A 72,089-nucleotide genomic window follows, 5' to 3' on the forward strand; every position below is an offset into this window, starting at 1 on the left:
ACCAGAGTTAAAGAGGGCTATGTCATAAGGATGAAACATTAATACATGAGACTATATAAGAAATATGAATGTATAAAACCTAACAAAAAAGTCCTCAAATACATAGAGGAAAAACTTACAGAATTCCAAGTAGAAATAGACAATTATTAATAACAGTTGAAAATGTCAATGCTTTATTCCCAAAGAGTAAAAGAAAAACTAGAAAAAAAATCAACAGGGACACAGCAAATTTAAATAACTCTGTCAAACCACCTGTTCTAATCAATATTAATCAAACACATCAACCAAAATCTGCAGAATAAACTTTTTCTTCAAACACATATAGAACATTATAATTAAAACAATTCTCATTAAGTTGACAATAAAATTATATAAAGTACGTTCTCTGACTGCTCAAGATTAAATTGGAAATTCACCTCTTTCATAGAATCAAATATGAAAGAACCATAACATAACATTTTGCCCTTAAATAATATACTTTGCATAATCCATGAGTCAGGGTAATTGAAATTATGAAAACACACACAACATATCAAAATTTATGAAGCCAGTTAAGACAGTAGAGGGAAATCTGTAGCTTTAAATGCCCATTTTAGAAAAGAAAAAAATAAAGGATCGCAAATCAAATGACCTGTTTCCACCTTAACAAATTATAAAAAGAGGAGCAAACTACATATAAAGGAAGAAAAACTAAAGAAATAATAAAGATTAGAGTAAAAATGTAACTGAAAACAGAAATACAATGATAAAATCAAACCAAATGTTTATTCTTTTAAAACATCAACAAAATTTACAAATTCTCAGTAAGAATGACTAACAAAATAAAATAAGTAATAAATTATCAAAATCACTAACAAAAAAAAAAGGATATTATTACCTTCTCCACAAAAACTAAAAGACTTATAAGGAAATATTAGCTTAACTGTATTCCAACAAATTAGACAAGTTAGAGTATATGGACAAATTCCTAGAAAGACACACATTACTAGAATTCACCCATAAGAAAAAATAATAATCTGAATAGACACGACAAGTAAGGAAGTTGACTTATCAATTAAAAATATTGTCTCAGAGAAAAGTTTATACCCAAGGGGCCTCACTAGTGAATTATACCCAAACATTTAAAGAACATCATTCTTTCATGGTCCTCCCAGAAAATGTAACAGAAATAAGCACTTCACTGGTCATGGTATGGGAGCAGTATTATCTTGACATCAAAACCTTACAAAAGCCTTATCAGGAAGAGAATACTTCCAACTAAGTAGTCATCACATAGATTCAAAAATATTTTTTTTAAAACTTAGCAAAAGATTTTTTTAAACAAAATTTATTTGTTTATAAAAACATATAATTTGTATGTTTTTGAAACATATAAACATTATTTATATGTTTCTGAAACATAAAAATTATTTGCCATGACCAAGTGGAGTTTATATGATAAATATAAGGTTTATTAAACATTTGAAATCGCTTACAATAGACCATTCATATTAATAAAATAAAGGGAAAAATGTACCTGACTATCCCCTGATGTAGCATAAGCTTATGAAAAAATGTAACATCCTTTCATAATAAAATCTTGCAAGCTGGGTACAGCAGCTCATGCCAGTACTCTCAGTACTTTGGGAGTCTAAGGCAGGGGGATCACCTGAGACCAGGAGTTTGAGGCTACAGTGAGCCATGATCATGCCACTGCACTCCAGCCTGGGTGACAGAATGAGATCCCAACCCCCGCACCACCACCAAAAGTCTCACTACAGACAAGAAGAAAGTTGAAATTTTCCTTAACCTAACAACAACAACAACAAACCCTTCCTCTAACATCATACTTAATGGTGAAAAACTGAATCCTTTCTCCTAGAGGTTAGGAACAAGGCAAGGATGTTCTGGTATGCTCTCTCCACTTCTAGTCAACATTATATTGACAATTCTAACCAGTACGTGAAGGCAAGGAAAAAAAAGAAGCTTGTAAATACCAAGAAGGATGTACATATGACTTCACCAAAGAAGTTACAAATGGATAATAGGGACATGTAAAGCTGCTATACATTATAAATCGTTAAAGAGAAGAAAGAAGATCAAAAAGCAAGAAAAGAAAAAGAGGATTTATACTACCAGGAAGAGAGGAGATGGAAGAGAGAGAGAGAAGGAGGAAGAGGAGAAAATATAAAGAAGCAGAGGAAGAGTTGGAGAAGGAAAAGAAAAGAGAAGGAGAAGAAGAAGGGGAGGGATACAGAGCTTAATTAAAGGGATTCAGATCTAAAAAAATAAAATTATCTTTATTTACAAGTAACATAATTTTACCTGTAGAGAGTCTTGCAGAACACACACACACACACACACACACACACACACACACAATCTACAGAATAAGCAAATAAATGTAGCAGATACAAGATCAATATCCACAAATTCTATGTACATGCCACACAGTAGCAATGAGCAATCAGGAAATAAAAAAATAAAATTCTACTCAGAATATCACAAAAATAATCATATGCCCAGGAAAAAATTAACATAAGATGTATATGATTTCTACACTAAATACCATATGTTACTTCCAAAATCAATTTAAATAAATAAGGAGACATTCCATGTTCATGGATTAGAAGTCTCAATAGTATTAAGATGCAGTTTTCCCCAAAGTGATGTCTAGATTAAATGTAATCCTTGTCAAAAATCCCAGCAGAATTTTTTTAGAAAATAGCAATGTTATATGAATGTGCAAAGACCTCAGATAGTCTAAATAATTTTTCAAAAAAGAACGAATTGGGAGGACTTATACTACCAGATTTCAAAACTTACTATAAAATGTCGGTGTACAATATAAGTGTGGTATTGGCATAAGAATAAGCATGTAGTTCAATGAAACTAAATTAAGAGTCCAGAAACAAAGCATTATATGTGTGAGTGAGTGTTTTTGACAAAGGTAATTTAACTGTCTTCCCAATGAATACTGCGTATATAATTAGATATCCATAGCAAAAGTTGAATTCAGATGATTACTTAACATTGCGTACAAAAATTAACTCAAAATCAATCATCAACCTAAATGTAAAAGCCAAAACTGTAAAACTCTTCAAAGAAAATACAAGAACAATGTTTCAAGACTTCGAGTTAGGCAAAGACACAATACCAAAGCTTAAGGCATACAAGAAAACATGATAAATTGGATTTGAATAAAATGAAAAACATTTGGACTTCAAAATATATCATCAAGAAAATGAAAAGACAAAGCATAGCCTGAGAGAAAATATTGGGAAAACATATATCTACGAAAGGACTTTCCTCTATAATACATATTATAAAGCACAGTACGTGATATATAATTTAATAACATCATATAATACCATGAAATAGTATGATATGATACATACAATCATTCAAAATTAAAAGACAAATGACCAATTTTCTTTAAATTGGCAAAGCTTGTGTATGCCAAGAATGATCACATGACTTTACCAAAGAAGGCACAAATGAATACCACGCATATGAAGAGCTGCTGCACATAATGTCATTAAGAAAATGGCATTAAATACATGAGAAATAATAAAAACCCACTAGAATGACTACAATCCAAAAGTCTGACCACACTTAATTTTGGCAGCATTGTGGAGAAAACAGAAGCATCATACATCGCTGGTAGAAACGTAAAGTGGTGTAGCCACTTTGGAAAACAGGTTGACAGTTTCTTAAAAAGTAAACTGTAAACTTACCATACGACCCGGCAATTTCACTCTCAGTAATCTGCCCAAGAGAAATAAAAATGTGTCCACACAACCATTTTAACACAAATGCTCGTAAAGCACTTTTATTAATATAATAGCCAAAAACTAAACAATCCAAATATCTGTTAGATAGTAAATGGATAATATGACAAAATGTGAGCTATATTCATACAATGAACTATTCAGCATTATAAAGGAATGAAACATTGATACAAACTACAATATATATGAGCCCCAAAAACAATACACTAAGTGAAAGAAGGCAGACACAGAAGACTACATACTGTATGATTCTATTTCTATAAAATATCCAGAAAAAGAAAAACAGAGACAGAAAATAGACCAGAACATGTCTCTGGCAGGGGAGGTGTGTAAAGTTACAGTGGAGGCGACTACAAAGGAGTTCAAGAGAAGTTTCTGAGACTGATAAAAATTCTAGAACTGGATTATAGTAACAGTTGCACAATTCTATAAATTCAATAAACATCAGTGATTTGCATCCATACAAAACGTAAGTAAGACACAGTTTCTTCCTCAAAGGCCACCACAGCCCATTTCGGTGGATTCAGACCGAGGTACCCAGCTATGATCTTACACTAGCTATGAAGCAGACTTTTACAAAAATTTGGACATGTGAACACCGCATGTTCTCACTCATAAGTGGGAGTTGAACATGGACACAGGGAGGGGAAATCACATACCGGGGCATGTCAGTGGGTGGCGGGCTAGGGAAGGGATAGCATTAGGAGAAATACATAATATAGAAGACGGGTTGATGGGTGCAGCAAACCACCATACCACGTGTTTACCTATGTTAACAAACCTGCACATTCTGCACATGTATCCCAGAACTTGAAGTATAATATTTTTTAAAAAGACACATTATATGAGCTTTTGGTTAATAAAATATTTATTGAGACTATGTAAAAAAAACTGGACAATACTGGAACTTAAGTCCAATATTAAAGAACAACAAATTAGCATGTGCAAATCCAATCAACATGATTGGAAAGCACACAAATAAGAGTTTTGTAGATGTCTCAAAGTACCTAAATGACATTCTGTTTCTTCCTAAAAGAGTATTGAGTAACAGATGACAGTTAGGTTTTGGAGCCAGGTTAGCTCAGTTGGTCATCATTCACTGAGACCCTAATGGATGATGAGGACTGTGGGCATGCCGAGGATTCCAACGTAACGAAGTCCAGCCTTTTAACATGTCCTGCTCTGCTAAGTACTGTACAGATCTTGTGCAAAACGCTTCACCTCTCTGAGTGCCAGTTCTCGTATCTGTACTATATGGACCTTGGGTGAAATGCTTGATCTCTCTGAGTGCCAGTTCTCCTATCTGTAAAAGAGGCATTAAATGAAAAAAACACACATGAACGCTAGAGTAGGCACTTAAGAAATGTTTCCTCCCACTGAGTGTGGTGGCTCATGCCTGTGATCCTAGCACTTTGGGAGGCCAAGGCAGGTGGATCACCCGAGGTTGGGAGTTCCAGACCAGCCTGACCAACATGGAGAAACCCCATCTCTACTAAAAATACAAAATTAGCCAGGTGTGGGGGGGTTATACCTGTAATTCCAGCTCCCAGGTTGGGAGGCTGAGACAGGAGAATCTCTTGAACCCAGAGCAGAAGTTGCAGTGAGCCAAGATGATGCCATTGTACTCCAGCCTGGGCAACAAGAGCAAAACTCCATCTCAAAAAAAAAAAGTTTCCTCTCACCTACATTTCTAAAATAAATGGAAAGTTGAAGAAATACAGGTTTGTGGTTAAAATAATTGTGCCTTTTTCCAGAGCGGTGAAACTAAATGCTGGCTTCATTATAGGGATTTGGAAAATGTAACAGATGTTTTCTAAAGAGAAACCTGCTGAGATAAACCATCCAAGTGTCCAACCAGGTAAATGGAAAGGGCCATGATTGACATTATTTCTTACCTGTGGAGTTTGACCGCTGCTTCCAAATTTGGAGCTCTGTTTCTGAAAAGAGACAACAGAATATCAAAGAGCTGATGCTCCCAAAGCCACAAAGCTGTCTGGGGTTCCCGGAATTCTCTGAGATACAGAGTTCCCAGGATGGGAAACAGAACACTAGGAAGGAACTGCAGTGGGCACAGGAGTAGTGAAAGACCCTAGGAAGAGGCAAGGGAGAAATGCCCGGAACTTGAGTCAGGACAGTGCAAAATCCTGAGGAGAGACAAAATCCTTCATCGGGAGGCAACCTGAGGTGCACAATTAAACCCAAATGAACAAATACTTTTTGGAAGCTGAATTTTGCCTAAAACGGTTCCAGGATGTGAAGATGTAGAGTCAAAAATAAGACCTGCCTTTAAGAAGCTGGTGGATGTTTAGGGGCTATGGATGTTAACAAATAATTATATACATGAGAAATGCGGTAACGGGAAAATGTATCAGGAAGCCATAATCACTTCTGCTTCTGCCATCCAATTTTTATAAATGCCAGCAATCAACAAGGATTCTTTTGCATCAAGAAAAATTATCCAAACTTTAGAATATGGGAAATCCTTAGAGCTGATTTAACAGTGCATTTTTCAGAGGAAATTATTTTGTGCTAATAATCAGAACTTTTTGGCTGGTAGTATTAGAAATACAAATCAAATTAGTTTTGACAAAATAGACAAGATTCTAGTAAGATGAGGAGGCCACTGAGCCTCAGAGATGACCAGATGTTTGCATGGTCTCAAATACCACCCAGGCTTTATCTCCACCGCCCCGATTTCTTTCTTCCATATGGGCTTCCCTTATACAACTGAAACCAGGAATGCTGGTAGCTTCAAGGTTTACATGTTTCAGCTTCTCCACCTGATATCTGCACCCTCTAAACCAATAAGAAAATAACTGAAACATGCACTCTCTAAACTTCATTCAAAATCAAGAGAAGCATGATCACAATGTGAGTAGGTCACCATCCCTGAACCAATCAATTGTGACCAACAGTGTGAGGTCCTCAAAACATCAAGTCCCACACCAGCATTGGATGGTTGGTCTGGGAGAAGAAAACTTCATAGAAGTAAGAGGGTACATTTCCCAGAAGAGGAACCACCTCTGCACAAGTAGAAAAGGTAACACTTTTCCCCTACACTGTTTTTACTTTAATTTCTGGCCTTTTTTCATACTTATTGAATCCCGCCCTGACCCCATCTCTATTCGACCCTACTGCAAGTCTCCTCTAACACTTCACACACACACTACATGAAGCTGTTCTGAAAACTCAGGTTGTGGAAGCAGATGGCAACATGCCTTCTAGAATTTTGTGCACCTTTGGGAGTGTTTGTTAAGACAGAGCTCACAAGGGACTGAAGTGTCCATGAAGTGGGAGGCCAAGGAGGCAATTCCAGAGCAGCAAATCAACCATGAGAGAAACGGAGTACAATGACACATTTTGTCATTAGAGGGGCACTTTAAGCGATCTAAAGAACACAACAAAATTCCGGGCAGATATTTGAATAATCAACTTTCTTTATCAAGTATAGACTCTCAGTGCTTCTGCTAATACATTACATTTAATCATTTTCCCTTTACACATGATGACACATTAACCACAAATAAGGAAGAGTAGTGATTATCTTTCCAATGAAATATGGAGTAAAACCATTTCTGCAATCCCAGTGCCTTGTTTATCTATAATAAGAGGAGCTCATGTGGATGCATGTGTAGAGGAGGGGCCATAGGCAATGTCAATCAATTGTATTCATAAACACAGCTTAGAGGCAGACCCTGCATAATTCAAACTCCCCCTGGCTTGCTGCTGCCGCAAGCAGGCATGCTTCATGTTGCATTACCATTTTGATTGAACAAACAGGGTCAATAATGGCACTTTTTCTCATCCAAGGAAAGAAAATTATTCTGAATCCAATCATCAATCAATGCATGTAATCAGCCTGTTTAAAATAGCTTGAGCTCTCACATAACTGGTTTTTCCTAGGAATACAGTTGAAAAAGCTATGGTTTGGGCTGACTTGTTAATCCTAGTACATCCTCACTAAAGTGTTAAAAGGCCAACAAAGTTTCAACATGTGCTCCACTATTAACAAGATTATGGCAAGGGAATCATTTGAGAAGTTAGAGAGTCTACCCTCTGAGACCTCTAGTAGCTGCATTCATTTGCATATAATTGTTTATCCATTACTTTGCCATACCATACAGCTACACCATTTTTCCATAATTTCTAGAGGTTAATGGCTTTTTTTCCCCTCTAAATTCAAAGTCAATACAACTGACACTAAAGTCAAGAAAATGTTCTTTTCAGAGTGCTGTAACAACAGTTGGCAGTCTGTACATTGTGAAAAATGTATTTGATCAAGGAACTTTTGCTAGCAGCATGCCAATGGAACCACACTGATTTACTTGAGAAATAAAGGAATTAATCCTCATCTTCCATTTATGGGTAGAAAGCCGTCAGAGACATCCTGCACCACACAAATCTCCGACTTAGCCTTCATACAGCCTTTTGTGAAAGCAAATATAATTACAGAGCAAAAGAGAGGAACAAAAGAGCAGATTTTGAATCTCCCCCTGAATGGCCAGAAAAATGAGCAGGCAGCTGGAGATGAGTGAGTTTCAATTGTAGCCATCACATTCTGAATCCTCTGACTTGGCACAAGTGTTGGGGTCATCTGGACTGTGGGGCAGGATTGAATGATGTGGCGGGGCAAACCCACCCATCACTACTGGAATGGGTGCTCCTGGTGCAAACAATAGATACCTTTTATCCTTGCTCTCAACCATCATATGTACGATTTCTGATTCACAAATTTCTCCAGGGGAAAACTGTTTCTAAAAATATTTCAACTGAGTATCTCGAGGCTGAATAAGATAGATATATTTTATCATATTTTAAAAACATGGTTGAGGCAGCAGTAGACAAAGGGCAAAAGTCAGAAACCATGGATGCTGAGAGCCGTGGCTGAGCGAACACTAGAGCCAGAGAATTCTCTGAGGGCATTGGGCTAATATGTGGGGGATGAGATTTGGCTTTATTTGAAATTTCTTTAAGTGTAATTAAAATAAATATAACATCAAAAATATAATTTTAAGTGTACAATTCAGTGCTATTAATTGCATTCACACTGTTGTCCAACTATCACTTCTATCTACTTCTATCACTTTTCCATCACCCCAAATAGAAACTTCTAATCCATATTTCTCTTCCTTGGCCCCTGACAACATCTAATCTACTTTCTGTCTTTAGGGATGTGCTTATTTTGAATATTTCATATACATGAAACAATAATACTTGTCCTTTTGTGGCTAGTTTATTTTACTTAACATGTTGTAGCATGTATCAGAATCTCATTCTTTTCTAAGCCTTAATAGTATTCCATTGTATGCATGTACCATATTTTGTTTATCCATCCATCCATCAATGGATGCTCACATTGTTTCCACCTGCTGACTACTATGAATAATGCTCCCATGACCACTGATGTACAAATATCTATTCAAATACCTGTTTTCCATTATTAGACAGATAGATAAACAAATAGATTCAGCATTTTAATCGATCATATTAAGTCAAAAGAAAGCAGAACAGGCCTAGAGTGGCAATGTTAGGGAGACCCTAACACACCTGAGACCACCAAAGGATAACACTCTCAGTGAGTGAAATATGAACATAAGAACTTCTCCCTACAGAAGGTTTGCTACATAGATCTTGGTTCTGAATGTGTGAAACAGACAGACAAACAAAAAGCAATTCAGAGAATTCATAATCTAGAACTCTAAACCAAATGGGTTTGTGGCTACTATGCACACCATTTAAGTGGCCTTAAAACTTTAGCCACATGTTCTTGGGTTGATTGGGCCTTCAAGTAACTAGCAAAAACAAACACAGACATCCTTTATCAAACATCAATTTTCAAGAAACATGAACTAACAATAAGAAACCATTAAACAAATATAGAAACAATTCATAAACAAATAAAGTCAGCATTAAAATATATAAACAAACTACAAAATCAGTCCCAAAGGCTGAAGTTATCAAATCATCAGGTATTTTGCAGGTCACCTGAAAAATAGAATTGAAGTATTTATCCAAAAATCAGCAGGAGATCAGTAAGAAAACAATAGTATAAAGTTGAGGTAAAGATACAGAAGATACAGAATAACCAAATCCAATATATCTAGTTAGAGAACTAAGAGCGAATCTGCCCCCTCAACACACAAACACAGCAAAAAAAACAAGTAGACAATAGTGAGAGATACGATGGCAAAGAATTTTCTGAGTAGATGAAAGGTAACAATTCTTAAATTCTAGAAAATAAATTCAAAACAGAATAAAGAAGCAGAAATCAATATCAAATCAAATTAGGACATTGCTTAATGAAGCTGTAGAACTATAAAGAAACAAAGCATGCAAACAAAAACACATACATAGTTTACTTTTGGGAAAAGGACAATTTGACTAGCATTCAGCTTCTCAACAGCGAAACTATGAAAGGCGGCAGTGTTGTGAGAACCTAACTTTCAATCTAGACGTATATGCTGATCAATATTATTTTTTACATTAAAGAGGAATAAAAATGTTTACATACAAATAAAAGTTTAGAGAGGTCACTAACAAGAGAGTCTCAGTAATGGGATATATCAAGAAAAATAGGAGAAACAATATGATCCTAGAAGAAAGATGCAAGAAGAAATTGTGTACAATAACTACTACATGCTATAGGTATATCTAAATTATTATTTTCTCTAGAAAATAATACCAATAATCTCTATTTTGGATTGGAAAAAAATCAAGATAGAACTACAATCTTGAATAGCATATAAAAAGAGTATGGGCAAAAATTACAAGTTTTAAGTATCTTCTCTTGTTTGGGAGAAAAATAAAGATTAGCATTACATTTGTTAAGTCAAATATACATGCTAAAATTTCTAGAGTGATTGTGGTAGGCAGAGTAAGGGCCTTCCAATGATGTCCATATCCTAATATATGTTACATTACATGGCAAAAAGAAATTGAGATAGCAAATGAATTTAAGATTGCCAGTCTGCTAACCTTAATGTAAGTGGATTATCCTGGATTATATCGGTGAGCATAAAGTAATCACTATCATCCTTAACTGTAGAAGAGCTAGACAGAAGAGCTGGTGTCGGCATGACGGGAAAGATCTACTGACCACCGCTGTCCTGAAAGACAGAAGTGGAACATGAGTCGGAATGCCAGCTGCCTTCAGAAGCCAGACAAGGCCAGAAAACAGGTTCTCTCCCAGAGCCTCCCAAACGGAACACAGCCCTGCTGACACTTTGATTTTAGCCCAGTGAGATTTCTTTCAGACTTCAAACCTCCAAAACCATGAAACAAAACATTTCTGTTTTTTAAGTCACTAAAACTTGGTTATAGCAAAAATAGGAAACTAATGCAGCGACCACTTAAAAAACATATAAAGAGATTATCGATCCCAAATTACTGAAGAAAAAGTAATTTAATCTGAAAAAAAATCTAAAATATTACAGAGAGATAGAGAACCAAAACTGAACAAACAGAGACACCAAAATAATATGCTGGAAATCAATTTACATATATGAAATCTACACTCACTGTTTATGTAAGAGGTTAGTCTCATCAAACAAGATGTTGAATTATTTATTTGTTCATTTGTTGTTTAGAGACAGGGTCTCTTTCTGTCACACAGCCTGGAATGCAGTGGAACGATTACATCTCACTGCAACCTTGACCTCCTGGGCTCAAGTGATCCTCCTGCATCAGGCTCCCAAGTAGCAAGGACTACAAGAGTGCGCCACCACACCCAGCTAATTTTTTAAGTACTTTGTAGAAACAGAGTCTCACTATGTTGCTCAGACTGGTCTCAAGCTCCTGGGTTCAAGTGATCCTCCTGCCTCAGGCTCCCAACATGCTGTGATTATAGGCGTGAGCCACTGTGGCCAGTCCAAACTGGATTTTTTAAAAGTCCAATTATATTTTGGTTTCAAGAGACATATTAGAAACTTAAAGTTCTCTGGAAAGACAAAATAGATAAACTTCTGGGAAAAATGATCATGAAATAAAAGTAAAGACACACAAATGATCAGTATTAAAATTCAAATTACAAATATGAAAGATTTTTAATAGGTCATAATCTATTAGAAATCTGCGTGTGAAAAGAGTTGAAAATTTAGGAAATGAAGGCATTCTAAGAAAAATAAACAGATTACAAATGTTATCTAGTAAGAAATTTAAAATCTGAATTGCTTCTTAAACATGAACCAAATTCAATCAAGTAAATAGAATACTTTTCGACAAATAAAGCCATCAGACATCCATGGGTTAGTGACAAGTTCTAGTAAAAATTCCAAGGACCGATAAGAATAAGGAATATCATTTTGTATCTTTACACATTTTTAAGGAACACAAAAAGATTACTCTCCAGCTCTGTTTATGAGGGTAGTAGAATCTTGTTAACAAAACTAGACAAAGGAAAAAATGAGAAAGAATTAACTGCAAATTCCTAAAAATAAAATATACATATGCACATTAAATTCAGCAATATTATGATCAACGTCAGATCATCTCTGAATATACTTTTGAGAAATTATTAATGCAATTACCATATAACCACATTAACAAAGTAAATCCATATATGATTATCTCAATAGTTGCAGAAAATACATGCACAATCATTTAACACTCAGTCTTCATAAAAATAAAATCCTTAGCAAACCATTTATAGAAGAAAATGTCCATATCCTGCTTTTAAAATATTTGCATAAAATGTTACATCGATATATTCTTAGTGAAACACTGATGCCTTCTCTTTAACCTGCAAGAAAAAGACAAAGACACTGACTCCTGCCTTTTCTTTTCAATAGAGCACTGACAGATGTAGTAAGAAAAAGAGAAACCAAAAATATGAAGACTGGAGAAGAGAAAAAGAAGTATATCATTATTGGCAATCATAAGGCTACTACATAGAAAATTCCAAATAATCTATAGATAAATATATTAATATTGAGAAGACATTAACTATGTTCCTGGACACAATAAAAAAATGCATTTTTATATTCTAGCAAGAAACATAAATACAAATTTTTAAAACCTGCATTTAAAATAGAAACAAAAATATAAGATACTTAGGAATAAATGCAATGAAAGATATGTTGATCCTTTATGTAGAAAATCATAAACTTTTGTTTAAAAACTTATAAAAGACTTACATAAAGATACATAACGTATTCATGCATAAGAAGACTGAACAGTGCAACAATTCTGTCCAAATTGGTTAAGAACTTTATTGCGATTCTAATCAAATTCTCAACAGACACCCCAGAACCAGAATACACATGCATGTGAAAAGAGGGTATGTTAAAAACTGGCATTGCCATTCCATTGGGATAAGATGGATTTGTCAATTAATTTTGTTGGGAAAATTCTATATCCATGAAGAAAGAAAAAGAATGACTTTGAATCCCTATCTTTTGTTCAGACACAAAAAACAATACCATATAGATTAAAAACTGAAATGTAAATACATTTTAAAATATTTATAAAAATAATCATTGAAAATATCATTATGATTTCAAGGTGGCGAGCCTATCACAAACAAAAGGCAGAAAGTATTATCCTGAATGCAAAAGACAAATTATTTTGTCTACATTAATTTTTTTAATAGTTTTTGTTATCAGACATCCATGCATGAGAAAGTAATAGGTGAATGGGAATTAAATCCACACAAGATGTCATTTTAAGTCTTCCTCAGCACCTTCAACTACAGCCCATCCACTTGTGCTTTCTCATCGCTTCTTGCCACATAAGAAGAGTCCCTGGGTTGTGGACATGCACACACAAGTGCCTTCTTCCTATGTCTGGGGGGTTCAGCAAGGGAGGAGTTATTCAATGTTACCAAAAAATGACAGACCATTTTCTAAAGGAGTTTACCAGTTACTGAAACATCAGCTTGCAGACATAAACATTTGCACTGATCTTGTCAACCTAAATAACAGACAGAGAGAGACTCTCTTAAAAAATATATTTATTTGGGACTGGGCATTGCAATGGGAATATATATGCCACAGTAAACTATGTACTGTTTAGAAGGTAAAGAAAGACAAACCTTTTCAGAAAGAAAAATGAGGAGGATTATATAATTGTTTTGAGATAATTAACTTTGACTACAGGAATCAATAACAAGAGTATTGTAAGTCCGAGGTTCCACAGAGAGTGGCTAGGTGGATGTTTTCACAAAAGTATTTCTTATGTCAGCTTGTGATGGCCGTTGTACAAGGCTGTGGTTTTTGAAGAGTCTTTTGTAATTCTTTCTATCAAGCATCCATGCATGGGCTCCCTTCATGGGCTTCATGTCTCTATTTTTCAGGTTTGTGGTTTTTTTAATAACACAAGTGACTCCGTTTTGATTTCGACAACTTTCACATATTTCCCCTTTGATCAAGATATTTCTCTGAAAGCATCACTGATCATTCACCCTGTAGTTAGGCTGTGATGGTGCCTCTCTCAGTAATAAGATATAACTGTCCCAGGTTGTTGGTCTGGTCTCCTGTCAGAGGAAGTGATTGGCAAGTAGGAGTCAGTGTCAAAACCCTTTTAGCCACATTTTGGCAACAAGGTGATGTGAAGGGAGTCGCTCTCAGGTTAAGCCTTCCTGGTGTCAGTTATTAAGTTCAATTTTTTCTGTTCTGCAGTCTCTTTTTTTTTTTTTTTGAGATGGAATCTTGCTCTCTCTCTAGGAGGGAGTACAGTGGCGTGATCTCAGCCCACTGCAACCTCTGCCTCCCATAGCTAGGATGATTACCCTGCCTCATCCTCCCCGCGCTAGGACTGCAAGGCAAGTGCCATCACGCCTGGCTAATGTTTTATTTTTAGTAGAGACAGGGTTTCACCATGTTGGCTAGGATGGTCTTGATCTCCTGATCTTGTGATCTGCCCACCTTGGCCTCCTAAAGTGCTTCGATTACCGGCATGAGCCACTGCACCAGCCTCTGCAGTCTTTTACTAACATCTCAATGTGCTGGGCCAGTATCATTCTGTTAGAAGTTGTACTTCTGCAGAAATTTAACAAGTATCAGATACAAAGTTTCAAAACGAAAATCAAAGTAAAATGATAATCTCCATTTGCATAATAATTTTGAGCCATGAATTTAGGCTTAAAGGCAAGCAACTGAACAAATTTAAAAAACTATATTCTGTGGCCTGCTTTCTTATTTTATCTATGTTGGTCTCAGCGTTCCCAGAGGAATTTATCTAGGTACAGCATATAACATTAGCAACAGCACAGACATTTCCTAATTTAACCAATAGATATAGGATCTCTTGGGTTGGGTTATGTCAAGTTAGCAGCAGGAACTACTGATTATAAAATTTCCATTACATCATTATCCTTTCAGGTAAGAAAGGTAAGTATTAGGAGGGGTAACAGTCTCATTATGATATGGAGTTTGATTTTGACATCTTAGAAAAAGCTGTCTACAGCATGAAGGCATCTCAACCTTCTTGTCCTGGTTTGCAATTTTAATGTCTCTGGTTATAGCATTTAGTGGTTTTGTGAACTTTTTGCATGTCCCATACACCGGGCACAAGACTTGTCAGTTAAAATTCATATACTTTCAGCTTACAGAGGTTCAGGAACAGAGCAGTTCCCATTTTTATCAATTTAGTGGAAGAAAGTTGATGAAGAACTCAAGATCTAGTCTATAGGTAGAAAATAAAAATGTAAAAAATATGTACAGGGCTGTCATATAATAACAGGTATATTCAAGTTTTTTTTATAAACAGTTTTTTTCTTTGTACATTAATCACATAGGAATGTCTGATTTTTAAATATTTTAAGGCTGGAAAGCCAAACCAAGTCTGACTTTAGATTATACCTGCATTCTTAAATGTTACTGGGTATGCCAAGAAGTGACAAGTTTTACAGTCTCACTGTAAGGCTGGAAATTCTCAAAGCTCCTCATTTTACACACATTCTCAAGTATGATATTTCAATTAAAGCCTTGGCAATATAACCAATGTATCTAAATGTATACTGTTATAAAGAGAGCAGAGTCTTATGGGACTTATGCAAATATCCAATTTTTTTTTGTCATAAAAATAAGAATACTCATGGATAGTTTGTGAATTGTAGAATGATCAAGAGGGAGAATAAACAAATGCTTCTTTGCAAAAGTATACTTTGCCAATTTTTTTTTTGAGATGGAGTTTCACTCTTGTTACCCAGGCTGGAGTGCAATGGCACAATCTCGGTTCACCTCAACCTCCGCCTCCTGGCTTAGGCAATTCTCCTGCCTCAGCCTCCTGAGTAGCTGGGATTATAGGCATGCACCACCATGCCCAGCTAATTTTTTTGTGTTTTTAGTAGAGACAGGGTTTTACCATGTTGACCAGGATGGTCTCAATCTCTTGACCTCATGATCCACCCGCCTCGGCCTCCCAAAGTGCTGGGATTACAGGCGTGAGCCACCGCGCCTGGCCTACTTTGCCAAATTTTTGTAACCTAGAGAAAGCTTAAGAGAAATAAAAATTCTTAAATCTAGAAAACAAAACCTTTAAAGGTATTTTAAATAAACATTCTAAAAGATATTTTAAGTAAAAGTTGTAAAACATTATCAGTTTATTTAAAAGATATTTTAAATAAAAGTTATAAAACATTATCAGTTTCTTAATCTCATATAATTAGTTTTTGTTTTACTTGATTTTGATAAGAAATTTCATTAGTCCACTAGTTTCTTCATCAGAGCTTTGGAAATTTTTTTAGTCTACTGATCTTAAAGTTATTAGAATCCTGTGTTTAAGGATTCTAAGATCTGCTAGTCTTTTCCATTGATCTGATTGCAAAATGTCTTTAGAGCAGAATTCAAAACAGTAACTGTAGCTGACAAAATCTTAGAACAACCATGATGAAAATTTGAAGAAAGTTCACTGTAACCAGAAATTGAGAGGGAAATATGGATATTTTATAGCACATAAAAATAAGCAGAATTATGACTGATAATGTACTAGATTTCTAAAAGTTTTATGCAATTTTGAAACATTTCTATCAAAAGCATACTCAAATATAATGGAAAGATCTACCATCCCTTTGCATTTGACCATGCTTTCTATAGAATTTACCAAATAGGCCTAATCATTTAATATCTCTAATAGATGAAAGATATGTCCTTTGAGGCTCTCTAGGGGTCTGATTGGAAAATTCAAAACTAATTCTAGGTCAAAAAGACTTAATTTAGAATTTTTATACTGGGGAAGCCCATTAAAAATACCAATAGATTTAACATTTAATCAAAGCAGGATCATAGATCACTATGAATTAGTAGTTATTCATGTAACCAGATGGATAATCAAATACTTCAAAAGCAATGCAGAAAAATTACATGGATACTTTAAAAAAAGATTTTCAAAGCTCATTTTCCTAAGGAATAAAAATCTAATAAAGATTACACAGATAATTATTTTAATGAAACGTAAAACTGTGTTTTCTTTGGCCAGTTACAAAAAAAAAAAAAAAAAAAGATAAAGCAGTATAATTGCTTCTCCTTATGGAAAAACCATTTAGATAACCCAGAAGTTGAATCTGATGAAAAAGGTACTTGAATTTAATCAGACACAGAAAAAGTGTATGCCCAACATTATACATTTACACTGCAGAATGTAAATAAGAAAACTAGTACCTCGAGCAGTTCAATATGTGGCTTTGAATAAAAGCGTGGGAAATGTCTTATTTATGTGAAACAATTCAGGCACATAAAGAAAAGTCAAGATTACAGAATCAAGTTATTCTACAGGAAAATAATGCTATTCTATGCCTTGAAAATAAGCATTTTAGCATCTGGCCATAATGGCAGAGTTAAAACTAGAGAAAAAAAATTACAGAAGATGATTTTTAAAAAGTCAAAGGAAAGAGTTATCACCCAACCAAGCAAAAAGATGTACCTCCTCAAAGGGAGAAAGAGTGGAAGGCAGTGATGTATGACTTAAAACAATGTGCAGTGAGATACAGAAAATGATGAACGTTTGAGATATAAATCTGAGAAGCTTTCAGAGGCAATCTCTACCTAAATAAATAAAATTATCATTCTAAATGAAGAAGACAACATTTCCAACCGAAATGAGGGAAATTACATCGACCACAGAAATAAATGTGACAGAAGTAAAAACTGCAAAACAAAAAGAATGTGCAAATTATGAAGAATCTGGAAGTAATGAAATGCTGATCATTTCATTACTTTTACAAAGTATAGATCAATACTTCAAGAAAATGTTGTTGTTTAATATAGGGTACTAAATTTTTAATTGTCAGTCTATATTTTACATCCAAGATTAATGCTTAGAAATAATTTCTAAATTACCTCGGTCTTTATAAATAATTATTCTTCCAATTATAGCCACGTTGATCACACGCAAAGTTTCTTTCATAAATTCACCCCTCACAGGCCTTTCACAGGTTGCACACACCTTCCATGAGATGCTGGGACTTCCTGCTTTGTCCTACACATCCTCTTAAACAGGCAGGCATTTTACTCAACAAAAATTTACACACAACGTTACTCTCTCCTTTTTACCTTCCACACCAAAAATACATCTTCATACCTGTAACCTTTTTTACACCATTCTCTACTATGTATTGGTTCCTATCTCGTTTCTATTTTTACCCTAAATTCACATTTTGAAACAGCCTTTAAATAACCTCCAGAAAAAACGAAGTTACTACTTTTTTCTCATAAATAATACATTTTTACAAATTTCTTAGGATTTTCTTTATCAAAAGCACACCTTTTGTTGGATACACTTTGCATGTAGAATTAACTATATAACAATTAGAATTTGTAGGCTGGATGTGGTGGCTCATACCTGTCATCCCGGCACAATACATAACATGTAAACACACATATGCAAATACACTAGTGAAAATCTTATAGCTTTCATTTGAGAATCTCGGTCATGAGACAGTAAAATATAATAATATGAACTCACCAGTCTATAAAAGCAAGTTGGATCCAAATTATATTTCTTACTAAAGTATTGTTCACATTACTAATAAATGTGAACTAATATTGTGAATATTGCTAAGAAATGTGAAAGCCAGTTTGATATTTAAAAATTTTTTTAATCCTCCTTTTCTCTCTTTTTTAGTTTCAAATGAGTTTAGGGTTAATATTCAAATTCTTGTGTTTTAGCTAGGACTAAATGAATTGTATAAGAAAAACAACATTTTTCCAAGTAGCCTTGAATGCATAACAAATCTCTTGGTCTGGTTTGCTTGATATGTCAGTGCAGGTGGGAAAGCATTTTAGAAAAAAAAAATATTTTCAAGGATTTTTTTGACTCCTGTGTGGCAGCCAAAACATTTTTATGTAAGATAGAGGTAATTTACATTATTGCTCTTAGCTCAGTATTTTGATCTATTTGATCTGAGATCCTAGCCTTCATAAACATTATCTATTTTTTTCTCCTAGAATAAAATTCCATCAATTAACTGTTTCATTACCCTAAGCAGTTGTTAACCAAACAAACCTAAATTTGTATTAAAAGGGAACATTCTTAGGAGCTTCTCATTGAGATTTGTCTTCTGGCAGAGATGGGGAAATTTGAGAGAAAGATTGCATGGACCGTTTTTTCATTTGTAGAGTTCCTTTTTCAGTGATCTGTGTGTTTACAGTAGTGGCAGACACCAAAAGGTCTCTGCTTAGTCTACAAGTTTTCATCTTTGGTAAATGAAGTTTAAAATGTTTAGTGTTTTTGTTTTATTAGTGTCCTCAAGGGTGTGAGCTAGTTGATTTACTAAATTAATTAGATCAGAAGTAGGCATAGTTTTCCATTCCATGTGAGCTCTTTTAACAAGCTGAGAAAGTTCTTGAGAGACGCCATTGACAAAAATGGAATTAAAAGCCACTCAAGTAGAATCAAGAGAATTATCTGAGATAGTTCTACCAAAAAACCTAAGTTTGGAGAAGTTGAATGATACCTTCCGTGATTATAAATCATCTTTTCTGTAATTTGTCCATCAGTTAAAATGTGCAGGAGAATTGACCATAATTTTGAATGTTTAGCTGGCTGTAGTTCCAGAAAGCTTGGCATGTCATAATATTTAAGAACCTATTTCATTTCTTATTAATCTCTTGAGAGCATTAAAAAATCCTATACATTCTTTTTTTAGCAATACCTCTGTTCCTAGGCCAAGAGTGAGTTTGTATTTATAGCATTAAAAATATCCTATAAATTCTGTACCCAAATTTCAGAAGTTTGGACTAGTGTTTTAGATGGTGGTGACTGCTCTAGTGGCTTTTAATTGGCCATGTCTTTCCTGCCATTTAGAATGCTTATTTTTGCTCTTGGAAAACGTTCAGAAACAAGCAAGAGGAAACAGAGCCAAATCATTTACCTACGTGCATAATCATATGAAAATGAAACCCAAATCAGAGTGCTCACAAAAATGTTAACCCGGCCAGCTGATAAAACAAAACAGTAAACTAGATGCATGGAAAGAAATAAAAGTGAATTCAACAGACAAGCCTCAAAGACAAATACAAATTTCATAGAAACCAGAGTATTCTCCAAAAGACCACTTCAGAAAAGGCTTGCCATGAGAGACTTTCATAGGCCCAAGAGGGATGCAGGGTCCTCATTTAAGATATCCTTATAACCAAATGAGCTAGCCAATAAAGTCAAAAAGAACTCACCGAAGGGAAGAAGTCAGACAATCTGAGAAGACATTTACCAAGGCAGAAAAGGCAGTTTACAGAAATGGAGAGCACAACGGGCTTAGTCAGTACCACACTCAATTCTAGGGGCCACCATTTTACCTGAGGTTAGCTCATTTCAGTTCTGCGTCAGACACCATTTTGTCAAGCTCAGTAAAAAACACGGAGAGGCTGTCTGAAAGAAAACATTTATTCAGGAATGAGTGCTGCAATAGGAATACATAGGCCATGGTAATCTATGTGAGTATTCAGAAATGTAAAGGAAGACAAAGGTTTTTAAAGAACGAAATGAGATAGGGCATATAATTGTTGTGAGATAATTATTCTTGGGTACGTTGGTCAGTAATAAGGGTGGTGCTGGTCTGAGTTTGGACAGGCAGTGGCTGGGCAAATACCCTTGGAGAAGTATTTTTGTGTCTATAAGGTTGTGATGACTTTTACGCAAAGTTGTGGTTTTTGAAAAGGTTTTTTGTGACAGTTTTTGTGATCAGGCATTTATGCATGGGAACCCACCATTCATGCCCTTTGGTGACTCCAATATTCAGGGTTTTTAATTTTTTTTTTTAATGCCAGTGATTCTGTTTTGATTCTGACAGCATTCAGTCTGATTCTCACAAATTCTGACTGTATTCTGACTATATAAAACACATTGGAGGTGAGTGTCTTAATCCATTTTGCATTGCTATAAAGGAATATCTGAGGTTGGGTAATTTTTTTAAATAAAAATGCCTCCTGGATTCAGAATGGTAATGAAGATTGAACACCAGGTGCAGATGCTCAATTGTGAACTTTTCAACTCATAATTCCGATGGCTGAAAAGTTAAGATTGGGGGTCTGAGTCTGATGAGGGCCTCAGGTTACTTCCACTTACGGTGGAAAGCAAAAAGGAGCCCATGTGTGTGCAGGAAGTCACATCGTGAGAGAGGATGTGCGTGAGAGAGAGGAGGTGCCAGGCTCTTTTTAACAACCAGCTCCTGTGGGAAATAAGAGAGTGAGAACTCACCCTGGAAGGAGCGTATTAATCTATTCATGAGGGATCTGCTCCCATCACCCAAATACCTCCCATTCGTTCCCACCTTCAACATTGGGAATAAAATTCCAACATGAAGTTTCAAAGGGACAAACATCCAAATCAGAGCAGTGAGTCACCACCAGTATCAGCTCTTAGGAAAAATATGAAAGAAGTCAAATTTGTCTTTATTTCCATTTTCTCTTCAGTGTTGGCCTCACATACTTCTCTACCTCATTCCATGTCTTTTAGGTAATCAGTGCATGTGTATCCTCTTCTCTTGTGACTTGAAACACTTTTTAGCAGGAATGAGCATGTATTAAGGGTCATCGTAAGCCAGAATGCTGTATTCTCTGCTCAGACGCAAAACAAGAGGCAGTAAGTGAGCTCTCAGACCTGCTGTTAAAAGCAACTCCCACATAGCAGAGAAGGGACACAATTCTTTGCTTGGGGCACAACTTACCATTCTGAATCCAGGAACCAAGAGTGGAAAAGATAAGAGGTTTTTGTTTTTATTCTTCCTAGTTTAAGCAACCATACTGAGGTAAATCAGGGTTTCCATTTACACCACCGAGTGTAGAGATGAGTATCCTAGATTCAATCAGTAAGTCAACTGTCAGTACTAGTTCTTGGTCTTTTTACGATTTTTCTGTTTTTGGTGTCTTCCTAGGTATTTTAGTGCAAAATCAGGAGAGTCTGCATCAGAGGGTACAGCCATACTATGCATGCATACTCACTGGTGAAAGTGAATGGTCCTGGCCGGGCGCGGTGGCTCACACCTGTAATCCTAGCACTTTGGGAGGCCGAGGCGGGTGGATCACGAGGTCAAGAGATTGAGACCATTCTGGCAAACATGGTGAAACCCTGTCTCTACTAAATACAAAAATAAATTAGCCAGACATGGTGGCACATTCCTGTAATCCCAGCTGCTTGGGAGGCTGAGACAGGAGAATCGTTTGAACCCAGGAGGCAGAGGTTCCAGTGAGCCGAGAATGTGCCATTGCACTACAGCCTGGGCAACAAGAGTGAAACTCCATCTCAAAAAAAAAAAAAAAGAAAGAAAGTGAATGGTCCTTTTGGAGACTCCTGGGCCATACGTATTAATCCTATTTCTAAAACCAGTCTTGAGGAGGAGCACAACCTCGGGGCCACTGACAACACCTCCTCTCTCATTGCTCTTGGTAACCATATGACGTTATTTACTTGGCCTTTTCAGGAGGGCACAGATGCCACTGATAGCAGCCTTCACACTCTAAAGAACTTTAAATGTTTGACAGACATTGATAAACAGAGCGCCCTGCTCTGTTTTCCTCATCAGATGAATACCAAAACCCTTGTCAAGGTGACAGAGTCATTAAGTGTCTATTCACATGGCAATCAGAAATTTGAGCATCAATCAGTAATCATAAAGTCAGGGGCCTTTTCTCACAAAGTCAGGAATTCAGAGGGCTTTCATGAGCTAATCAGCAGGCATCAAATAGACAATCTATCTAATTAGCTGCTCACATTCAGATGGCAATCAAAGCAACACAGTAAGCTTCATTAGTAATGATATTGAAAAATGTGATCTATGCAGTATTCAGCTAGAAAATGAATATCCATTTTCATAAATAGGTAAGGAGGATGTGGCTGTACTGTGTATACCATATGGCAGTTCAAAGATGCAGTCACCAGAATCCCAACTGGTGACTATTTTTGCTTTTCCCTTGGCCTAAAAGTAAGGGAGAGAAGGTGGAGTCACTTATTATAAAGCTGACAATAGCATCGCAGTAAACTTTGGGTGACATGACCCACCTTAGAGGAAAAACGAGGTGAAGGGAGGTGAAGGAGAAGTCAATAATTCTGGAACTTTACTGTTCTTTATGAAAATTCCATTTCTAGCTCTCACTTCAACACCTCTTCACTCCCAAAATCCACTTTTCTACTATGAATCCTTTCCTTGGAAAAATGGGTGCCAAAGCGCTCCATAGTAGATCTGGAGATGTCATCTTTCTTCCAGGTAAGAACACTCTTCTGACACCAAAGCAACCACCCACCTGAAAGCAGCTGGCTAAATTAGTGGTAAAGGCCTTCTCCAGCAGAGACTAAAGTCCTTTTTCATAACCCTTAAAGGCAACAATGTATCGCACATTTTGCCACACATTTTGAAATTAATTTAGGAAACAGACATGTTCACTGTTTTCCAAGAACTTATCTTTGAGTAACATTAATGAAAAAAATTACAAATATTAATTTTTAAAAGCATGTAATTAGAAGCTAGTTGCTGTGTTCCAAATCTGCATATTTTAGATTTGAGAATTGAATAGAGGGAAGATCACTGGTATATGGAATGTCAGAAGCATTTGGAAAAAGCTAGAGGCCAGGAGCTGATGGCTTTCAAACTGTTACATGTCTTAACTGCTGGTGTTTCAAGAAAATTGATATTCATTTCTAGTGAAAGGTAGAATATACTTCAGAAAAGCAGTACAAAATTGTCAGATAACTTAAAAGAAAAAATGTACAAATAAACTCTCACATATTTTGCCCAGCTTAGCACACTTTTAAGGGTCATGTTTCTCTATCAAATCTTCGTAGGTCAATACATATTTATAAGTGAAAAATATTCAAAAACGTTTAGAGATATCACAAGGTGTGCCCAGTGGAACCATAAGTTCCTTAAAGGGAAGGTCTCTTACCCCACATACCTTGGGGTATCCACAGCAGAGCTGGACAGATTATATGTCTGGGTTACAAAATACTGTGTTGAGGCTAGAAGAGGGCTTCTGTTCTGAAACAATGCTGAGGTTTAAGCCTCTATTTCAGGGCCATCTCTTCTGAAAAGCCTTCCTAATCCCTACATCATCTCTCCTGGTATTCTGTCTACTGGTAACTCCACTCACTGTTACAAAACTTTCTTACACGTATGTATTTACATTTTTGAATCCCTCTATTAAGTTAAAGCCTCTTTGCAGCAAGCAACGCTTCTGATCCAACTTTGTAACCCCATCAACGATGTGTGTCCAATGAATAAAAAGACTGAATGACTATTTTTCAATTAGTTTGAGTTATATGAAAACTTGTTGAGTTCTTTGAAAGGAAAATGCTTTAGACACTGAGGAAGCCATTACAGGGATTTATTAAGAACACTTAGTGCCCAGAAGGCTATGCGTAAGATATAAAACCACGGCTCTGTCTCCAAGGAGTTTCTGTGCTTATGTATGACAGATCACTCAGAGATTCACTCTGCAGGAAGTTTAATATGAGGGTTGGAGAGAACAAGCATTCAAAGAATGAAAAATCTAGTTTCTGATCAAAAAAAAAAATCCTAAGAGGTGTTCAAGGAGCTTGTTATATAGAAAGAAAAGTTTAAAGGCACAGAAATAAATGAGGACATGGTATCTTAAGGGAGAGAGCAAAAGCAGGCCTTACTTTAAACAAAGAAGAATACCAGAGTCTTAGAAAATGTGTAATAATTCCATTGAAGATATTTAAACTTCTACGTTTCAAGATAAAATTTTCAGATGAAAAGTACCATAAATGAACTAGGAAATAAAATCCCCACGAGTGAAGTAAGCTGAGAGTTTCATGTGTCCCTCCTTTTTGATGTGTCACTGCACAGAGGACTCGACTATTTAAAGCCAGGGTTTGGCTGCACCTGACAATGGCACTAAGCGGTAGAAGCTTAGAGCCTGAAGCCCACAGGCACAGCAGCTGCGAGGCACAGCGGGTACCTCCACCGCAGCAGGCACTGAAGAAGGTGCAGCAGGGTCTGTGCCTGTCTTGGTTTAGATGTTGAGAGGCTTGTCATTACATTCTACCATGGAGTAGTGACAGCCGACTGATGCTCTGTGCAGAAAGCCTAGGTGCTCTGCAGACAGGCATGCTAAGGACCCCTTGCTTTGGTAGAGAGGGCAGTGCCATGCAAGAGACCTTCTGTTTCTGGGTGTGAATCAGTGTGTTCAGATGAGCTGCCATAACAAAGTACCACTAACAGAGGCGGCTTCAACAGCAGAGGTTTCTTTTCTTTTCTTTTTTTTTTTTTTGAGACGGAGTTTCGCTCTTGTTACACAGGTTGGAGTGCAATGGCGTGATCTCGGCTCACCGCAACTCCTGCCTCCTGGGTTCAGTCCATTCTCCTGCACCACCATGCCCAGGTAATTTTTTGTATTTTTAGTAGAGACGGGGTTTCACCCAGGATGGTGTCGATCTCTTCACCTCGTGATCCACCCGCCTCGGCCTCCCTAAGTGCTGGGATTGCAGGCGTGAGCCACCAGGACCGGCCGATTTTCTCACTGTTCTGAGGGCTGGAAGTCCAAGATCAAGGTTTTGGCAAAGTGTTTCTTCTGAGGCTCCTCTCCTTGGTTTGCAGATGGCTGCTTTTCCCTGTGTCCTCACATAGACTTTCTTTGTGTGTGCATATTCCTGGTATCTCTCTGTCCTAATCTCCTCTTCTTACAAGGACACCAGCGGTCCTGGATTAAGGCCCATGCTAATGACCTCATTTTAACATAATTACATCATTCAACCCACTACTTTTAAATACAGTCACAATACCTAACACCAAGGGTTAGGACTTCAACATATAAATTTGAAGAGGACAGAATTCAGCCCACAGCAGAGAATGAGGCCTGCCTCCCAATCCTCACCTGCAGCACAGCTTCAGAAAGCACCCTCTCTGCTCTTCTCAGAGATATATTCTTTCCATAATTCAATAAAGAGGGGGAGAACTGCTAATATTTAAGGAGGGTTTACAGTTGTCAGGTACAATACCAAAAATCCTAGGTAAGTTATCTTATTACATAATCACAATAACCTATAACGAGGGTGTGGTGATTGGTTCCATTTATCTTGGAGTTGCAAAATAGATGTTTTTAATGTTGTCCGCTTTTAAAAAGTTTTTTTAAGGTATAATTGACATAAACGTTAGTAACAGTATATAATTTGATAAGTGTATCAAATTTGACATATTTATGCACTTTTGATATATTTATTTAATAACATTAGTACATGATTTGATAAACTTATCAAATTCAACATATTTATACACCTGTGAATTCGTCATCCAGTGAAAAGTCTCCTTGTGCCCCTTGGTCATCCCATCTTCCTGCCGCTTCCTATACTCTACCCACTTCATCCTTAGGCAACCACAGGTCTGCTTTCTCTCACAATGTAGTTGTTTATATTTTGTACAATTTTATATGAATGGAACTTATGGTATGTACCTTTCTGGTCTACCTGATTTCCTTCAACATAATTAATTTTAAAGTCATCCAAATTATTGGGTATATCAGCAAGTCATTCATTTTACTGCTGAGTAGTGTTTCACTGTGTGGACATACAGTTTGTTTGTTTATTCACCTCTTAATCCACATTTGAGTTGTTTCCAGTCTAGAGTACCACAAATTAAGCTAATATGAGTACTCATGTACAAGTCTTTGTATAAATGAATATATGCTTCCTTTTTCTTGGTCAAATTCCCAGCAGGGGAGAGGCTGGATATGGACAGTGTATATTAACTTTTTTTTTTTTTCCAGAGACAAGAGTCTTCAATCTGTTGTCCAGGCTGGGGTGCAGGGGCACAATCATAGATCATTGCAGCCTTGAACTGCTGGGTTCCAGGGATCCTCTTACCTGAGCATCCCAAGAAGCTAGGACCACAGGCACACGCCACCATGCCTGGATAATTTTAAAAAAATTTTTAGAGACAGGATCTTGCTGTGTTGTCCAGGCTGGTCTCAAGCTCCCGGCTCAAACAATTCTCCTTCCTTGACCTCCCAAGATGTTAACTTTTTTTTCTCTTTTTCTTTTTTTTTTTTTGACATGGAGTCTTGCTCTGTCAGCCAGGATGGAGTATAGTGGTACAATCTTGGCTCACTGCAACCTCCGCCTCCCAGGTTCAAGCGATTCTCGTGCCTCAGCCTTCCTAGTAGCTGGGATTACAGGTGTGCATCTGGTTAATTTTTGTATTTTTAGTAGAGACAGGGTTTCACCATGTTGGCCAGGCTAATATCAAATTCCTGACCTCAAGTGATCCACCCACCTCAACCTCCCAAAGTGCTGGGATTACTGGCAGGAGCCACTGCACCTGGCCCAATATATTAACTTTCTAAGCAACTGACAAACTGTCTGGCAAAGTGGTTGTACCAGTTTATATTCCCAACAACAGTGTATGAGAGTTTCAATTCCTCCATTTTCTTGCCAAATCTTGATATTATCTGTCTTTATGATTATAGTCATTGTAGTGGGTGCGTAGTGGTATTTCAATGTGGTTTTGATTTGCATTTTCTAAATAAGTAATGATGGGTTTATTTGCCCATCATTTTTCACTTCTTTGGTAAAATATCTGGTAAGATATTTGTCTATTTGTTATTAGATTATTTTATTAATATTTTGTATTCTGGATATATAAGTCCTTTACCAGACTTATAATTTGTAAGTTACTTCTCTCAATTTGTAGCTTGTCTATTTTCTTAACAGTGTCTTTTAAACATACATTTTTAAGCTTGATAAAGATTAGTTTATCAAATTTTCCCTTTTATGGATTGTGCTTGTGGGGTAATATCTAAGAAAATATGTACCTAACAGAAGGGCAGGCAGATTTTCTTCTGTGTTTACCTCCAGAAGTTTTTTTGGTTTGTGTTTTATAAGTAGTTTATTATTCAGTTTTAGCTGATTTTTGTGTATGACCTCAGGTATAAATGTCTTTGCTTTGTTTTGCTTTGCTTATGGATAACCAGTTGTTCTACTACCACTTCCTCCACTGACATGCCTTTGTACCTTTGTCAAAAATCAGTTGCCTATATCTGTTTATTTCTGGACTCACTATTCTGTCAAATAATCTATTTGTTATACAGTATAAGTCACCTAATTTTGTTCCTCTTTTTCAAAGTTATGTTGACAATTCTAGGTCCTTGCATTTCAGCTAGGAAGAGGTAGAGGCTGAACTTGAGAACAGGTGCCTTCTCTGGGGACCCATGTTGCTAGCTGCTCACAGAATACATGATATACTACTTCTAGGAAAGCATGTCTCCCCCTCACAATTGGCAAAGACATGATTACAATCAGAACCACTATCTTCCCCTTCTAACATAATGAGATAATGTACTCTTCTTGATCTTAAGATATCATCCCTTATCCTGTTTAGGATCCATTTTATGTTGTCTTCAATTTTTATTTCATTGTCTCCTTAGAAACTCTAAGGAACTATTTCTTCTCCCAATAAAAACAGCACAAATGAAAAATGGTTTGGTCCACGTTTATTCATTAACATAGCAACCAGAAACCAAGAGAAAGCCTACGCTGTTACTGAGAAAAATGTGTTTTGAATTTTGAAATGCCATGTCTCTGAGATATAAAGCTAAAGGATTGAACACATAGTTATATATCTATGTATTCTTATTAATGACAGAAAATTCTAAACTACTTTTCTCCTACTTTCCCAACTCTGTTCATAACTGTACTCTTCTCTCTCTGTCTACAGTATAATTTAACCTCCCACTTGAATACAGAGAATAATTCGATTGAGAGGTGTGTTTATATCACATGAAACACAATAAAGCAGGATGAAGTATTTCTTAAATCGTTTGCAAATGAATGGCTGCAATATTCCCAGGTTGCTCTCTGTTCTCCTGCAAACTAAAAACAACTATGGCTATCCATTAACATGCAGCTCCCAAAGGACATCTTGAGACATTTAAAAGCTGGATGAAATGAGTGTGACTGACCTAATGGAAAATCACAGGGAAAGGTATTAAATGGAACATGTGTGTTGAGACCCGGAGAGAATTTCAGATGGAGAATAACAGAGGAACAAACTGTAATAGAATGCCAAGATAGGATCTGGATAACAGCAAGATAAAGTATAATGAAATGAACTGGGCATCCAGAAAGGGTCAGTGCCACGGCCAAAGTTAGAGCCAAGAATAATACCCAGATCTCCTGACCCCAAAGCTGCAGTCAACGATAGAACAGAATCAACCACAGCTGCACATCTGGTGTCTTAGATCAGCTACAATTAGGAGCCAGGCAATTCCTAGTCTTTGTTATAAGAAACTCTTTTTCTGCCACATTAGCTTTTTAAGTACTTATCATGTTACATTTTCCCATAGTAGCTATTTTCATTATTAAACAAAATAGATTTTTGCCATTTTCTTTATTTTTAATGCAAGATTACTCATATTTCAGATAATAATAAAATATCCTTGCAATCTACCCATCTGACAAAGGTCTAATATCCAGAATCTACAAGGAACTTGAACAAATTTTACAAGAAAAAAAAAATCAACCCCATCAAAAAGTCTCAAAGGATATGAACAGACACTTCTCAAAAGAAGACATTTATGCAGCCAACAAACATGGAAAAATGCTCATCACTGGTCATTAGAGAAATGCAAATCAAAACTACAATGAGATACCATCTCACACCAGTTAGAATGGCAATTATTAAAAAGTCAGGAAACAAGAGATGCTGGCAAGGTTGTGGAGAAATAGGAACACCATTACACTGTTGGTGGGAGGATAAATAAATGCAACCATTGTGGAAGACAGTCTGGCAATTCCCCAAGGATCTAGAACCAGAAATATCATTTGATGCAGCAATCCCATTACTAGTTATATAACCAAAAGATTGTAAATCATTCTACTATAAAGACACATGCACACATATATTTATTTCAGCACTATTTACAATAGCAAAGACTTGGAACCAAACCAAATGATAGACTGGATAAAAAAGCATACGGTACATATACACCATGGAATACTGTGCATCCATAAAAAAGAATGAGTTCATGTCCTTCACAGGGACATGGAAAAAGCTGGAAGCCATCATTATCAGCAAACTAACACAGGATCAGAAAACCAAAGACTGCACGTTCTCACTCATAAGTAGGAGTTGAACAATGAGAACACATAGACACAGGGAAGAAAGTATCACACACTGGGGTCTGTCAGCGGGTGGGGGACAAGGGAAGGGAGCGTATTAGGACAAATACCTAATGCATGTGGGGCTTGAAACCTAGATGACAGGTTGATGGGTACAGCAAACCACCATGGCACATGTATACCTATGTAACAAAACCTGCACGTTCTTGACATGTATCCTAGAACTTAAATTTTTTTTAATCTTCTCAACGTTTTATTAAACAATCCTTTAAAAATTATCTTAAATTGAGGAAAGTATTGAAAAGAGAGTAAGAAACTACCAAACCAAAATGGAGGGGTGAGCAAAATGAATGGTAATTCAGAGCGGCAGCAGATCCCGGCCCTGGGCTCCACCCAACCCCTGCAGGGCTCCACCCCTCCTCTGCAAGAATACAACATCCACCTCATTTGCAAAGTAAGAGTAAAGATGATTTGATAATCTCATATGGCACAGGAAAAAATACTTGACAAAATTCCTCATTCATTCATAATAAAAATAAAATCTCTCAGCAGGTTAGGAAAAGAAAGACCTATGATTAAAACTATATCACAGTCAGGTGTCACTTAACAGTAGGAATACACTCTGAAAAATGTATCATTAGGTGATTTCATTGTTGTATGCACATCATAGGGTGTACGTACACCAAGATGACGTCACCTACTGCATGCCTAGGCTATAGGCATGGCCAATTGCTCCTAAGCTACACACCTGTACAGCAGGTTACTGTACTAAATACTATAGGCAATTGTAACATAATGGTATTTGTTTATTTAAAAATATTTAAATATGAAAAAGGTAGAGTAAAAATATGGTATTGTAGTTTTATGGAAACACAGTGATATATATGGTCTGTCAATGACCAAAGTGTCATTATGTGGGTTATGTGGTCCAGGAGTATAAGCATAAAAGTCTTATAGCAAGATCAGAAACAAGACAAAAATGTACCCTCTCGCTACTTTTGGTTCACTTTTTTTTTGAGGCAGTATCTCACTCTGTGACCCAGACTGAAGTACAGAGGTGTAATCTTGTCTCACTGTAGCTTTCACCTCCCTGGGCTCAGCTGATCCTCCCGTCTCAGCCTCCAGAGTAGCTAGAACCATAGATGCATGCCACCTCTTCCAGCTAATTTTGTATTATTAGTAGAGACAGGATTTCACCATGTTGCCGAGGCTGGATTCATACTCCTGGACTCAAGTGATCCACCTTCCTCGGCCTCCTAAAGTGCTGGGATACAGGCATGAGCCACTGTGCCTGGCCTAAGTTCACATTATGCTAGAGATCCTGCCCAGGACAGGGAAAAGAAATGTAAGAAGGATTTTAGAAACAAATCCATCGTAGTTCACAGATGATTTGATTTTATTAAAGTTTCTAAATGAGTTTAGCAATATTTCTATATACAAAATCTATATACAAAAATGATTTTATTTAAACAAATCAACAATAATTAAAAGTAATCCAAAATACTATATATATATTCTCACTAACATGTTAAAATGTCAAATAATAATTCTATAACAAATGTGCAAGATTTCTACAAATCAAATGATAAAACTGTACTGCCATACACTTAAAAAAAAGTTAAAGGAGATACATGTTGATGGGTTGAGAGAGTCTATATTTAAAGTTATCAGTTTTTCCCAAATAAATCTATAGATTCAATGTAATACCATTCAAAATCCAACAAATTTGTTGAAGTATGTAACTTGGCAAGTGGATGGTACAATTTTTATGGAAAAGCAAAAATTTTAAAAAGTAGCTGATCCACCTCAAGAAGAAGAACAAGTGACAAGATTTGCTTTTCAGATGTGAGATCACGTTACAAAGCTTTGATAATGAAAAAATGCATACAGATAAGTGGGAGAGTCCAAATAGAGAGCTATCCTTCTATGCATACTTGACTTACACAGGGATGAAACTGCAGAGCTGTGGGGAAGACACAGATTTCCAATAATTTGTTCTGGGATAATTGGATAAGCAATAAGGGAAATAAAATAAAATTAGAACCCTGTTTCCCACCATATAAAACATATCAACCTCAGGTAGATCATAAACCTAAATATGAAGGAGAAACAATAAAGCTTTCTAAAGTCAAAATACAAAACTATCTTTACATATTTGGACATAAAGTGATTTCTTTAAAAAATGTGATCAGCATGAAGAATAATAGAAATAAATGAAAACTAAAGATACCTATTATCTACAAGTTACCATAAAAATACAGGGGGAATAAAGCCAGAGAATACATTTGTCATACATGAAAACAAAGGGCTTTTATTTGAAATACATAAAGATTTCCTGCAAATCTATAAGAAAAAGACAAGAAAGATAGGCAAGAGTTGTGAAAAGACACTTTATTTAAGATGTGGTTAATAAAGCTGTGAAATTGCATTCAATCTTTAGTCACAAAAGAAATGCAGATTGAAACTAAAATGTGATACCTTTGCATGAACTAGGTCAGCTAAAACTTAGCTGAAAATATCGTGTGTTGGTAATGATGCGGAGCAAATGGAATTCTCATACACAGTTGTTTGTAATGTCAATTATCTTAAACTGAAAACTAAGTTTGGAAGGCTAAGCCTATGCTAGCCTGTTACCTGGCAATTCTATTCTAAGCATACAACCAACAATTATGAACTCATGTTCACCAAAAGGCATGTACATCAGTTTTATAGCACTATTATTGGCAATATCTGAAAAACAGAAAGAATGAATGTATAAATAAATTGTGGTGTTTTCATGAATAGGAACACTAAATAGCAATGAAAATGGAAGAACCACAGCTACACCTAACTGGCAGAGATAAATCTCAGGAATGTACTGTTGAAAGAAGAAATAAACATACAAAAACATATGGCCGGGCGCGGTGGCTCAAGCCTGTAATCCCAGCACTTTGGGAGGCCGAGGCGGGTGGATCACAAGGTCAAGAGATCGAGACCATCCTGGTCAACATGGTGAAACCCCGTCTCTACTAAAAAATATACAAAAAATTAGCTGGGCATGGTGGCACGTGCCTGTAATCCCAGCTACTCAGGAGGCTGAGGCAGGAGAATTGCCTGAACCCAGGAGGCGGAGGTTGCGGTGAGCCGAGATCGCGCCATTGCACTCCAGCCTGGGTAACAAGAGCGAAACTCCGTCTCAAAAAAACAAAACAAAACAAAAACATATACAGTATGATTACATTTATATACAACCCAAAAACAGACAATCAACCACATTGTTAGGAAATAATGACAAGAGGCGTGAGGGCTTCAGAGTTTCATGTCTGCAGCATGATGCTTCATGACCCAGGTAGTGGTTACAAGAAAATACGTTTTATGATATGTGTGTATGCCATTACCCAACAACAAAATTAAAAATATATATATTCTTTAATCACCATCTACAATCACTTTTGGCACTTTTTATATTAAGCGTGTTAGAACCATACAACTAGAAGAGGAACACTTTTACATTATTGCTGGGAATGTAATTTCAGTCATTTTAAACAAGTATGGGGGGGTCTTCAAAAATTAAAAATAAAACTACCATGGAACTTTGCGATCTCACCTCTGGATACATGTCCAAAGGAAACAAAATCAGTATTTTGAAGGCATATCTACACTTCCATGTTCATTGCAGCATTTTTCACAAAAGCCAAGACATGGAAATGACCTAAATGTCCATTGATGGATGAATGGACTTTAAAAAAATGGTGCATGTGTGTATCAGGTGTGTGTGTGCACACATAATGGAATGTTATTCAGCCAATTTAAAAAAAAGCAAATTCTGACATTTGTGACAACATGGATGAACCTGGAGGACATGAGATGATTATATTCAGTGAAACAAGCCAGACTAAGAAAGACAAATACCGTACAGCATAAGCTCACTTTATGTGGCATCTTAAATAGTCAAATTCACAGAAACAAAGGGTAGAATAGTGGTTGCCAATGGTTGGGGGGAGGGGAAAATTAGGAGATGTTGATCAAGGAGCACATCTTAGTTATTATGTCTTAGTTATGAAAGATGAACAAGTTCTGGAGATCTAATATGCAACACTGTGACTGTAGTTAACAATACTGTGTTGTATATTTGCAATTTGCTAAGAGGGTAGATCTTAAGTGTTCTCACACATACACAGACAAAATAAAAAGAAGAAAATAGTAACTATTTGAGGTATTGGATACGTTCTTTAGCTTGATTGTGGGATTATTTACAATGTGTACGTATTTCAAAACATCAAGTTATATGCCTTAAATGTATACAGATTTACTTATGAATTATACTTCAATAAAGCTGGGGGGAAACATGCAACTTGCTTTTGGCCATCTACTTTGAAAAATCTGAATGATTGGACACTATAAACGGCATGTCTTCCAACTCATGTTGGTTTGATATTTATTTCTACGAATTCTTGGGAGAAACTGTTAATTAAGCTTCATGTTTCACTTACATAATTAAATTTCACCCAATAGAATGCAAACTTTTATTCACATTACATGGAGCACAGTGATTGTGATTCTTTGATCTGAATTCTCCAGTGGCTTATTTTACTTTTTAGTTCAGGAAATGGATTCTTTTTCAGTCTTTAGATCTGTTCCAACTATTTTGATTTCCTCGGAGGTAACAAACATTTTTATTGTAGATCTCTTGTTACTCCTTTCTTTTCCATCTTCTCTCATAATATTATCATTTATTTCTCAACTTGTATCTAATCAAATATTTCTCAAATATATACCATAATATTATCTAAGATTATCATTTATTTCTCAATTTCTATCTAATCTAAGATTTCTCAAATATACACTCTACATTATCATATCTGTTTCCATACTACCAGTTCTTTTCTTGACTACTTCTGGCACAAATTTTGTTTTTCCATTATCCTTTTAATTTTCTCATAATCATTTCTTGCTCTCACCTACATTCTTAAAATTTCTGTCATTTGCTGTCTATATGTTACACCTTCATTGCCTTCAACTATAGGAGTAAGAATGCCATGTTTTGATGCATACTCTTTAAAGGTTTAAAAGATTTTTCTTTTGTTTTCCTAATAAAAAATCTTTAGATATAAGCTCTTCTTCTCCATATTCAAGATGCTCTTTCCTTTCCCAGGCTATGCAGTATATTGTCGTAGATTCCATGTTGTTTTTTTCTCCTTTCTGGGTAAAGGACTATCTTTCTAGATCTACATTTGCTAAAAATCAGGGCATGTGAAATTCCCCCCTTGTCACTGGATTGCTGGGTGTCCAACTGGATGGCAGCTTTATGTAAATATTTCAAGACTTTCCCTAGCTCCATCATTTTTATGTAAATTATGGTGAAATCTTTAGAATGCACTGCTATCAATATTTTTCCTGAGTCAATCCCACATGCTTTGCTTGCAGGTTTTTGACTCCAAAATTCAGCGTGCCATCCTGAGCCTTTTCCCTCTCCACATGCTTCATGCAGTTGTACTTTTGCAGTCTGCAGCCTTTTCCAAGATGATTAAAAAGAAAGAATACAGATGTGGTTTGGAGATAGAGTTGGAAAAAAGCAGAAGGTGAGAGAGAATAGCTCTCTACGTATATCCAAAAAATGCACGTACAGTGGAGGGAAAAATATCTGTTTAGCAGAGAGCTTGTATTTGTAAACAAGAGGGCAGAGAGTGCATGAGGGAGGGAGGGGTTATCTAACTACACTGGAGTGAGCAGATTTCTCATGAGCTTGGAAAATGGACCATCAATTACACTTTTTTCAATCTAGTTCAATCGACTTAATAGTAGAAATTCCTTCTAGATTCCACAATAGGTTTCCTGTCAGTCTTAATTTAGCCTGTTGCGAGTTACTTTAATAGTACAGAACATACCTCATCTTATTGTGCTTCACATTATTGTACTTCCTAGATACTGAGGTTTTTACAAGTTGAAGGTTTTTGTCAATCCTGCATTGAGAAAGTTCATTGGTGCCATTTCTTCCAACAGTATATACTCATTTTGTGTCTCTCTGACACAGTTTGGTATTTCTCACAATATTTCAAACTTTCTTATGATATTATATTTGATAAACTAATCTGTGATCAGTGATCTTTGATGTCATTATTGTAATTGTTTTGGGATGCCACAAACCTCACCCATAAAAGATGGTGAACTTAAAATGATAAACGTGTATTTTCTGACTGCTTTACCAACTGGGGTTTCTCTTCCACTCCTTGGATCTCTCTATTCTCTAAGAGACACAATATTGAAATTAGGCTAAGTAATAACCCTACAATGGCCTCGAGTGAAAGGAAAAGCTGCAGGTCTCTCATTTTAAATCAAAAGGTAGAAATGATTAAGTTTAGTGAGAAAGACAAGTTGAAAGCCAAGACAGGCTGAAAGTGAGGTCTCTAGTGCCAAACAGCAAAATTGTGAATGCAATAGAAAGGTTGTGAAATAAATTGAAGTGCTACTCCAGTGAACACATAAATGTTAAGAAAGTAAAACAACCTTATTTCTGATATAGAGAAAGTTTTTGTGGTCTGCATAGAAGATTAAACCAGACACAATATTCCTTTACACTAAAGCCTAATCCAGGTCAAGGATCTAACTCTCTTCAATTCAATGAAGGCTGAGAGAAGCAAAGAAGGTGCAGAAGAAAAGATCAAAGTTAGCAGAGGTTAGTTCATGAGGTTTAAGAAAAAACACCATCTCCACAACAAAAAAGTGCAAGATAAAGCAGCAAATGCTTATGTAAAAACTGCATCAAGTTATCTAGAAGATCTTGCTAAGATGTGGTTACACCAAACAACACACTTTCAGTGTGGATGAAACAGCCTCCTATTGGAAGAAGATGCACCTAGGACTTTCCTAATTAGAGAGGAGAAGTCAACGTCTGGCTTCAAAGCTTCAAAAGATGGGATGACTCCCTTGTTAAGAGCTAATACCCTTGGTGGCTTTAAGTTGAATCCAAGGCTCATTAACTATTCTGAAAATTCTAGGGCCTTTGGGAATTATAGTAAATCTACTCTGTCTGTGTTCTATAAATGGAAAAATAGAGCCTTGATGACAGCCTATCTGTTTACAGCATGGTTTACTGAATATTTCAAGCCCACTGTTGAGAACTACTGCTCAGAAAATAAGACTTCTTTTAAAATATTACTGATCATTGACAATGCACCTGGTTTCCCAAGAACTCAGATGGAGATGTACAAGGAGATTAATGTTGTTTTTAATGCCTGCTAACACAACATCCATTCCATGTCCCATGTATCAGAAGTATTTCAACTTTCAAGTCTTATTATTTAATAAATAAATTTTGTAAGGCCATAGCTGTCATAGATGGTGATTCCTCTGATGGATCTGAGCAAAGTACATTGAAAACTTCTAGAAAAGTTTTACTCTTCTAGATGTTATTAATAACACTTATGATTCAAGAGAAGTGATAAAAATATCAGCACTAACAAGAATTTAGAATAAGTGGCTTCCAACCCTCATGGATGACTTTGAGGGGCTCAAGACTTCAGTGGAGGAAGTAACTACAGATGTGGTGAAAATAGCAAGCCATACTAGAATAAGGAGCAGGAAGCCATTATCTTCCACAAACACAGGAACAGAAAATTAAAAACCACATGTTCTGACTTATAAGTGGGAGCTGAACAATGAGAACACATGGAAAAAGGAAGGGGAACAACATATACTGGGGCCTGTTGGGGGGAATGGGTTGGGGGAGGGAGAACATTAGGACAAATAGCTAATGCATGCTGGGCTTAATGCCTAGGTGATGAGTTAAGAGGTACGGCAAACCATCATGGCACACGTTTACCTATGTAACAAACCTGCACATCCTGCACATGTGCCCTGGAACTTAAAATTAATTTGAAAAAAGAAGTAGAACATGAAGATGTGACTACATTGCTACAATCTCATAATAAAACTTGAAAGGATGAGGGGTTATTTCTTATGGATGAGCAAAGAAAGTGGTTTCTTGAAATGGAATCCATTCTTGGTGAAAATGCTTTGAACATTGTCAAAATTAAAACAAGGATTTAGATTATTTAATAAACTTAGTTGACAGTGGCAGGATTATACATCAACTATAATTTTGAAAGAAGTTACACTGTGGGTAAATGCTATCAAACAACACTTCATGCTACAAAGAAATCTTTCACGAAAGGAAGAGTTAACTGAAGCAACAAACTTCACAGTTGTTTTATTTTAAGAAATTGCTGGCCAGGCACAGTGGCTTATGCCAGTAATCCCAGCACTGTGGGAGGCCAAGGTGGGCAGATCACGAGATCAAGAGATCGAGACCATCCTGGCCAACATGGTGAAACCCTGTCTCTGCAAAATATAAAAATTAGCTGGGCATGGTGGCGCACACCTGTAGTCCTAGCTACTTGGGAGGCTGAGGCAAGAGAATTGCTTGCACCTAGGAAGCTGAGGTTGCAGTGAGCCGAGATCGTGCCACTGTATTCCAGCCTGGCAACAGAGTGAGACTCCGTCTCAAAAAGGAATTGCCACAGCCACTCACCTCAACAACCACCACTCTGATCTGTCAGCAGCCATCAACATTGAGGCAGGACCCTTCACCAGTAAAAAGGTTATGACTTGCTGAAAGCTCAGGGGGCTGTTAGCAATTTTAGCCATAAATGTTTTTAAATTAAGGTATTTCATTTTTGTAGACCTAATGCTATTGCACACTAATAAACTATAGAATAGTATATACTTAACTATTATCTGCACTAGGAAACCAAAAAATTCATGTGACTCATTTATTGTGATATGCACTTTCTGGTGGTGATCTGGCAGGAAACTCACAATATCTCCAAGATATGCTTGTAATTTAAATAGAAACTGGAAATAACTCACTTTAAATATGTTTTAAAATAAAATATTCATTTTTAAATGTCATTTGACCTTATAGAACATAAAATTCTGGGAAGATAGTAAACTCAGGTAACCAAGGATCAACCTTGTTCTCATATATTTAAAAATGCAGGTTTAATTAAATATTCTTTATAATGTAACTTACATTTGAACTCAAAGAAAGGGAAGAAAACTCACAAGTCATTAAAAAGAAGAAACTTAGATAAGAATGTTAAACTAGCAGGTCAAAATCACAAGGCTGGGCTTCATAGTGTGCATAAGAAGAGATTATGTGATATTTTGGACACGTGAGGCAGAATGCTCAAACTGAGACACCACAGCGATTGTAAAATAAGTAGTACACACACTGAGGCAGGATAGATAGGCAAGATGGTAACTAGGTCCTTGGGATGTAGCCACCTTAACCATAAATACAGTAAGCCCAGCATTTGCATGGTAGTCAAGCTCATTCAAGCAAAACTCTCTCCAAGTTAATTTCCCCTGTAGAGAGCACATGCATTTGATTTTACTTGTCCTCAGTTGACCCTTTGCTCATTATAAAAGTAAAAAGCACACTCCTGGGTAGAGATTTATGGCTAATAAGATATGCAATGTATAAACAAGCATGTAAAGCTACTGTGCATGTGCAGCCAAAGAACCACCCATAACATGCTTACCAGCGACACTCTTTCCCACTCCCTTATGAATACCTTTTAAGGCTCCCATAAAGGGTTCTCCATGGTGCCAGCTTTGTGGTCTCATTCTTAAAAGTAGCCTACCCTGAATCCTCTTTCAGGGTATACCGTCTATTCTGCATATAACTTTCAGAGTATTCTTTCTACTTTGCAACAAATTGCTCTATGCTGCATCTATTTAGCTGAGTGTCTCTTAAATTCTTTTAAACTAAGAAGGTAAGGACCAAAGTTGCACAACAGACATCAACATCACTATATTAGAACCAGAAAAAAACAAAATATGTCTCAGGATCAGCATCTGAAAATATAAAGGGAAGAAAAAACAATCAAACCAAAAAATAATTTTTCAAAATTTAGCATGGAAAACTAAAAGATTAACTTTTTGTTAGGTAATAGAACTCATGATAGGTAAAGTCATAAAGTCTAAGTTTGCTCTATCAATATGAAATTCAGATTTCTAAAATGATAAGTGAGTTCAAAAATTGGTTCTAGACCAATAAACCCCCCAGACCACATGAAAATTCAAAAAAAATAAACACAAAACACTTCATAACCATATGTCTACTACCAGGCTTTATGGGACCAGATACCTTGAGAATAAAACAATGACTATAAACATAATCTTACAATTAAACCACAAACTGCATAAGAACATGATCCTCCATAAGGAAAATATTGACAATCAAGAATATTTGATTCCAAGATATCACCAGTGAATTCTGCATTCAAAAAAATTAGAAAATAAATAGGTATTTGTAAAGATATTCCTTCTGAGGAGACAGAGTGGGAAACAGTATAAAGATTGAAGGTCTGGATGTATCTCTAATATTTTACTTCTTAAAACAATAGCAAATAGAGCCAAATGTTAATTTTTGTAAACTGTGTGGTGACTACACAGATGTTTGTTATTGGTCCATATTTTTCAAATTATGTGTATGTGTGTGTATGTATGTGTGTGTGTGTATGTGTGTGTGCCTGTGTGTGTGTATATATGCATGTATGTATGTATGTGTATATGTATACATATTTTTAGACAGGGCTCTGTCACCCAAGCTGAAGTCCAGTGGTGTGATCATGGCTCACTGCAGCCTCAACCTCCCAGGCTCAAGCAATCCTCCCACCTCAGCCTCCTGAGTGACTAGAACTGCAGGCACTTGGCATCATGCTCAACTACTTTCTTTTCTTCTTTTTTTTTTTTTTTTTTGTAGAAGTGGGGATTTCCTATGCTGCTCAAGACTGGTTTTGAACTCCTGGCCTCTAGTGATCCTCCCACCTGGGCCTCCCAGTTTTGGGATTAGAGGTTTGAGCTACCATGGTCAGCCTCAAATGATATATAATATATATATATATATATATATATTAATTAGCTTGGTCTGGAAAGAAGGAAGAAAGAGAAGCAAAAGACCCAAAAAAGTATAGTAGGCACCAAGTTCTATTGTTGTGTATCAAGTTATTACAAGTGTAGTGGTATGAAACAATACTGATTTATTTATCTCATAGTTAGAGTCTCTGCTCAGGGTATCACACTTAAGGTGTTGACTGGCCTGTGTTCTTATCTAGAAACTCTGAGGATGAATTCACTTTCAAGAATGCACATTCTGGGTGTTGGACGGACTCAGTTCCTTACAGTCGTAAGACTGAGGCATATGGACTGAGTTGTCTCTCTATGCCTAGAGGCTGACCACCCACCATTCCCTGCCTTGCGGCACCTCCTTTCCAAAACTAGCAAGAGAGAATATCTACTGCAGTGGATCTCCTGCATGCCTTGAATCTCTTTTACTTACTTCTTCTGCCTCTGGGCTCTAGATGCACTTTTAAAGAGGTGGCCCTCAACCTTTTTGGCACGAGGGACTGGTTTCATGGAAAACAATTTTTCCACAGATGGCAGGGTGGAGGGAGGGATAGTTTCGAGATGAAACTCTTTCATCTCAGATCATCAGGCATTACAGTCTCATAAGTATCATCCACGTAACCTAGATTCCTCACATGCACAGTTCATAATAGAGATCACACACCTGAGAATCTAATGTCGCTGTTGATCTGACAGGAGTTGGAGGAGCTCAGGCAGTAATGTTCCCTTGCCAGCAGCAGCTCACCTTTTGCTGTGTGTCCGGGTTCCTAACAGGTCATGGACCAGTCTGCAGAGGTCGGATACCCCTGCTTTAAAGGATTCACACAATTAGGTTAGGCCTACTCAAATAATCCCCTTGTAATTACTTGAAAGCAAACTGATCAGTGATCTTAATTACATTTGCCATTTAATAGAAAAAAGTAAAAGGAGTGAAATATCATCAAATGTACAAGTTCTGCTCACATTATATAAGAAGGGAATTATACAAGGAAAAGGGTTATTGGGGGTCATTGTGGAATTCTGCCTACCACAGAAGTTAGGTGCTCACATGAAGAAAGGAGGAATAATTTGGATGTGGATTTCAGGGGAGGTAGGGACACTTGAGAATGAAGGTAACTTGGCATATGGGGATCTTCTAAACCATTTTATTGTGAACTATGATTAACAAAAATGTATAAAACATAACTACAACTGAGTAAATTATTATAAACCACCAAAAAGTTTAAAACAGATGATAGCCCACGACTCGGAAAACTTCCATATGCACCTTTTAACAATAAGCTCTTTTTCCCCTAAAACATCACTGTTCTGACTTTCATGTTAATCTCTTTTCTGCTTTTCCTTATTATTTCACTAAAGGGTATGCATGCATAATAACTATGGTTTAATTGTATTGCTTTTCTTTTTGTTAAGTTTTATTTTAGTTTTAAATGGACAAATAATTGTATATGCTTATGGAGTACAATAGGATGTTTCGATATGTTTTCATTCTGAAACAATAAAATTGGACTAACATATCCCATAAAATTATACTTTGTTCATTGCATGTGACTTTTTTCTATCAACATTATATCCAGAATATCAACTTATGCTATTATATGTAGCTATCATCATGTTCATTATATTACAACATAGTATTTCATTATACAGATATATTATAAATTATCTGTTTATTCTTCCACTGATGGACATTTGAGTTATTTTAAAACTAATACTATAAATATTTTATACATGGCTCAGGCATGGTATGCATATATTTCTCAAGTTTTTACCAATGAGAATTTCTGTGGCATAGGATACGCCTTTGTTTAAATTTAGCATTATTGCCAAACCATATTCTAAACTGGCTGAACCAAACTATGCTCCCAATGGGCATATGAGGGTCGCTTTGTGCCATGCCCTCACCAATAATTGGTTTTGTTAGTTCTGTTTTTATTTGTATTTTAAGCAAATCCAACAGATGTATCTTACTGTAGTTTTAGTTTACTACAAATAAAGTTGAGAAACTTATCATATGGTTATTATCCATTTGGATTTTATTTTTTGTTAAGTGCCTTTCAAATTTTTCTATTGTGATTGTCTTTTTACTGATTTGGAACCCATGTTTATATATCGTAGCTATAAACTCTTTGTTTGCATGTATAAGCACTACATTTACACCCATGTTGATGTACACACACACACATATATGTATGTATGTAGTTTATGGAGGTAAAATCCCAACATAAAATTAACCATTTTAAAGTGAACAGTTCAGTAGCATTTAGCACCAAGCGGTGTACTCCCTACCTCTAATTCCAAAGCATTTCTGTCACTCCAAAGTAAAATTCATTATACATCAAGCAGTTTTCCCCATCTATCCCTCCCACAACCCCTGGCAACCACCAATCTGTATTCTGCCCCTATGGATTTATCTACTCTCCATGATTTATATAAATGAAATCATACAATACGTGACATCCTGTATCTGGCTTCTTTCACTTAGAATAACTTTTTGGCGATTCATCTACATTTTGCATGTGCCAGTGCCTCATTCTCTTTATGACTCAATAATATTCCATTGTATGGATATACAATTGTTTATTCTTTCATCTTTTGACAGACATTTGGGTGGTTTTCACCATTTGGCTTTTGTGAATAGCACTTCTGTGAACACAAGTGTACATGTACTTGTTTGAGTACTTGTTTCTCATTTTTCAGGGATATACTTGGGATAGAATTGTTTATGTCATATGCTAATTCTATACTTAACCTTTTTGAGAAACTGCTTGCTCTTGACTATATTTTACTGTAGATTTTTTCCTTCACTCTATGACTTACATTTCACTCTTTCAATGGTGCCTTTTGATGAAGAGGGTTTCAAATTTACTACAGTCACACTTATGCCTAATGATTTTTGTATCCTGCTTAAGACATTTTTTTCTAACTTAGAAAAGTATTCACCTATATTAACTCTGAAGAGCTTTTTTGTGTGGCTTTTAATATTTAGGTGTACATTTTTCCTGGAATTGATTCTTTTCATATGGTATGAGATAAGGGTCAATTTTTATTTCTGCCATATGGATATCCAAATACGCCAGCTTGATTACTTAAATAGACCACCTCTTCCTCCACTGCTCTCCATCTCCACTTCTGCTATAAACAAGTGTTCATATATGCGTGTGTCTGTTTCTAGTCTCTGATCGTATTCCTTTTTCTTTTTTCATTTAGTCCTGTTTCCATAAGAGATAGAGAAGGAAAAAGGCATCTTTCAACAGAAGCAAGAATATGAGTATAGACTTCAAGCAAGAATGACTCTTTTGAGAGTAAAGAGTAAGATGCTGTTGCCCTTCTACCTAGTTCTTTCCATGGCTCTCATCTTACTCAGAATAAAGTAAAAATCTTACCATGGTGTGATGGATTCAGTTGTTCTTCCCAATTCTCTGCTTCACAGTCATAGAACTGTGCATCCACACCTTTGTTATGGTCTCAAGAACAGCTGTCATTGACTTTAAGTTTTTCCAAATGACTTGTTTAGGCCAATGGGATATTAGCAGGTAAGACACAAGCAGAAGTTTGAAACGAGCTTGCATCGTTACACTTACTCTCCTTGAACTCTGTGATACGCTGTGTGAAGGAGATGCCCGAGGTAGCCACTCACCATTCAGCCTAGGTCCCAGATTAAGCATATATGGAGCAAACCTGGGAATAAGGCCAGCTCACCCACTGCCTGAAAAAAAAAATCACCAAGCCAAGCCCAGTAAAGAACAGATGACTCACAGTCAACCTGAAGACCTATAGCGATAGCATAAATCATTGTTATAAGCCACTGAGGGAATTATTGAAACAGACAGTGGAATGATTAATTACTCCATTCCAGAAACATTTATTGAACACACATTACAGCAGGGCACTGTATTAGGTGATTCATGTGATACAAAGCTGAACACCATTGTGTTCCTTCTTTCAAAATGCTTGCAGTATTGTAAGGAAAAATGGATTATTTTGCTTCACCAATAGGGACTGAGGAGAGTAATACTGGAGGCAGACTTGGTTGGAAGGAAATCTAGGCAAGAGATGATGTAGGCTTTGAGATAGGACAGTGGCAGTGGGAACATATCAATTCAATACACAGCACACATCTACTCATCAGACACTCTGCAATGTGCTGTCAATAAAATGATAACGTTTATATGATTTCTGGGCTTCAGAAACTTACAATCTAGTGAAGAAAAACAAGTTAAAGAACAAGTACAATAGGATAAAGAAATGCCATTATACAGAAATTTTCAATTTTCTATTTAAACAGCCAAAGAACCTTTTTTATTTATCCATTCATCTTTCTCTTATAACAATAAACAGTAAATACCTGGAATATTCCAGGCACCATAAATTGCTGATTTTGAAGGATTAGTAATAGGAGATCTGCAGTAAGAAAAAATGGAGAGAATGGAGATGGGTGAGATGTTCCATATGGTGGATACAGCACTACAGAGGCCAAGGACATGACAAGGCGTGTTGAGCTTGTTGAAGACTTTTTGGTTCAGTTTGATCTGAGCAGTGACTTCTGAGGCTGGCTATAGGTTAAATCAAGTCAAAAACATAAAGTAACTTTTTATTTTATTAGTTTATACTCTTATGATAGTAGTGAAGTGTTGTTAAAAGATTTTTCAATGGGAAAGGGAAAGAATGTGGTTCCCAAGGATGATCATGGTGGCAACTCTGAAAGCTGTCAGTGGCAAAAGGGAGTCACTTGTGTTCAACAACAAAACCAACAAAACCAAAAATCCCTGACAAACAGAACCCCAGGAAGACCGAAAAGAGGGTTCTCATGCAAAAATGCTTGTTAACAAAATCACAACAGACTCTGCAGAAACCACAAGTTTTGCACAAAGTTAATTGTACCCTTACACAGAAAAAAAATTTTTTTTGAGAGGATATCTGCCCAGCAACTGCCTGTCCAACCTCAGACTGGCTTCACCCTTGTTATTGATCCATGTAGCCAAAGATTATGATCTGAAAACTATTATGTAATCCTACTCAGTTTTGCTTGACAAACTTTCGTCTTTTCTTGGTTTTGCCTCCCTGAGCACTTGCATAATGTGTATTCCCATTGCAATGTCCATTCCTGAATAAATATCATTTTCTTTTACAGAGCCTCTCTTTGTTTATTATTTAGGTTGACAAAGTATTGAGAATGGACTGGAAGTAAAAGTTTTAGAAGCAAGGAGATTGAAGGTGGTTGCTATTTACCAGTACCTTTGGAATTAGAGGAGAGGTAAAAGATAAACTTTTCCTTGTGTTTCTTTCATTTCTTTTAAACACAAGGAAAAGCCTATCTTTCTTTTTTCTTTATCTTTTTTGGAAACATTTATTTTTAATTAAAACAAATGGTGGTTACACAGGACATTTGTGCTATTTCCACTTCTATGGACAAGAATGGTACCTGACACATTGTAGGCACACAATACATATCTTTAACAAGTCAATAAGAATAAAATTTGATAAATACAAAATATTTGAAGCATAATTTTTTATGAAGTTATGAAGCACAATAAAATGAAACCAGTAAAACTCCCATCTATCCTAAAAATGAGAACCTAATTCTATGACGAAAGTTACCTGCATGTTCATTTCTACTCTCATTCACCTACCTCCTCTAAAAATAATCACTATCCTATCAATTTTACACATGGACATATATTTTATATTTAAATATAACTCATTTTATGATTACACTGTATACAGATACTAAATATGTAGGATATATAAATATGTAAAGAATGTATTATTTCACTTTTGATGCAGTTTGGACGTTAGAAAAATAGTGGTGTCAATAAGCACACAAAAAGGTGCCTAACATGATTAGTCATTAAAGAAATACAAATAAAACCAAATGAAAACTTCACACATGCAAGGATGGCTCAAATAATAAAGCAGACAATAACAAGTGCTGCTGAGAATGTGGAGAAATAGAAACCTTCACACACTACTGGTAAGATTTTTAAATGGTACAGCCACTTCGGAAAATAATTTGCCAGTTCTTTAAAATGTGAAATGCAGTTATTTAATGATATGGCTTGGCTCTGTGTCCCCACCCAAATCTCATCTTGTAGTTCCCATAATTCCATGCGTTGTGGGAGGGACTCAATGGGAGATAACTGAACCATGGCTCTTTCCTTCCTGTTCTCATCATAGGGAATGGGTCTCATAAGATCTGATATTTTTAAAAATGGGAGTTTCTCTGCACAAGCCCTCTCTTTGCCTGCTGCCATCCACATAAAATGTGACTTGCTCCTCCTTGCCTTCTGCCATGATTGTGAGGCCTCCCCAACCTTGTGGAACTGTAAGTCCAATAAACTTCTTTCTTTTGTAAATTGCCCAATCTTGGGTATGTCTTTAACAGCAGCATGAAAATGGACTAATACACCTAATGACCCAGAAATTCCATTTATAGGCATATATCCAAAATAATTAAAAAATGTATGTCAAGACCAAACTTCTTCACAAATGTTCATAACAATATTATTTTTAATACTCCTAAAGTACAAATAATCCAAATTTCTACCTGATAAATGAATAAACAAAATATGCCATATCCATATAATGGACTAATATTCATTAATAAAAAGTAATGAAATATTGGTGCCTGTTATAACATATATTAATTTTATTTTTAGATAGAGTCTTGTTCCATTGCCAGGGCTGGAGTGCAGTGGCATGATCATGGCTCACTTCAGCTTCAATTTCCCTGGCTCAAGCAATCCTTCTGCCTCATACCCCCAAGTGGCTGGGACTACAGGTACATGGCACCACACTCAGCTAATTCTTCTGAAGTTTTTATGCAGAGACAAGGTCTCCCTATGTTGCCCAGTCAGGACTTGAACTCCTGGTCTCAAGTGATCCTCCTGCCTTGGCCTCCCAAATGCTGGATTACAGGCATGAGCCACTACACCCAGCCTAATATATATAAATCTTAAAAATATTACACTAAGTGATAAAAGGTAAGACTCAAAAGGTCACATATTGTATAATTCTTTTAAAGAAATGTATAAAATAGGCAAATCCATAGAGACAGCAAATAAAGTAGACTAGTGGTTGTTGAAAGATGGGCAGAGAGAAAAAGAATAGTGACTGATAATGAGATATATTTTGGGGATGGTGGGGTCTCCCAGACTCCCCACCTCTCCACTTACCTTTCAGCCCCCTGCAGGCTTAAACCCAAGCCAGGGCCTTGAACATTCATTCCTAGGCAGTGATAAAGGTGTTTAAATTGTTTTCCAAAACATTAAAAGCTCAAGCTTGTGGCTAAACACAGAGAAACTACCCCCAACCCTGAACTACATTCCTTAAACTTCCATATAAACCACGCTTGGCCAACTCATGACCCATGGACCACATGAGGTGCAGGACTGCTTAGACTGCGGGCACAAAAATTTGTAAACTTTCTTAAAACATTTTGATTTTTTTGTGATTTTTTTTTAGCTTATTAGCTATCATTAGTGTTTGTTTATTTTATGTGTGGCCCAAGACAATTTTTCTTTTTCCAATATGACCCAGGGAAGCCAAAAGATTGGACATCCCTGATAGAAACCCCATAACCCAATCTCCTCATTACTGATACACTAAGGTAGAGCATCTCTTTTCTTGCTATCTGTTGCAAGGACTCTACAGCCTTCTGTATGTTAAATTCCCATAATAAATGGTTTGTATTATTAACCTTAGCATTTAGCATTTCTTTCTTGGGAATTCCAATCAGCCTCATCTCAAGTCACTTTGTGTGTCCAGGCACAGATTCAGCAGGACGGAAGAGGGATGATGAAAATATTCTGCATCTTAATAGTGGTGATGGCTGCACAGCTCTGAATTTATTAAAAAAAAACACAGAATTGTACACTTTTTCCTGTTTTTTTTTTTTTCTTTTTTTGAGACAGAGAGTTGCTCTGTCACCCAGGCTGGAGTGCAGCAGTACAATCTTGGCCCACTGTAACCTCCATCTCCTGGGTTCAAGCGATTCTCCTGCCTCAGCTTCCCGAATAGCTGGGATTACAGGTGTGTACCACCACGCGAGGCTAATTTTTGTACTTTTAGTAGGGACGGGATTTTCACCATGTTGGCTAGGCTGGTCTAGAACTCCTGACCTCAAGTAATACGCCCACTTCGGCCTTCCAAAGTGCTGGCATTACAGGTGTGAGCCACAGAGCCTGGCCTAAACTGTATACTTTTAAAGGGTGAATTTTACTGTTAGTGAATTATATATCAATAAAGGTATTACAAAAATAGTGGCACTCTGTATTAGTTTTAAGAAATTTGTTAGGGCTGGGTGCAGTGGCTCACATCTATAATCCCAGCAGTTTGGGAGGCCAAGGCAGGTGGATCACTTGAGGCCAGGAATTTGAGACCAGCCTGGCCAACATGGGGAAATCCCAGCTCCACTAAAAATATAAAAATTAGTCAGCATGGTGGTGCATTCTGTGATCCCTGTTACTCAGAAGGCTAAAACATGAGAATCACTTGAACCCGGGAGGTAGAGGCTGCAGTGAGCCAAGACTGTGCCACTGCCCTGCAGCCTGGACAACAGAATGATACCCTGTCTCAAAAAAAAAAAAAAGAAATTTGTTTCTTCATTCAAAATTGTATTATTAAGATTCATTGATGTTGTTGCATATGTATTTGTTTTCCCTGCTATATAATATTCCATTATGTAAACATACTTTATTCATTCATTCTATAAACAGCATTAGTCTTATTTCTATTTGTATACCATTATAAACAACACAGCTATGAAAATTCTTTTCTATATAACCCTCCAAACTACCAGCATACATCAAGGATACAATCACAAAGTCATCAATATGCATATTGGTTTAAAAAAATACCATCAAATTGTTTTCCAAGGTGGCTGTACCACTTCACACTCTAAGAGTATAGAGAGCACTCATTGTTCCACATATAGAACAGTAGTTCGTAAGTTTGACAATCTATTGGATTTAAAATGATATTTTCTGTACGATTTATACCTTATAGAAAAATTAATTCAAGATAAATTAAAGACTTAAACATAAAACTTAAAACCATAAAAACCCTAGAAGATAACCTAGGCAGTACCATTCAAGACATAAGCATGGGCAAAGGCTTCATGACTTAAACACCAAAAGCAATGACAACAAAAGCCAACATTGAGAAATGGGATCTAATTAAAGAGCTACTGCTCAGCAAAAGAAACAATCCTCAGACTGAATAGGCAACCTACTGAATGGGAGAAAATTTTGACAATCTACCCATACGACAAAGGAATAATATCTGGAAGCTACTAGAAACTTAGGCAAATTTACAAGAAAAGAAAACAACCTCATCAAAAAGTGGGCAAAGGATATGAAGAGATACTTCTCAAAGAAGACATTTGTGTGGCCAACAAACATAGGAAAGAAAGCTCATCATCACTGGTCATTAGAAAAATGCAAATCGAAATCACAATGAGATACCATCTCACAGCCAGTTAGAATGGCGATCATTAAAAAACAACAGATGCTGGCGAGGATGTGGAGAAACAGGAACACTTCTACACTGTTGGTGGGAGTGTAAATTAGTTCGACCATTGTGGAAGACAGTGTGGTGATTCCTCAAGGAGCTAGAACCAGAAATACCATTTGACTTAGCAATCCCATTACTGGTTATATACTTAAAGGATTATAAATCATTCTACTATAAAAACATATGCACATGTTTGTTTATTGCAGCACTATTTACAGTAGCAAAGACTTGAAACGAACCCAAATGCCCATCAATGATAGACTGGAGAAAGAAAATGTGGCACAAATACACCAGGAAAAACTATGCAGTCATAAAAAAGAATGAGTTAATGTCCTCTTCAGGGACATGAATAAAGCTGGAAAACATCGACCTCAGCAAACTAACACAGGAATAGAAAACCAAACAGAGCATGTTCTTACTCATAAGTGGAAGTTGAACAATGAGAACACATAGACACAGGGAGAGAACATCACACATCGGGGTCTGTTGGGGGTGAGGGAAAAGGGGAGGGAGACCATTAGGACAAATACCTAATGTATGCTGAACTTAAAACCTAGATGATGGGTTGATGGGTGCAGCAAAACACCATGGCACATGTGTACCTATGTAACAACAAACCTGCATGTTCTGCACATGTATACAGAACTTAAAGTAAAATTTAAAAAAACACAAAAATTTTTAAAAGATATTTTCTATTCCTAAATTGTATTTCCCTGGTCACTAATGAAGTTGAGAATATGCATACATTTTTATTTTCCTTTAGAGTTTTATGTTCTATGAAATACTTATTTTTCTATTGGGTTTTACATATTTTTATTCCTGACTTTTTGGGAGGTATTTAGATATTCTGAATCATAATGCTTTTTAAATAAGTGTTGCAAATAAATCTTGCTAGTATGTGGCTTGTATTTTTACTTAGTTTATGGTATCATTTAACAAACAGCAGTTCTTAAATTTAATAGTCATTTCTTAAAATGTTGGCCACTATAGTTAATGCTTTTATGTAACAAGAAACCATTCCCTACCCAATGGTCATAATGATATTTAATCTGTTTTTTCTATATTCTTTTCTAAACGTTTAAAGACTTGCATCTCATTTTTTAAGTCTTTCAGTTGGAACTAAATTTTGTGCAAGATATGAGACAGAAATCCAATTTTATTTTCTTCCAAATGTGTAATCAACTATGCCATCACCACCTACTGCACATACTAGAGTAAGTTACAATGCCTACTCTTCTAAACATTGAGCTTCCATATGTCTTTAGGGGTTTGGGGTTCTCTCTCGAGGTTCTTCAACCAGCAAGTCAATCCTTGACCTAATACCATACTTACTGAAATACTATAAATTTATGTTATTGTAATTCTAGTTGTATTGACTATTGAGTGCTTGAAATGTGGCTAGTCTAAAATGACACATATTCTGTAAATGTAAAATACACACTGTTTTTTAAAGACTTATTTTAAAAGCACATGTTTCTTTACTTATTTTTATATTGATTACATTTTGAAATAATATTTTCAATATATTGGGTTAAATATGTTACTAAAATACATATTATCCATTTGATTCATATCATCTTTTTGCTTTTTAATGTGGCTGCTAATTTTAAATCACATGTGTAGCTTGCATTATATTTCTATTGAGCAGCACTGCTACAGATTTACAGTATCTTAATATCAATATCAAGGGCAAATATCTCAGATTATTCTTCTTCAGGAGTAGGTTGCCTATTCTTGACCTTTTGTTCTATCATATAAATTTTAGATCAACCTCATAACATAGCATTAATATTCCTTTTGGAATTCTGATTGAAATTGCATTGAATCTATAGGCAAATTTGGGGAGAATTGAAATCTTTCAAATATTAAAATTTATCTATGATCATGACATGTTTCTCCATTTATTTAGGTCTTTTTAAAGATTGTTTAATGAGGATTTAAATTTCCTAGGTAAAGGTATTTCCATATATCTTTTTACATTTGTTTCTATGTACTTTACATTTCTGTTACCATTTTAAATAGTATCTTTACAAAAATTACAGTTTTTTATAATTTCACTTGATTAATGCCAAAGACTGCATGGTCATTGTAATTAATTAGTACAGTATAGAACAAAGAAAGTTCATCTGTCTCATATTGTCCGTCCTCCATGAGGAGAGTACTACCATAAGATCTTGATATATGCTCCTTCACATTTTCTTTCCTGTTCATATACTAACACACTGGTAGTGTTAGTAAAATGAAATAATATATGCAGAGTACTTAGCGCCTAGTAACTATTCAATTAAATCAACTAGATGTAATATTTACAAGTTGTGTATTTATCTGAAGATTCTGATATCAAGTTTTCTGAGCTATGAACTCATAAGACTTGATGACTAGCAGGATACGGTAATAGAAAACGTGGAGTCTGGGATAATTCCAAGATTTCTTCATTGATTCAATAAACTGCAAGCAGATCAAGAGTGGAAAAGGGGATAATTCTAAGGGAATTTGCCATCACAGGACAATTTTGCAAAATAATTTATTCTTTCTGCTTTGGTTTCCTCATCTGTAATAGGGATATACTAATTGTATCTACCACATGAATTTGCAATTTTCTTCTAGAAGAGGTTTATTTCCTTTTCTGTAGCCCTTTCATAGTCATAAGAGTGCCTAAATTTTAAGCACCATGTGGTACCAGGTAAGGCACTAGCTCTTTTACAAACTGAGCACTTGAACTGTTATTTTATGGAACACCATCAGACGACTCTGTATTTCAAGTGTCAGCCATAAAGAATATGATTCATGTTTGGATTTAACCAGCAATCCTTTGCAAACAGGTTAAAGCTTTCCACATTTGTCACTTGATTCATTGTAGGATGTGCCTGTAATTGAAATTAGTGAGCTACTTTTAATCCCATATCATTACAGAAAAGCAAAATGTCTCCAATCAAAGACTACCAGGATGGATCCCAAAGGGTCACTATCATTTCTGCCAGATTAAGATTTCTCTTGTACCCCTGTTCTAGGAGGAAGTTTCCACTTCAAACGTGCAGTCTGTAAATGTCCCCAAGTGACTATATGTGAATAGGTACTGCCGAATTTCATTACTCTTGAATAGTCAGCCAGTTTCTCTCTCAATTTTCTTCTTGGTTACCTTTCAATGTCATATTCTGTGGGTTATGAGGTTCCAAAAGCATCTTAGGTTTCCTTACGGACAGAGATCTAAGAGATTCCTAAGGCCACTCAAAACCCCCACACCATCATTGTGGCCCCAGGCCCTGAATTTCCTTGTGTGAGATCCTTAGACCAAAACATGGTAACCCACTTGTTTCCACTCACATGTTGGCTGCCTTCATGATAGGATCTTTTCAGAAACAGAAATCACAACACTTAAGCCAAATCCAAGCCTTTGTTCTCTAGACAATTGGAACCCATAGTGAACACATTTCTTCCATCTACTTCCTTCAAGACTAGCTCTCCAGCACAGCAGCAGGTCTCCGTGCCATTTCTATTCTACAGCAGGAGACTCTGGGACTTCTCTGGCTTTGTGTTAAACATTCCAATGGTCTTAAACTATGGCATCTGAAAACAGAAGAGGCTTGAAGAAAGCAGGTGGCATAAGTGAAATTCTGTACCTTTATATGCTAGAGACACTTTGCTACTGGCAACAAGAGTCTCATTTCCCACAGGGAAGTGTCCATCAGCTAACAGGAGGGAATCAACCAACAAAGGAAGTCCTGGGTTTCAGAGGAGAGCAGCCTCTGTCATGAAGGTGTTCTTTCTCAGTTCTCCCCAACCTCCTTTCCAGAATCTTTAAACACCTTTTATCAGTGTCTTCCACTGTCTGAAAATCCCTCAGCCCCTGTAGCTGACACCCCACAGTTAACAATTATATTGTCTATAGATATATCATTTTTTGCTGGCTCCAGAGGTGAAATCTTGTTTTTCATTTCCAATCTGGGTACAGAGTGGTCAGACCAGCTCAGCTGCCCTTTCTCTATGTTGCCAAGTTGATTCTAAAAATATTGCCAATTGGTATAATGATTTGCTTCTCTAGAAGTCTCTGTCACTTCTATTTTCTAAATTTTCAAAACAGGCATGTAGAATGAGCCATATTCTACTTTTAAAGAAGAGAAAACTGATGGGCATACACCCTGGTGATCCATCCAAAGGTTTTCATCTAGTTAAATAGTAGGAGGGCGAGACCCCATAACCCCATTCATTTATCCAAAGGTACTTTTACTGTAACATGCTGCCTCTCCCTCTAATGATTGATTTGGCTGACAAAGCTCAGTTTCTGAATGAGTGATATGAACCAAAAAGCAAATTATCGAGAGCCATGTGTCTAGCCCTGACTAAGCCCAGCAGAGCAGATGCTGATTTGCTGGAGACAGCTACAGCGTCATTAAGGAAACGGGATTTCACATCTGGAGGCACCAGAGAATCATATATAACCATCGACAATATAATTGTTAATTGTAGGGTGCCAGTTCCAGGGGCTGTAGGATTTCAGACAATGAAAGACAGTGACAAAAGGTGTCTAAAAGCACTTTGAGCTGATCTTGAATAATGGGAAACACTTGGAAGGTTAAAGGTGACATAGGTGGGCAAGAGAACAACAAAATATGCAAAGAAAAGTCATCTTGGGACTAAAGATCAGTCTGCGCTGCCACTTCACCCATTGTTTTATCCTCAGGGCCTCCCTTGGGGCTGGAGGAAAGAGCAGGTAGTCCCCATCCTCAAGTGGAGCTCCCTCCACCGGGCAGTGCATCCACTGAGCATTGCTCCACGCTCAGCATCCTGCCAGGTGAAACAGAGCCTAAGGAGGTAGAGGGCTAGAGGTATCACACCGCAAAACCATCTGGCTTCTGTGGCCTAACTCAGGCACTGCTTGCTTGCATTCTGCCCAGCAGACCTGACAGTTTAAATCCTTTATCTCCCTCAGATATGTAGCACAAACGCCTTCATGAAAGTGAGTTCGCCATGGAAAATAATCTTTTCATCTATGTTTGTGTTAAAGTCATTATTTACAACCACCATGATTTGGGGGTCCCCAAATACCAATCTAGGCATTTTTATCTCTCTTCAAAGATGTCTTTGTGTAGACATTTTGGAGAGGGAGATTTTGAAACAAGGATAGCTCAGCTGTCAACCGCATGTTGAAACTTCTCTGCTCCTGGATAATGCTGAGTAGCTCAGTGATGGTTAAAAAAAAACAAAAAGCAAACATGAGCAATTGCACAGACTGCATTTTCCCACAAGAGCAACCAGCTCTTAGAGGTTTTTTCCATTTCTTTTGGGGGAAGTAGGGTGATGATGCCTCCCAGACTTCTCTCTGCCTCTTGCTAGTCATTCCTTCTCCCGCCTGCTCTTCTTGCCCTTACTCTGATCCCCTAACCTTGGCTATCTTTTCATGAAGCTCCAGTCTGGAGGAGAAACAGACACATGTTCTCCTATAGGCCTGCAGTTAAAACTCCTAGAAAGATACAAACTTACCTCTCTGCGGACTCCAATATGACACTCCACAATGCTTTGAAACTTCTTACCATTCTAAACTGTGTGTTCATCTGTAGGTTTTATGAGGCACCTTGAACAGTTTTATAAGGCACTTTGAGGCACTGCCATGCAAACTAATAGAGTTATGATTAAAAGGAATGCCTCTGAAGCAGCAGTCATGCCCATTATGTCTTTTCTCTGCTGATGATCTCTAGGCTTAGCCCTTGCTTCAGGGACAGGGCTCACACCATAGCCAATGCCTTCTCTAGCAAACCGTCCATCTGTAGCACAGCATCCAGTGTGCCTTCTTGGTCTAGTAAGACTTTTACATTACACACCCTGTCCTGATGCCCTATGAGAAGCTTGAAACTGTATTTAGATAGGAATTTTTCTTCTAGACTCTGTTTTATTTCATTATTATTATTATTGAGAGCAAGACACACTAAGTCTGTGGTTAAGTAGTTTAAAATTTATTTTTCTTCAAGGTTCACCTTAGTGAAAAGATATTGTTCTTAAGTTTACTCTTGAACTCAGAAAGGATGTTCTGAGCATACATGTTGGTTTAATGGCTACTCTGTGTAATTCTGGACACTTGGACAAGCCACTCCATCTTATTCTGAACTCAATATATAGTTTCTGTTAAGCCTCCGGACCCCACTTTCTTTCTTCATCCTGACAGAAAAACACAGAGTACCTTGACCACTTTGTGGCCTGGCTAGCTGCATGCTTTCCCCTGTAGGCTTGAACTCAAGCCAGGGCCGTGAACATTCCCAGGCATCCACACACTTGTTTAGGTTGTTGCCCAACATACTGAAAAATAAGACATATTTCTAAACAGGTACACTGAGGCAAATTCCTTAAACTCTTATATAAACCCTACAACCTGACCCCCTCACTGTAGACATACCTGAGTAGAACAGCTCTTTTCCTCCTGTCTGTTGGGAGGACAGCTGCAGCAATCTGTATGTAAGTCCCCTCAATCAATGATTTTTGACTCATCACTCTGGCATTTAGAATTTATTTCTTTGGAGTCCCAACTGGCCCCATCTTGCGACAGTTTGGGGCAGTCTCTTTTGGGAATTTCCCTGCCACCAGTTATGGGGCAACTCCAGCCATGGTGGAAATGAAACACAGTGTTTCACTAAGTGCCCCTTGGAAAACATTTGCATTAGAGCTGTCAGTTATTCTTGCCGAAATGCAGATTCCCAGGTCCTGCAACAGAACTACTGAATCAGAAGCTTTGCTCCCAGCAGTGCTCCCAGAATTTGCATTTGTTTTTCAAACTCCCCAGCTATTACTTGTAGACAATGAAATTGGCAAACCACTAACCTAACTTATAAGGGCATAGCCATTTATGGCATCTAAATGATTTGAAAGCACTAGTTTGAATTGAGACATCAGAGGAAGCACTGTCTTGCCATTTTACTAAAAGCCCTTCTTCCCAGGTGAGCTTTGTCAGAACAACCTTGAAAAGCCAACTTGAAAAACGGAAGTGCCATTAGGCCCCATTTAGTAACTGCAGAATTACTGGGTAATTTTTTTTTCAAGCCATTGGGTACAAATTATATTTTCTAGTGTGTCAGCATTTTTTTAATTCAAGTTTCCACTAGTAATCTGTTTTGCTGTGAATACTGGGTAAACTTCATGCCCAGCAGCCAAAATTTTTGGATGCAATAACTCATTTACAGAATTCTCATATATTCATCAAGGAATGAAAGCATGATTTCATAGAATTGAATTTTAGAGCTCTTATGTAACTGAAAATTATATGGACCAATTTTCTCATTTTAAACTGGAAGCACTGAAGTGATTTTTCTCTTCCCATCCCCATCTCTGTCCCCAACTCATCACAGCCTGCCTAATTCTAAACATCTCCCTGCTCAAATGCCACATTCTTAGCCTTGCTTGGTCTGTTCTTCCCCTCCTCTGTGCTGTCTCAGCATTTTGTCTCAACCCCTTTAAAGCATATTACACATCTGCCTGATATTGATTTCATTTATATTCCTTTTTACCCCAATAAATCGTCAAAAACAGATAACATATTTTGTTCATCTCTATGACTTGTAGGCCATGCAATGTACACAGTAAGTGCTTAGCACATTTTCATGGAAAAGACTTGGCAGAGAGCAACCTAGGAGGTAGTGGAGGAATGGATACTCCTATTATTACTGTACATCACTTTTATTTATTTAATTCTTACCATGCACCAGGCACTGTTCTAAGACCTTCTCAACCTTAAATAATCAAAAGGGTTAGGATCTATTTTAAAGAGAGTTTATCCAAGTGCAAAGTTGAGGATGGCCCACCCAGGAAACACAGATTCAAAAATATGGCAGTGTTCCCAAGTGCAGAAGTTTGGAATTGTTTACATATACAAGGCTTAGGGAAGTTTAATAGAATTTCAACAACATCTTTCTATGCGAAGCTTAATGCATAGTTACAAATGATCTGATTATGTGAGATGGTCTGGGTTTTTTTTCTTCAGGAAAGGTATATTTATTATAATATTCCACACTGAAGATGTAATTGTCATGGGGTCTTGGGTGCCATCTGGTCCGAGTTAGGTGGAGGACAATAAAGGAGGCAGTTAATCAGTAACAAAGATTGGAAGATTGGAAGTGGGGAGGCCTGGTCTCTGGTCTCTCGTAGTCATTTATAGAACAGGAACACTGAGAAGGAGAGTTAAGCTATCATCTGAGAAGCAACATTGCAAACACGCTGTGTGACTCAGTCTCCAGGGCTTAACTTCCCCTATGAGACAATACATTGAGCAGGTTCTGAAATTTTATTTTCTTTTACATCCCTTATGTGTGTCACCTCACAACAACCTGCAGACCCATACATTATTATTTTCTTCATTTTAGAAATGAAAAACTGAGGCACAGACAGACCAAATAACTCGTCCTGGATTCTGAGACTAGAATGTGAGAGAGCCCTCACTTGAACAGGAAAGTCAGAACCAGGGACTCTGATTCCTCTCATACTAAAACATGAGGGTCCTCCTTTCACAGGCGTACATTTCCCACTGTGTATGCCTCACCATGGCCAAACAGGGGGAGCCTGACGCCATGAAAAGCCCGAGCAATCACACTCTGTTACAGGTTAGAGGGACTACATTTCACAGCATGGACACAGACGCAGGCCATGCCAAGAACAAGGCATATTTTTAACATATCAGGTTTTTTATGGCATGAGCCAATGACGGATATATATGAAATTAGCCAAATAGTAATTGTCACAGGTAAAAAATCATGCAGATACTTGTTTTGGTGCCACACTCCAGCAAGTAACTTGGAAGAAAAAGCCATGAACAATCCACATACCTGTATGGAGACGCCAAAGTCTTTCTCAGGATGTGAAAAACCGGCAAATCTCTATGGAGAAGACAACAACAAAAAGGAACAATACAAAAGGTAGGCATACGCTTGCCAGAATCTACATAAGGTAGTCACAGTTCAATCACTTAATCCCAGAACACTGATAACTGCTTGTTAGTAAGGATCTTCATTGTATTTGTGGATTGTCAGCTGCCCAAATCCCTTTGCAGCTTTTGCTCTACCTCCATCTCAGCTGTTAGCAGTTTTATTGCTTCTTGTCCTCCAATCCTGCAAATCCATCTCACCATCAAGTAAGTGGTGGTTGGTAAATGAAGTCAATTGATCAAAATCTGAGCTCACCTGATTTCTCTGTGAGCCTTTAGCCAGCTTAATCACATTTACATCTGTTTGCCTGCTTCCACTATCTCACCTTCACTATAGTGACACTTCTACTCCAGGCTTCCTTGACTCACCGCAGCATGACTCAATCACTCAGGTGCGTTAAATTCCACCAATCTGGGCTGGGCGCGGTGGCTCACACCTGTAATCCTAGCATTTTGGGATGCTGAGGCTGGCGATTCACCTGAGGTTAAGAGTTCGAGACTAGTCTGGTCAATATGGCAAAACCCTGTCTCTACTACAAATACAAAAATTAGCCTGGCATGGGGGCGGGTGCCTGCAATCCCAGCTACTTGGGAGACTGAGGCAGGAGAATCGCCTGAATCGGGAGGTGTAGATTGCAGTGAGCTGAGATTGCGCCATTGCACTCCAGCCTGGGTGACAAGAGCAAAGCTGCATCTTAAAAAATAAATAAAAATAAAAAATTCCACCAATCTGTTTTTGTCCAGTCCTTACAGCAAAAGTTATATAATTTTATACCCCTACAAGCTCCTTTATTTAAACCCTTCCTTTTCATATTTATTATTATAAAATATTAAAATACTGGGGATTGTACAGACATTTGTCTATCTGTCTCTCTCGCATCAGTGTTGCCTCCTGGAAATCATAACCAACATCTCTTCTTTTTAGCCTGGTCTTCCTTACAGAGCTCCTGACATAGTCTCTTGCTTATAAAACTCGCTTAATAAATGCATGCCTAATGTAACTGAATAAAAGTGCAGAGTCTAGGGTGCCTTCGACTCGAATGTTCATTGTTTACTTTTGCCAGCACCACTTCTGGTTTGGTTTTGTTTTTTTTTCTAAGAGTTTTTTCTGTAGATTTCAAAATGTCCATGGTCGTTTCTCTTTGTGCTCATTCCTCTAGATATGTGAAGTTGCATCTTCTCTTAATCAAGAGGTGGCGTTTATTTCCCCTTCTTTTGCTTCTGGGCTAGACTTTGACTTGTTTCGGCCAATAGAATTTAGTGGGAATGATAGCGTGTGAATTCTGAACGAGGTTTCCTGAGGCCTTGCGTCCACTGCTTGCAAACACGGCTTCAGTTGCTAGAGGACTGGTAACACCTGTCCAGTCATCCTGATGCCCCGTTCAACAGCCAGCCAAGCCTGGAAGCATCACTGCCTAACTGACCCACAGCTGGCTGTGAACACACAACAGGACTAAGATGAGACCAGAACTGAATCCAGCCTAACTTAAAAAGTAAATAAATGGTTGTTGTTTAAAGTCATTATGTTTCGGAGTGATTCATTGCACATTAGTTGGCTGATAGAGATTCTGAGTTCTGACACTCTGTTATCTCCATCTCCAGTAAGCAAGGACCTGCTGCGGAGGCCTCAGAACTCCTACCCTGGCTCTGATTTAGCCCTCTCGTGTTGGGGGGTTAGAGAGACTGCAAATGGCCCTTACCACTGTTGCTGTCTGGGTTTATTCAAACTTGAGAGTTTTAACCTCATGTTAATAAACATGTGGCTGTTCAGGCAATTTGTTTGGGTATAATTATGCCAGTCTCTGAGGAAATTACTGCCACCTAAGTTATTACAGATACACCTTGGAGACACTGCATCTGGCTGGTTCTTGTTCAGTCAAGTGTTCCCTTGCCACAGACCAATATGTAATGCTCTAAAACTTTCTTTGTCTAAATTCCTCTGGCTTCTTGAGATGAGTTTTCCCAGTGACACCCGGCATAAAACACAGCTCTCAGGACTGAAAATGAAACAGTATGTCTGAGGACTCACTGCAGCGAAAAGGTAAGAGGCTCTCAGACTTAGAAGGACAACGCTAGCTTGAGTCTCAGGTTTTCTTTTTCTTTTCTTCTTATTGTCTTGAGAAAATGAGGCTGTTTTGCTTCCATTGAATGCCCTGTCTCATAGAAGAATTGACAGAATGTTCAATGTCCATGAATTAGACATCTTTGATCTCCAGGGACTTGTGGAAATTCCTTTTCTGTAAAGTCTATTTCTATTTGATCCTTTGAAGAATAGTGATCTGTGGCCATAATAAAGTGGATAACTTACAAAAAAAGACCTTTGTGCATCCAAGCAGTAGCATATCAAGGCCAGAACAATGGGAAAAGTCCACCGCAGGTGCAAATAATAAAGGCAAATATTGTCTGTAGAGAATTTTAAAACAATAATAAAACAGACCAAAACAAAATCAGTCTGCCTTTCATTATTAGCATGAGCCAGCACTGCTAAACAATGCCATTGATAAGATATTCCCTTTCATTGGGATCCCATTACCCTGACTTCAGTATGTCCCTGCCTCCATGTATGTATGTCCTCTTCAGAGGAGCCCTGTAGGGAGGCTGCAGACCTATCCTGATGAGTCTGGCAAAGGTTTGACCATTTCAGGACCCTCTCTACAGAGGCTGCTTTCAGTCATTCTTCTCAACTAATAGTCTCAATAGTGAGAATTCTGTATTTTTAGATACTGAAAACAATTAAAATCCAGACTGTTCTCTGCTACCCCAGAACATAAGCAGCAGGGATTGAAAGAGATCTTGGCCCTCCCTGTGCATGGAGGTACAAAGGTGAGGGCATAGTCACCCTAAATTTCATGTTCCAAATCTAGTACCCTCCCCTGTTTTCAGAAAACCTGTAACCCATATACACAAGCTACACTGTGACATAATTTGTGTTGTCTCTGATAGCTTTGAATTGTTTCCAGCATCTAAGAGGCATGGTTTTCAGACCAGCCAGATTTGATCAGCCTCATCTGAGAATTTATTAGAAATGAAAATTCTTGGGCCCATCCTATGTCTACTGAATCAGAAATTCTAGAAGATGCAGCCCAGTGATTTACATTTTAACAGGTCTCCAGGTAATTCTGATGCATGCTAAAGTTTGTCAGCTCTGCAATAGAACAATGATTCATAACCAGAAAAATATATCAGAATTACCTGTATGCATATATCAAGTGTATTCCTAACACTCAGATACAGTTGAGCTGAGATAAAACCTGAGCATCTGCATTTCACAATCTCCCAGCAGTTCCTCATAGAGACTCCCAGTTGAGAATAACTACTCTGGAGAAATGAGACTTCAAGTAACTCTAAAATAGGCTTGGAAGAGTTGTTCCCAGGACTTAGTTGCCACAGACAGTTTTAACATAAGCTATGCCAATGGAGTAAGTGCATAGATTTGTTTGAAAATCATCTCTACTATAACCAAATGTCTTGATTTCATATTTATACCTTATAAATAGGCTCCCTTCACAATTTTGTTCATTTGTCTGACACTTCAGGCTTCCTGCCTTTCTGTAGGGACTGACAAGAAAAGAAGTGAAATGTATCAAGTGCCCAACTAGTTCCAACTCTTTGACGTGACTGACTGTACCACACAGTTGTCTCCGTGTTGAAACCCACTACTCATACTTCAGAACCCTATTGAAGTCCCCTTTTCTATGTGAAGTCTCCCTGAGATCCCTCACTTTGTCTCTCAGCACTTTTCTATCTACTTCCTCATCTGAGCTCCTGCAACACTTTGTCTGAACCATTTGTTGGACAACTTTCAAACACTATGCTAAGTGAAATAAGCCAGGCACAGAAAGACCAGCACTGTATGATCTCACTCAAGTGTGGAATGTAAAAAAAGCGGATCTCATAGAAACAGAGTAGGAAGGTGGTTACCAGAGGTCCGGGGGTGGAAGAGTGACTGATGGGGGAAAGGGAGGCATTAATCAAAGGGGACAACGTTTCAGCTGGACTGGAGGAATAAGGTTTAGTGATCTATTGCACTGCATAATAAACACAGTTAATAATACTGTGTTATAAATTTCAAAATTGCTAAAAGAGTAGAATTTTAACATTCTCATTACAAAAATATAAGTTGGTGATATGTTAATTAGCTTAATTGAATCTTTCTATAATGTATACAACATTCAGAACTTTCCATTTTACCCCATAAATATACACAATTATTATTTGCCAATTGAAAATTCAAGGAAAGATTTAAAAGACAGCAGCAACAAAAGTAATGCTTAAATACTTTGACTAGTTATATATGTTTGTTTCCTGATCTAGGACATAATGTCTTTTATTTAAGAGAACATGTCATATAACTACAATCCCATTATTATGCTGGTCACAGAGGAAGTATTCAATACAAGCTTGTTGTTTAGTTGTCTCTACCTGTTATTTAAGTTCAATGAAATTGTGAACTCCTTGTTGATAGTGAGCAATTCTTCATCTAAAAGAAAAAAAAATAATTGGACTCTGGGGAAACTACATTGAATGTCTTTTTAAAATGCTGTTTGATATTTTTCCCATATAATCTGACAGAAAGCTGAAATAAACTTCTATTTTCTATCTTCCCTCAAATCATGGAAAAGCCCTCTATGGATCACAGATGTGTACCTTGAACATGGCGTGCATGCCAGTCATGTACAGGTTGTAATTTTATATACAGCAAGGAGCCCACAGGATTTCTATAAGACAATTTTAACACACACTGTCTTTATACAGATCATTTTCAATTGTTGACCTTCCTTAGAACAAGAAGCCCAGCCTGCTGCTACTAACCCTACAAATTCACTAACATCATCTCCACCTGGATTCTCAAGAAACTAGAACTTCCTACTCCATTTATAGAATCTAGGCCAATGTGTCCATTTATTTTTGTTTTAATTTTGTTTTTTTTTGTTGCTGTTTGTTTACTAAAAGTTAAAGCTAAGCTTTAACTTTTGAGTAACTGGCAGTCCAGTGACTGACAACAGAACGAAGTACCTCTTAAGTGTGGTCAGTTGCTCCAATGACCATGAAGGCTGTGGTTCCAGGAGTGTACTAGGAAGGAAATCATTCCTGGGATTGGCTTCAAGCTAACTCTAAATTACTGCTTACTAAGAGGTACCCAGGTAAGTGGGAATGTATCACAACAAGGACACTTTCCATGATTAAAAAAAAAAAAGAAAAGCAGATAGAATCCTTCCACTTGATAATACTAATACTCTGAGGACAGCAGATCTTCCAACAACACGACCCCCACAGATCGTTACAAGGAATCAGGCATGAAAAGTAGTGTAATTTTATAAGTAGGAAATAAAAAGTTTAGACAACAGAAGTTAGGGCAAGAATGGCAGAATGGTCAACTTCTGCTTCTGGTAAGATGCGAAAAAAAAAAATCAAGAGACTGTTTCTCTCATCCTAACAACAAGGTAAGGCTGGACAAGTTGGAACACATCATTTTTGTTTTTGTGCTTATTCACTGATTCACTGGCAACAAGAGGACACAGATAAAACTAAACAGAATTTTTAAAATGGCAAGCCTTTCCTAGGATGTTGGAAAAGTGGGGTTTTTTTTGTTTTGGTTGTTGTTGTTTTCATTCCTAGTGAAAAAGCAGCAGCCAGGAGAATCCTCTCTAGCCAGGAATAAGAATAAAGTATTATAACCTCTACCAAGGATGGTGGATGGCATGTAAAAATTGAGAGATATTTACTGAAGTATAGAAAGCTAGAGATGAAAATGGAGAACAAAGACAATATCACAATAACCCAAAAAGCTGGCAACTGGGCTACAAACACAGGGACATGCAAAAACTCACTTGTGCTAAAATCCTAATTCCTCTGTGGATGTCAAAAAGTAAAATAAAATAAAGCATACAGATAGATTAATTTAGCTCCCACAATAACAACCTGATAGATGAGGGATATGCTTTTCTTAGAATAAATAATATTTTTGTCTATCACTAGTATTTTCTTACACAAAGATAAAAATAATGAAAGTATAGATCCTCTAAGCAAGAAAATGAGTTTGTCAAGAGAGAAAAGGATGAGTAGAAACAGAGCCATAGGTGCCCCCAAATATTAGAATTATCTTGCAAGGAGTTTAAAATGACTGTAATAAATACATTAAGACACCCTGTGAAAAAGCAGAACTACATACATGAAGATATAAGAAATCTCAGTAGAGAGATGGAAAATACAAAGAATAAAAGAAAGTAAATGTGTAAACTAGAAGTGAAAAATACAATGTTAGGAATTAAGAATTATTTAATGGCATTGACAATAGACTGACAGTAACACAACAGGAAATAACTGAAAGACTGTAAAACTGGAAGATATATGTAATTCAAACTGAAATTTAAAAAGAGCAAAAATTTACAAATCTACAAAAAAAATACAGCGGAAAAAAATCAGAGATTTTCTGATTTTTTCTGCTTTATTCAGAGATAGATATTATTGAATAGACAATCACATGTTTAATTGGAATCTTAGGAGGAAAGGAGAAAGAACATAAATGGGTAGAAATATTTAGAGAGATGTGGCTGAGATTTTTCAAAAATTGTTGAAAGATTTCAATTTCTCATTAAAGATCACTGAAACTCAGGACCAATAAGAAGAACAGTAGAATAATGTATACCAGAGTCACACTGCTTAAAACCCAAAATGAGAAAAAAAAAGTATTAAAAGCAGCCAAAGGAAAAAGGTACAAGGGCAAACTGATAACAGAAAACAAACAAAAATAAAAAATCCTAAATTGTAACCTGTAATAATAGATGTCAGAAGTCAAAAGAAGATCATCTATAGAGAATTAGAAAAAAAAAATCTGTAAGCCTAGAACCCTATCCTAAAAACTAAAGGCAAAATAATGACATTTCTAGAAAGAGAGAAAAAAAACATAATTACCTTTCAAAAGGTTTGCCCACAAGAACTACAAGGAAAATTTCTTCAGGCTGAAGGGAAATGATAATGGATGGAAAAACAAATGAGCAAAAAGGAATGGTAAAATTTGAGTAAGATTTGTATATTAAATAACATTATTGCATCAATGTTAAATTTCTGAGTTTGGTATTGTACTGTGGTTTATTAAGATGTTAACATTTGGGAAACTGGAGTGAATTCTTTGTATTACTTCTCTAATTTTTGGAAGTCTATTACTATTTCAAAATTAAAAGTCAAAACACATTATAGAGGCAGGAACAAAGTTGGAGTATTTATAGCATTTGATTTCAAAACTTACTATAAAGCTACAGTAATCAAGAAACTCTGATATTGATATAATTATGTCTATAAATGATATGGGTCAAAAAAACAACATAGAGAGCCCAGAAAAAGGGCCTTGCATATGGTAAGTTGATGCATGACACTGTCATGAAGGCAATTCAACAGGGAAAGTGTCATCTTTCCAATACATGGTGCCAGAACAACTGAATATCTGTATGAAAAACATATTAACTGCAATCCTTACCTCACACCATACATAAAAGTCCATTTGAAATGATCATAAACCTAAATTTAAAAGCAACTCTATAAAACTTCTAGCAGAAAAATGAGAGAATATCTTTGTGACCTCAGCATAGCCAAAAATGTATTATATAGAATACCAAAAATATAAACTTTAAAAGAAAATATTTCTATATTGGACTTTATCAAAATAAAAACTTTAGGTTTTTGAAAGATATGGGTAATGTAATAAAAAAGCAGTAAGAAACAATGAAATATGATATATAAAAATACCATACATATGTAGCAAAGAATTTGTGTTGCAAATACATAAAGCATTCCCACAAATTAGCAATAAAAATTAAACAATGCAATAAAAAAATTCAGTGAAACACTTGAACAAACATGTTATAAATAAAAGATACACATATGGCCAAGACATGGAAAGATGCTCAATGTCATTAATCCTCAGGGAAATGCAAATCTTAAAATATAGGATACCATTTTGTAATCACTAAAATGACAAAAGGAAAATGAATTAATGAATGAATAAATAAATAAACTGAGAATACCAAATGATGAAGATTTGGTGCAACTGAACCCTCATATTAATAGGAGTATAAAATCACTCAACAACTTTAAAGACCTATTTGTCCATTTTTGGAAAAGTTAATATTTAGCAATCCTATCAGCCAACAATTATATCTCTTGATTTTACCCAGAATAAATTAAAATACATGTCCACAAAAAAACTTGGAACACCCTTGTTCATAACAGTAAAATACTGGATATATGCCAAAGTTTTCTCAACAAGAAAACTCATACACAAAATCTGCTGTATTCATACAATTTAGCAATAGAAAGGATCAAACTATTTATACAACTACATGAATGAATTTTCAAAACATTATGTTTAGAGAAAGAAGTGAAATGCAAAAGATGCATGCTATCTATTTAAATGAAATCAAAAATAAGCAACACTTTGGTAATGGAAATCAGGACATTAGGTGCCTCTGGCTTGGAAAGAAGCACAGTGCATCTTTCTGAGTGAAGAAAATATTTTACATAATATTTTGTGTACTGGTCATATGGGTATATGTGTCAAAATTGATCAAATTGAATAATTTAGATCAGTGAATTTTATTGCATGCAAATATATCTCTAAAAAGAGAGGGAGGAAGAGAAGAGAAGGAGAAACAGAAGGAAATAAAGAAATGAAGAGAGGGAGGGAGGAAGAAAGCAAGGGCAAGATGGTGAAGACAGATCATATGCTCCTATTTAGAACCAAAACAGACATTTTACAATTCATTGCTACAGAATTGGCTCTTTCAAAAAGCAAACATTTACATATTGTCAAGTTAACCCACCCTTACATTTCCAAGAAAATTAACAATTCAACTCCAAACCTTGCTCTCCTCACATATAGATAAGTAGACTCTATAGAAGCTGAGTTTTTTTTTTAATGTTGAAGTTTTAAAAATCAGATTCCTAACTGAATTTCATAGAAAATTGAGTGCATATTTCAAGGTTTGAGATTGTACACAGCAGGCCCTGTGCCCTCTCTCAGGTATCCGGTGGATAACAGCTTCTTTCTACACCCCAGCAGGATATAGAAAGTTTCCTCAAGAACATGAATTCAAATGCCCTATTAAGAAGCTTCTGGAAACATCCTACTCTAAAAATTAAAATTTCAGCCACAGCAGGTTCTTTTCTTTCTCCTTTTAAAAGAAAAAGAGAAGGAAAAAAAGAACTTAGCAGTGAGGACCTTACACTCTTAGAGAGATTCAATTTTTAAAAGGAAATATCAGGTTTAATTATTCGGAGGTCATATACTGTACTTAAACTTCATCATTCATCCCTTCGCAGATAATAGAGTGAAATTAGGGGAAGATTTCTTCATAAAGAATAGGTCTATCAGTAAATGAAAGTAATATTAACATTTTCTTCATTCTAACAGCAGAAGCAGCCACCTATTTCTCTAAGCTGTTTTTTTTTTCTTCAATTTATAATTTCCAAAAATGCCCACTGGTCAATTTCTGATAATTACACCTGGAGAGTCAAGCATTTCTTTTATTTTTCTCTAACTTCATTTATTTATTCTTTTAATCTCTCAGCAAGAGGGAGGAGGAGCCTGTTTTTGGTCATGTTTAAGTGAATGTGACACTGCATTTATTTATTTATTGTCTTTTGGAGACACAGTACCTATTAAGAATCTCTTCCCACTCTTTGCACCAGCCTTTCTCCCTGGAGTGGTAGCTAAATTCTGAGGGGATTTCCAGCCCTGAAATTATTAGGAAGAAGAATCCTTATCTGAGACTACCCCATTACCTCAATTGGTTTCCCCTAAGTTAGAAACTGTCCAATCTGGTCTTTGGTTACATACTTCTCTAAGTCCTAGAAATTGGCATTTCCTCAAACCAGTCACCTGTGCCAGCCACTTCTTGCCTCTGCATCCACTATCCACACTGCCTGTCTTTGGCTCTATCCATCACCCCAGATGCGACCTGCTTTTAGACAACAAAAGCTCTCCCTCAGCTAACTTCTGCTCCTGCTCAGGGGCAAATGTGACTGATTTAGCTGAGTTCTTTCTTTTTCTTTAAGGTGGGAGGAGTAAGGGAGGAGTTCTTCTTAACTGTTTAAGCCCTTGCACCTTGATGATGGGTAAAGTGAGACAGTAGAGAAATCAGATAGACATTTAAATGCAGGCTCTCAAAGATGAATCTCTGTGATTATACAGTTTAAGCAAATGAAGAGTATTGACTGAAATCAGAAGTGCCAGACGTGTCACACATTATTTTAAAATATCATTTATTTATGCAAAACATGTTTGTCAAATGTGTACGCTATGCTAGACGCCATCCTAGAAGTTAAGGCTAGACAGAAAAATGGCAAGACTTAACCCCCGCCCTCTTAGAATTCATCAACTAGAAGAAAGCCAAAAAGGGGACTACTGATTCTAGGTTTTTCATAAATATGGGGAAAGAAATGGGTGCTACAGGAGCCCATAAGATGGGCCCAACTCTGGGGGAAAGGAGAGTATTCAGTAGTGTTTCTGCCTTTTTTATTAAGTAAATTAATTACTAAATAGCTTTATATTCCATATAATGTGCTCAGAATTACATTAGGCATTGAGAAGTTCTACCTTAGAACAAAGAAATGGTGATCCTAATTCTAACAATAAGACTTAATTTATACATTTGCTAATGATTATCCTTGCTGTTCAAAAACAAATATAAATATGATTTTCTCTATGCTCAGTTGTCCTCTGTCCCTCCTGGCCACTGATGATTTCTCAGCAGCATCTACCTGTAACACTCACTCAATAAAGAAAGAGTTGACAAAATTGAGAAGTTGGACTTTGCTCATCTTGTACATAGCCATGCACAACAGCCCTCCCAGCTCAGACTTAACCAATGCCCAGATAATAGTGAACAGCAGAAAAAATGCAGCCATCTCAAATGTAACGCAAACCCTCCTGAGACAATAGTGAACAGCAGAGAAAATGCAGCCATCCCAAATGTAAAGCAAATCCTCCTGAGACAATAGTGAACAGCAGAGAAAATGCAGCCATCCCAAATGTAAAGCAAATCCTCCTGAGACAATAGTGAACAGCAGAGAAAATGCAGCCATTCCAAATGTAATGCAAACCCTCCTGCTCTTTGAGATGATAGGCTGCTTCCTCAGTGTACAGTCAAGGTTATTTTCCCATAGTAAGACCAAGGCAACTCCTTTTTGGTGCTCACACTATTCACAGCCTGCCTTTGACATCCTGTGGTGTCTGCTCCGGAGGTCAGGCTGCAACTTTCGATTCACACCATTTGATTAAAAAAATCAGAGATGTGTTGCCCTTGGAAATAGGCTGCAGCAAAAATAGATCAAAATATCCAGTGCCTCTAGGAATGTTCAGGTTATTGTCTCTTTATCCAATTTCTTTAGATTTGTAAAGGCAGGAAGATCTCTAGGTCTCTGAAGAAATTGTACAGCTAAGAGTAGATTTAATAATATAAACTTTTCGCCTGCACAATAATAGCGACTCACAAAAATCTGAACTCACAGAGCATTTAGGGTTGTGACATCCTGGGGAACAGCAAGAAGTTGGAACTCATATTTATCTTTCCATAATTAGACTTTGCTCGAGCTGTCACAAGGAACATTGCAGCACTCTGAGACACCAACGGCATTCAAATTTGGTGTGATGCTAAAAATGAAGGCAGGCTCCACTCTCAAGCAAGCTGATCAGTTTGGCAAAATATCCCCAAAGAAGGCATGTCATTCAGAGTGTTGTTTAAACTCATTGCAATGTTTCTCTGGAGTCACTTCTCCCTCTCAGGCATGCCCGTCTACTTGAGATAGACAAAGGTTGCACATTAAATACCTCCAAAGACTTTTTTGGAGACAGAGATTAATGTGAGTGGTCATTAAAAGCTGTGTCAGGGCCTCGTAAACATAGGCACCATGCAGAGTTTGCAGAGCAATCCATCAGTCAGCAATGGTCCAGGAGGGCCTGTTCTAAAGGCAGTGAGAGCCACAGAGGGTCCTTGACCAGATCACTGGCATATGGAAAAGGCTGTCTCTCTTATGGAGATGGTAGGTTTGACAGCTGGAGGGGAAAACCTCTTAGAAGACAGTGTGACTTATCAGAGATTTGCAAGGTCCTAATCTAGGCAGGTGACCGTGGATATGGAATGGATGACTAGGAGAAGCCATGAAAACAAAATGGACAAGAGCAGAGTTAACGAAATAGAGGGACTTGAACAGGTGGAGGTTGATCCGGAATCCAGACAACTGCATCCTGGAAATGAAGGAGGCTGTGAAAGCATCAGATATAGAAAGCTCAGCTAGAGCAGTCTGCGGAACAAGATGATGCAGAGGTTTAAGGTGGTGTGAGAGCAAGCTGAAGAGCAAGGAGTCTTCAGGAGTCTTTGAGAAGAAGCTCTAGCTGGGTCACAGAGCCGGCATTTTTCACTGCCCCACCTCAATCCCTCCCCTCCCCTCCCTATCCCACCATTGAATTTCTCTCCTGTTAGTAACCACAGGTCTCACAGCAGCTTCTGAAAGCCTTATTC

At 36.8% G+C, this 72,089-nt stretch overlaps 1 long non-coding RNA gene across 1 annotated transcript; it reads left to right on the forward strand.

Annotated features, from left to right (window-relative positions):
* Positions 1 to 6,717: 6,717 nt before the first annotated feature.
* LOC128929658 (uncharacterized) lies at positions 6,718 to 44,545 on the forward strand. Its single transcript, XR_008476449.2, has 3 exons — positions 6,718 to 6,810; positions 25,455 to 25,537; positions 44,367 to 44,545. It is a non-coding gene; the product is annotated as an uncharacterized LOC128929658 (long non-coding RNA).
* Positions 44,546 to 72,089: the final 27,544 nt, after the last annotated feature.

The sequence above is a fragment of the Callithrix jacchus genome, chromosome 14 (assembly GCF_049354715.1).
Source record: "Callithrix jacchus isolate 240 chromosome 14, calJac240_pri, whole genome shotgun sequence".
NCBI lineage: Eukaryota > Metazoa > Chordata > Mammalia > Primates > Cebidae > Callithrix > Callithrix jacchus.